The following is a 72,089-nucleotide window of genomic DNA, read 5'->3' as shown; positions in this document are numbered from 1 at the left end:
TGATATCACGACCGTGATGTCATATGACATCACACTGGCTACATACAACGTTACAGACAACCGACATGGCGCAGGATTCAAATTGTATATATAGACTAGAAGATCGGGCCGCTACGCGGCCCGAACGTCTAGCGTGACGCGTCGTTCACTTTGCAGTGCCACCTTACAGGCACCTCACAGTGTGAGAGAGAGTTTTGTGCTCTCCTAAATCCACGGCAGGCTTTGAAAGTACCCACTTCAGAAAGAGGTGACGTGCATCACCTCTCCAATGACCAAAACCCACTATGGAAGCCGTCGAACTGGTGCGATCTGACGGCATCCTAGAATTTATAGGTAGGATGTGATGTCATGTGATGTCATGCTGTCGTGAGATTACGTCACACTGGCGTTGTCATCGTGATGTCAGATTACGTCACACCGTCACACTGGCGTCGCATACGGACAACCGACATGGCGCAGGATTCAAATTGTATATATAGATAAGGGAATCAAACAGGTGAATGAAATCAAGATTAATTTATATTCATAAATCACCCAGTATGTTTGTGTTTACAGGAAGTCTAAATCTAATTTTAGGGGCGTTTTGATATGAAAATACCCCAAAACGATTTTTGCCATCTATTGATAGATATGACCTCATTATGACAGTATGTAGTAAACTATTTTTTTGGTTTCATTTCTATACGTCTTTAACCCATTGATACCTGGAACGCATCTGTGTCACTTTAGATGTCTTTGGCTATTCAAAAATAGCAGATATACAAGCTCATAGCGCGGCACCGAGTGCCGCGCTATGAGCTTGTATATCTGCTATTTTTGAAAAATCTCGAAAAAATATTTTCCAGATTTTCTTCAAAAAACTGAGATTCAGAATTTTTTGAAGAATCGCCTCAGGTCTTAAAGGGTTAAAGGTTAGTTGTTTCTCAGTATGGGACGTGTCCAGCCATGTCTGTGTGTCAAAGGATACATCAGTTTAACCCATTACCTTGAAAGCAGCTAAAGGATTTAGTTGGATATTAAAATACATATATATATGATATATATTTAAATTGAACATGTTTAACTCAAATTTTTGCGTCGGCGGCCAAACAAATATGATTTTGGGGTCCTTTTTATGAGCACCACTGATATAGCAACATACATTTTTTTTTTTAGTGGTGCCAACCACTCCTATCTGGCTTTGTCCGTGTGTCCGTATGTATGTATGTCTGTCCAATAAACAAACATTGATGACAACATCAATCAATGGCCCCTGTCCAAGTCCTAACCTACCCCATGTCCTAACCTAACCTACCCCCCCCCCCCTCTCTTTCTTTTTGTACATATTTTTCACCCTTCATACTTCATACCAGTAACCTGTAAACTGATTGTATGACATTCTGTATAGTAGTGTGTATATCTGTCTGTCTCTTATATGTCAACATGATTTGTGTGCATGGGGATCTCATCTTAAACAAGCTACGTGCTTAACTGAGCTATCCAGTTTAGTAGACCTTGTATTGCGAATTTGTACTTCCATGTACTGTTATGTACTGCCATGTACTGTTCTCATGTCTTACTAAATAAAGTACATCAATCAATCAATCAATCAATACGGGGCTCATCAAAGGCACCACTCACTTCACACAGGGTGTGATTTTTTTTTAAAGATGCAGTGCCATGATTTCTTTTCCGCCTAAAAAATGATGATCAGGTATTATGATTATACTAGGAGAAATAATTGTCCCCAAAAAGTGTACAGAAATGGCTAAAATTACGTTTTTGTGTGGCCACACCCACCAGGTCATTATGTATGCGTGGTTGTCAGGTGGGTGGTATTCTATCTGAGTTAGCCACACCCCACAATGTTAAGTGAGTTGTGGTAGGCCGTCCCCTGTTATTGTGATGTCATCAAAACAGGGTATTTCCAACGGGCATTTTGACTCAGAGGCTTTCAGCTTTCAGGAAGAAACCAAAAGTACACAGGGAAGGCAAATTTGCACATTATAGCAACACCTGGACGTCTATTAGAGTAATGTTAACTTTGTAGACACGTGAAAACCAGAAAAGGCTCAAAACTATGGCACTGCATCTTTAAACTGTTATGATTTAGAAGACATTTGTGGAATCGGCCTCAGGTCTTAATGGGTTGTTTGTCTGTATGGGACCGGCCCAGCTACGTCTTTGTGTGGACGGATACGCCTGGGCGACGTTCCTCCACTTGGCGATGAGCGGGTATCTCTCCGCGTTCACCTGGACGTTCTCCAGAGCAGACAGAACCTCGTTGTCCAGCCTGGTGGGGAAATCCCCTCCTTCCATGAACACTTTGGCTTCTGGTACGAGGGCTGTGCGCTCGCTGGAGCCCTCTATAGGTTGGCAAGAAGAAACAGAGCCGCCCTCCCAGTCCTCTCCCTCGAAATCCTCGTCGGCGGTCAGATACTCCTCTGAAGAGGTGCTGGACACGTCGTCGTCGCCATCCTCTGTCTGCATCTGTTGTTCCTCGCCGCTCCTCATCGCCCATGCTACCCGGAGCCCAGATGCCAGATCCAGACCTTCTTCTCTTGCATTCCCGGGATCACATACCCCCCGTGATCCTGGGAGCGAGAGAGAAGAAGGTCTGGATTTGGAAGATCGACGGTCTTCCAAGTCGAGATCTTCTTCTCTTTCGCTGCTAGCAGGATCAGAGGTGGCCGGGTTGTCCTCGGCACCGTCTGCCTTCCCTTGGTTGTCGAGTGAGATCGAAAGATTCTCAAACTGTTGTAGCAGATCACATACTGGAGGCACAGAGCCGTCTGTTGTGGAAGATGATAAATGTCCTTTGCCGGTTGTTGAAGCAGGTATCAGATCGATGTCCCCGGTGTTCTGGTGAGCCACACTCTTGCCCTTCCCCTCCAGGTAACCCTCCAGCCTGTCCAGTCCTTCCTCGGTCGATAAGTCAACAAAACAGTCCAGGAAGAGCCAGTATTCTGCCCAGCGGTGGCCCATCCCGTGTGCCATCTCCCGCCCCACGCTCTCCATTCCCCTGTCAGGGTCCGTCTTGAGGACGGCGTGGAAATCCTTCGCTGGCTTCTCTGCCCGGTTCCGTGGTGGATTCCTCCATAGTTTATAAAACTCCTCTGCCTTTGAAGGAGAAAGAGGTCCCACGTACGCTCTCAACGCCAGGCTGGGATCGATCGGACCGCCTCCCGATCCTAAATCCAGAGGGTGAAAATCCTGCTTCAGTCGGCTCCTTGGCGAACGCGTCAATGTAATCACAGGCCGGACACTGTTGTCTGTGGCTCTCAGTAGGTGCAGATAGCACCTATCTTCGAGGAATTCTTTAATTTGGTCCCTTATCTCCAATGTGTGGTTTCTCCTCTCACAGATCACATCACAGGGCCTTTGGCCGTACTTGTTCCTTGGCTGTGTGTGTGTGGCGGGATGTGAACACAGCAAGTCCACCACTTCTGGGCATCCAAACTTGCAGGCAAGGTGAAGAGGCGTGTCATTGTTCGTAGCGTCCGGCGTGTTGAGATACAGGTCCACGACGTAGCCAATGCGCTGCTGGAGAACGGTTTCCCGATCGCCGGGATACATGCGTCTCATGAACTCTGGTTTGTCCAGTGTGTCCAGGAGCGCGCGGACAATCCCCGGCTGGTCGTCTTTGGCTGCTACATGGAGGACGTTGTAGTGACAGCCTAGATGTACGACGGTGGGGTTGTCTCCGGATCCTATCAGGTAGCGGGGGTTCTCCCACACCAGCTTCACGAAGGCCTTCTGGTCACCCTGCTCCGCGGCTCTTCTCAGCTTGCTCGTGAGGTCCTGGGTTCGGGGGCCGGGTAACTCGTTGGCCTTCTCCACACTTACGTGTGATGTTCCTGGCTCCGGTGCAGGCCTGTTCATCCCCTTGGAAAACGTCTCCGCTTCCTGGCGTGTGGGGAAAGCTTTGAGCCGAGCCCCTTTCACCGCCGCCATGACTTTAAGGGCCGTCCTCTGATCCTCAAAGACATGAACCTTTTCCTCTTGAGGGCAAACACCATAAAAGACCAACGTTGACTCTGTTGGCTTCTCTCCATCTGTACACATAGCTTCTGTTCTCTCTTCTCCCTCAGCCTCCTCCCCTGACTGGTTTAAATTCAGTCTTGGATCACAAACCTCCTCTAAAAGCCCTGTTGAATGTTCATTATCAAGGCTGTTTTCCCTCTCAGATCCATCAAATGCAAAGTTCTCTCTCTGCATCAGGGCTCGGGCCAGTATCTTCTCATAGGTGCCTCGCGTGGTTGAAGTTATCGGGCCGCATTTGAGTCCTGCTGCGAGCATCGAATCCCGCAACCGCTCTTCTGTCATGGTCTGTAGTTTGCCAACGATGGCGTCCATGTCGCTATAGTTGACCAGGCCCGACGTCCATGGCACGTAGGACAATATGAAGCACTTAAAGCGTAGAATACTGTACATGGGGAAATATGGAGCACTTTAAGCGTAGCATAAGCTGCTTCATCGGTGACCCCTGAAGGATCCAGTCTCGACTAGCGGTCCACTGGTTACAATACACCAATTCAAAGCCTGTGACGACATCGTGATGCTCACACAAACCACATTCATCGGTGTATGAATGTGTGTGTGTGTGTGTCTATGTAAAGCGCTTTGGATAAAAGCGCTATATAAATGCACCATTTACCATTTACACATCTGTCCAGCATGGGCTCATGTCCATGTGGAGGACATGACGGTCGGATCCAGGTTCTTCATGACCTTGTATCCCATTGAGACCTGAAGCCGATTCTACACGTCTCCTAAATCTCAACAGTTTTCTGAAAAACGTATGTTTCTATATCAGTGGTGCTCAATCTTTTTCACGTCAAGGACCCCTAAAAGTATATGTATTTGGCCGCGGAGCCCCATCAAAATATTTTGTTCCAGGGACCCCCCAGAAGCAAAGATTTGAGTTAAAAATGTTCGCTTAAAAATATATATATATTCAAAGATTTGCACACATTTTCACGATTTTTCAAAAATAGCAGATCTACAAGCTCATAGCGCGGCACTCGGTGCCGCGCTATGAGCTTGTATATCTGCTATTTTTGAATAGCCAAAGTGTAAAATAATGCTTTTTAGCTCAAATCTAAAAATGACACAGTTCCAGGTCTTAATGGGTTAACACCTTTACACCAGCGAGTAGCGGGTCATTCAGCTGTGTTCCATTTATTGACAAAGGGACGTCAAAATGATGTCATATTGATGATGTCATACTGTCCAAATGTGGAGTCATGAGGAACTGATCTACAAGCTTCACAAGCTTGTAAGATCATCAAGACCGTAATACTATGGTCCAGTCCACACTTCATAGTAGGACTATAAATATAATATACTTTGATTTAGTTTTAATTTAGTAAAAGAAAAGTATATCTATCAGTAAAATACAACCCATTTATTTCACAAAATAATGTATTGGCAAATTACCAATACCTGTACAAAGTCATATTGATCCCAATATTTGTCACGTTCAGCCCTGGACTTCACTGACTGAAGTAGGATCACGTTCACAGATTAGAGATGTTATCTAGGCTACTTTCCCCCACAAGTTAATTTCATAATGTGATTGAACTCGTGCTAATAATGACTTTAGTTGATTTTACTCATTGTGGAGTCTCATGATACTCAAACACGCGCTGAATGTCGCGCTAAATGTACCGTTCGTGCAGAAAGTCATGGCGCTGCTTGCTTGTTTCTCTCCCAGAACCTGGCGTCTAGGAGAGAAACAAGCAACCAGCGTCATCTGGTTCTGCATTAGCGTTAGCCCGTGACGGACATTCAGCGCCTGTTTGAGTATCATGAGACTCCACAATGAGTACTAGGAGAAAAAAACAGACTTTGCATTTGTTAAAATAGGCGATTTTCAGTCATACACACTCTCCCATTATGCCGCTGCAAAGGGTCTGCAGAATGGACGACAGGGGCAGATCTGGAATTATTCAACGCTCCTTTGTATGTTGGTGAGTGATTAGCGACACATCAAACATACAAGCTAATATGACCGGAAATTCTCCTTTAAAGTATAGTACAGTATGGTTCTGTATCAGTTTATGCGTCAGTTTTAGCAGATTTCATTCTAATTGGCTACTATGACTGCCTATGAATTTCATGGGCCTGGGTCGGTCAACCTGGCCTGGCGGAGATCTGCTGTTGTTGACAAAGGAACAGAACGTTGATGGTGTCTGAAGAAATGATTATTTATTTCTTGTCCATCAGAGCTGTGAGGTCACAGACTCTCTACTCTTGCATGATATTGATAGCCTACACTTTGAATATGTTTGCAGTTATTCATTTCTATCTATCGATTAGAAAATAAAATAACATATAAAGAGGATATGGAAGGAATATCTTGGTATTGTTTGAGCTGCTGTCGTCAAAATGATCCTCTGATGTTTACTGTACCCAGTGCCAGTGTAAAGTAATTTACTCAAGTACTGTACTTAAGTACAATTTTGAGGTACTTTGACTTTACTGGAGTATTTACAATTTGCTGTACTTTTACTTCTACTCCACTACATCTCAGAGGCAAATATTGTACTTTTACTCCAGTACAATTATTTGAAAACGAGTTACTTTGCAGATATAAATGATTATATTATGAAACACACATTAACCACTTTAGCCCTATTTTATACCTAGGAAATTTGAAAATAGCCGATCTACAAGCTCACAACGCGTTACATCGTGTCGCGTTGTGAGCTTGTAGATCTGCTATTTTCAAACATTTTAGTACTTTTACTTTTGGTACTTTAAGTACATGTTGACATGTTAGTACATGAGCTTGTAGATCTGCTATTTTTGAAAATGTGTGCAAATCTTTGAATATATTCTGTTGGTGTTGTCCTGGACAGTCAGCTCCCATTCAAACCTTGGTGTTTTCTCGTTGACCGTCGGCTCTCGTTCAAGGCACACATTGCAGCGGCCACTCCATCCTGTAGGTTTACACTCTATAACATTGGAAAGATCAGACCCTTCCTCACCCAGGAGTCAGCCCAGCTCCTTATCCTGGCTTCAGTCATATCAAAACGTAACTTCTGTAACTCGCTCCTTACTGGCCTCCCGGCATGTGTACTTAAGCCCCATCAATTAAAGCGTGCCTGGTCTTCAACTAGCTAACTAGTTTTCAGGTCTCCCCCCTTTTCAGCTCCCTCCATTGGCTCCCAGTTGCTGCCTGCACCGAGTACAAAACACTGACACTGCCCCCCCCCCCCCCCCCCCCCCCATACCTTCATAAAGCCTGATCCAACCCTACAACCCCTCCCGCTCTCTCAGATCAGCTAACACAGGGAAGCTGTCAGAACCTTCTCTAAAACATCCGGGACAACGCTCCACACGTCCCAGACTCTTCTCCCTTCTGGCTCCCAAACTGTGGAATGAACTCCCCATTGCAGTTAGAACTGCAGACTCACTCCCAATGTTCCGTCATAATCTGAAGACTCACCTCTTCAGACTGAACCTCAGCCATTAGCACTTCACTCTCCCCATACTCCTTCACTCAGTATGTACACCATAACCAGCTGACATTATAGTAGCTACAAAGTGGGCTGTGGCTGGGCGACTAACACAGTGGTTCTCAAACTGTGGGTCGTGACCCCCAGGGGGGGTCTCCAGATGATTTTGGGGGGGTCCCCAGCTAGTTCAACAGTATAGTGACTGACCTAGATGACGACCATGCAGACACACCCTACTCATTTGTTCTCATGTGTTTGTTACTTAGGCTTGTTTTTTCTTGACCACAATGTTAAAAATGTCAATATCATTTAGTCACATGTTATTTAGACAGATACTAGGTTCAGTGTTTAACCTGGTATCCTATAGTTTCAATGTACAGATACCATTGTGTCGCAGATCAAACTTTCTCATAGATTTCACAGATAGCTTCGTAGACTTGTTATCAGTGTTGTGTTTGTGTTGAATTCATGTTACTGTGTGTTTTCATACATTTAACCACTTAAACCCTCAATACTTAGAAAACCTGACCTTTGGCTCTGTACTTGGTTCTGTTCATTTTTCCCTCTACACCAGATGTTGTGAGCTTGTAGATCGGCTATTTTACCGTGCGTGTGCGTGCTTTGCTTCTGGGGATTCGACAAATGTCTTGTTGAAACGTATGTTGACATGAAACTTTTTCATGTCAAGGACCTCCCAAAAGGATATGTATTTGGTCGCGGACCCCCATGTCAAAATATGTTGTTCCAGGGACCCCCCAGAAGCAAAGATTTGAGTTAAACATGTTCTTTAATAATATTTACTGTATATATATATTCAAAGATTTGCACAAATGTCATGTTTTTTTTCCAAAAATATTGTTGAATAAAAGTATAAAATAATGGTTATAGTGGTTACACAGATGTATTCCTGGTCTTAATGGATTAATGTTAGTTGTTAACCTCTTTGAACACAGTTGCACATTAGAGGTGCAATCTGAATCACTCACAAAGGGCCGTAGTTGACCCAACACAGGTGGGCGCTAAACTATAATTTCATCTTTATAACCTTTTTTTTCTTGTTATATTGTAGTCAAACAACTTCCCTTCCTTCCCTGCTCACCGTGTCGACTTTCTCATTTGTTCATCATCTTTGACGCTTGATGAAGTAATTCACTCTGCCTTAACACACACACACACACACACACACACACACACACACACACACTCTCTCACAAATGATAAAACACCCCTGTACTCCCATGAACATACACACTCATACTGAACACATACTCAGGTTCAGAAGTACATTATGTGACTGTGTTCTCGTTCACACATTAATGAGCTCAACTCGGGAGACTTGGGCGCACGGCGACACTAATCGTCCACACGTGCACGCCCGAACAACCACGCACGCACAGGCACTTGCCTGGAATGCCTTGTATTGAATGAGAATCTGACATGGAAGATACCGTAAATCCTCTAATAGTGACCTCTATTCCAGTGGTTCTCAAACTTTTTCATGTCAAGGACCCCCAAATTGACTCTTATTAGCCCGCGGACCCCCATTTCAAAATATAAGCCAGGGACCCCAATAAGAGAAGGTTTATACGGCTTTCTAGCAGTGATTCTCAACCATTTTAATGTCAAGGACCCCCAGTTTGACATGCATTAGGCTACGGACCCCCATTTAATGGCATGTATGTCTCTGGGACCCCAATTTATATTATAAAATCAATGTTAATTTAACTCTGAGAGTGTACAAATGGGTCAATTTGGTTCCATTTGTACACTCTCTGAGTTACAGCACCAAGGGTCCATTTGGTTCCTATCCATCATTTAGCTGGGGACCCCCTGGAACCGCCTCAAATACCCCTGGGGGTCCCCGGACACCACTTTGAGAACCAATGCTCTATTCAATTAAAAAACGTTTCTATTAATGACCGGGGGGCGTTGTTGAAACAAGCGATTAAAAGCCTCTCTTCTAATATACAAGCCTCTTTTATATATATATCTCTTATACATGCCTCCTTTTCAATAAAAACCTGGTACCCACTACAGTTGCAACAAATTAAAGCCCGGGTCACTATTAGAGCATTTACGGTATTGGTAGGTATAGGTCGATACTTTAGTCATCCCAGAGGAGAAATGAAGGTGTTTACAGAAGCTCTCATAGAGACATCAATGAAACACATTATAATAAGAAATAAAAATAACAATATGCATCTATAAGCATATTAGTCAACCTACAATATGAAAAAGTGAATCCGGGCCCATTGAGTCTTTCAAGCAGCAAAATGTGAGTGAGTGAGAGGAGTACAGGCAGCGCACTCATTGAATATCTCAAATATTATGCACGTAAATGTCTCCTGAAATCGGACGCTGAACCCCCCCGCCCCCCCGCTCTGAATTCACAGGAAGTTGCCCCTCCCCCTCCTCTTATATGCAAATCAGACTCCTAGGTCTATTAACCCATTCAATCGGGGACGGGACGCATCTTTGTCATTTTAGATTGCTTTGGCTATTCAAAAAAAATAGCAGATCTACAAGCTCATAGCGCGGCACCGAGTGCCGCGCTATGAGCTTGTAGATCTGCTATTTTTGAAAAAATCGTGAAAATGTGTGCACGTCTTTGCAAATATATATATTTTTTAAAAGCGAACATTTGTAACTCAAAACTTTTCTTCGGGGGAGGGGGGGGGGGGAGGGGTCCCTGGAACAACATATTTTACAAATTTTCGCTTTAAATATATATACTTAAAGATCTGTCTTTGTCTTCTATTTCTACTATCATTTAATAGCCAAAGAAATCTGAAACTGTTCCCGGATTGAAAGGGTTAATCAGGCTATTGAACCCACGGCACCAGGCCTTGTGCCTTAATGCTGTTCACGCCCCACTGAGCGCACGGTGCAACGCACTATAAGAACCTATAATGTCATTCTGTATGTCTAGCAGCTCCACAGGCTGACTGTGATATTAGTTTAGTGGTAATGCTATTCAGGGTGAACAACCTATATGGGGGGGGGGCGTGGGGAGAGCCAGATTGCATTGTGTTATCCATATATTACACTGTGTGTGCGTGTGCGTGTGCGTGTGCGTGTGTGTGTGTGTGTGTGCGCGTGTGCGCGCAAGCGGCATGTTTCTTCTTAAAAGCATTATGTGGCTGTACAGTCTCTGAACATCGATTAACCTTTACTGTCTGTTCTGTGCTTACTCTACCCTTTTCTTCTCTCTCTCTCACTCACATATTATTCTTCCTTTCCTCTCTACCTCAGAATCACAGAATCGCTGGCAAGGTCGGCTATAGACAATGTTTTACTCAGCTGGTTAATGAGTTTATAGTAGTCTGCCTAGTGCTCAGCCTAGTGCTCGACCCATTATAGTTAAGGTGTTTGGTGCTTTCATATATAAGGGGGGAGGGAATAGATAGATTAAGAAGAAAATAAGTTAATGAGGTTTCATTCACTCATAAGAACACAGAGTAATTTACTATTCTGCACGTTGTGTAGATTGTTTTTTTTTGACAACCTCAGAACCCCAGAGAAGTCTTTTGGACAAAACCCCAGAAGAGGTCTGAATTCTGTGATGGCGAGCCAAGCCCAGTAGAGTCTGTGGATGGTCGTGGAAGCGGTGTGGCCAACCGTGGGACCTGCCACAGAGGATCCTACTTGAGTAACCGACAGATAACAGATAAGATTTCCAAACTGCTGTCTCTGCCCGAGTAGCAGTCCTTCACCCATTCTCCTACACTGCTGTCTCTGCCCGAGTAGCAGTGCCCCTTCACCCACGTATACTGACACCTCTGCCCGAGGTCTTACCCCATCCACCCACGTATACTGACACCTCTGCCCGAGGTCTTACCCCATCCACCCACGTATACTGACACCTCTGCACCGAGGTCTCCTTTTCCCTACACACACACACACACACCCTCAAAGGAAAGAACTGAACTAAGAAACTAAGACACAGGGAACACAGAGGTTAAAGGACAATTTAACCTACAAGGACAATTTATGCTATTTGCTATTTCAAAGAGCTCTCTTTATTATTTTCCATACTGCAGCGCTGCAACTGTATTTTGTATTGTATATATATGTGTTCATTGACTGCTGTTGCTGAGGCAATAAAAGAAATACTGTTCAACTCAATTCTAACTCTTGGTGAGTTATTCAAAGGTAACCACTAACGAACCTAGGTAGATGTCTAGCGCCTACAATTAGCAGATCAAGTTTAAGCTTTGAGAACAAACATTCTGGAGTGAAAAACAGGTGAAGCAGGATTATAGTGCATACTTAAGCACTTGACATACTTTATGCTGCTGTGAAAAACTGAAAATACAATCTTAGGCCTACTGCATGCCTTATGGTTTAATTTGCATTGCACAGCCATCAGTTTGTAAGCAAGAAATATCCCTGATATTAGACATAGAGGAACAATTTCTCTTATTGATGGAGTGATTCAAATTCAACAGCTAAAAACTCACTCAACAGTAGCTCTCACTCTCGATAAAGCAACTGTTAATTAAAAAAAAAAGATATTTTGTTTTACAATACCCGACTCTGTCTTTCGCACCACTACCTGAAGGCCGTTTCATCCACAGCCAGCACCTTCCTGGCATTTTTGCTTCCAGCAGCTGGACCCTACATTGAGAATAATGCAGAGTCAAGCTAGCACATTTAAGAAGGTGCTCATTTACTGTTGACACTAATTTCAGATCATTTCAATTACAACATTCAGCAATGCATACATGAGCACAAATGACATGAGGATTGACCTGTAAAACAAACAATAGTTAAGTAAGCCAAGCTAAGACAACATGTAGTCTACACTGCAGTGAATCATGTTGTCTAGCGACAGACCAAAGTGAGACTTATGCACTTGACAGACTTTATGCTGCTGTGAGAAACATGCGTTATTAAACTAACGCATTAAAGTAACTGTTGTCCTGTTCTCTGTTATACATTATAGTTCCTAAGTACAGTAACCAGGTTAAAGTTACTAAAGTTAAAAAAATGGCATTACTTGGGTGAGGCCTTCACTGAAATCTGTCATGCACGTCCCAGCAGAGTGATTCAAATTCAACAGCTAAGAAGTATCACAGTAGCTCTCACTCTCGATAAAGCATATGTTAATTCCAAATATTAACACCTCAGTCTACAGTCTTTCTATGCTTATGTGTTCACTAATGATTATTTGTCCTAGTGTCTATGCTGACCTGGTCTTGGCTAGACACCTGTCACTCCCCTTCTCAGCTCATGTGTGATTAGAGCCTGACACTATAAAGAGGAGCTGTAGCCAGCTCTCGGCTATTCCCCCCAGCACCCCAGCAGAGCACAAGAGTTTATTGGTTCCCTTGACTATTTGTACTTTCTTTATTTCAGTTACAATGGGCTGATTGTAAGTGTTTTTAATGTTTGGTATGATTTTCGTTATTGGTTACTTTGTACTTTGTGTTTTGGTAGTTCATGGGAGTCTGGTGAAAGGACACAATTGTAACTTTAATTAGAAATATAAATAAAGATTCTTTATGTAACTGCTGTCCCTTCAGACTCAGTGATTTCATTTTAGTCCATGGGCCAGACGAGAAGTCAGGGACACGTAAGGTGGCAAAATCTCTTTGGCACCATTTTGTTTGTAGGGTCCATATAAGTACTTTGAAACATGATAACCTTTTCAAATGAGTAGCTTTAATACTTTTTTAGGACATTCATGTTTTTGCCATTATCTCCCCACATTATCTGCACAGCAGTTCTGTACCTGGCCAATAGAACCGTTCGCAATTTGGTGTTAGGAGAATTTCTCACTTGAACTGAGTCAATGGGTACCTAGACATGAAAAATCACTGAGGTGCTCATCCGCCATAGTGCCACGAATGGCGCAATGGCCAAATCAAAAATGGCCGCCATCGCCTATGATGAAAATCCAACTTTTTTTGTTTCTGAGTGTATATACACATGCAATACCTCCATGTTGACTAATTGTGGGGTGGGGAATTCATTTCTGTTACCACTTTGGGTGATGTTGACCTTGAAAGGTCATGGTCAAGGTCATCTTGCTATTTCGAAGACCTTGGCCATAACTTGGCCATTGTTAGGACTAAAAACAGGTGTAAAAAGACTAATTAAACTAATTCTGGCATTTATAATTCCTTTCTGATATTGTTTTGACCAATAAGGAGCATCTTGTCATTGAAATATGTAAGTCAGTGCAATTTTTCAATAACTCAATTACTCAATAACTTTCATTGTATTTTTTTTTTCAATAATGATTTGTTTTGTTTCTAACAAAAGACATACAAATAAAACCGTAACTCAAAATCAAATAACAATTCCTCTCAAAGTGCACCATATGTGTGCATGCTGGTTAGTGTGATGGACTTTTACAGGATGGATTTTAAATGTTTCCCTGGCAGAATATGATGCATGGAACTCCAGCAGCACGGCACCCACATCGGCGAGTGTCACACTTGCCTGAATACTTGCATGCTGTGAGCAGACTTGGTGGTAAGGCCTTCAGACACTTAGATGGCAGGAGTGCACCAATGTGCTCCTCCCATCCATGTTCCATTGGTGCTAGTCTTGCCTGAGGTTCCTTGGCTGTGGCAACAGGTCGCAAGCCCTATGCACCAGAAAGACACCTTGGATGTGGCCTCTGATCACACTACTTGTGGGAGGGAGAGCATCCATTCCAGCACTGGCACAGCACAGGTATAGTTTTCTACCCTGAGGTCATCAAATGTCTTGCTGTTGTACTTGAACTGGACCCTGCCCAGACACGCACCAAGTACTTCTCTGTCAACGCTGTGTCTTGTTCGGTCAAGGTGTCTGCCTCTCCAAAGATTGTCAGATATTGCACTGGGTCAAAAGCCATAGCTGCATGTTTGGTCCCCACCTTACTCATGCAGTCATCTCCAGTCAGGATGTGTGCCTTGATCACTGTCTTGGCTAGTGGTGCTCCAAGATGAGAGACTGCTTGATGCAGTGGGAGAATGCGCCGCTTCTCACCAGTGCCATACTGCTGCCAGATCTCCTTCATCCTCAGTGCTTGGAAGTAAGTACATGGGGTGTAGTATAGCAGTAATGTGAGTGTGTGTGTGTCATTGGAGACTATGACAACTCTCTTGCACTGTTTCACATGAACAGCCCACTCCACATGCACCACCATGGGGCGGCAGTGGCTCAGGGGTAGAGTGGCCGGGTAGAGTGAACTGGAAACCGCAAGGTTCCTAGTTCGATCCCGGGCTCCCCCAGAGTTAGTGTCGAAGTGTCCTTGAGCAAGACATTGAACCCCTAATTTCTCTGAGCAGTTTGGTGCCTTGCATGGTTTCCTCCGCCATCAGTGTGTGAATGGGTGAATGTAATGTACAATCTATGTAAAGCGCTTTGGATAAAAACGCTATATAAATGCACCATTTAGCATTTACCACCAGCCTGTCAGCCTCAGCACCAATGGCTGTCCTGGAACTTATGGCCTGCAAGTGTGTACGGACCTGCAAGCTTCCAGACTGTTCCTGCCTTGCCAACAAATTAAAGTGCACAGAAATGTGCAAGCTACAAACCTGCAGCAATCAGAAGGAAGAGGAGGAAGATGAAGTGGAACTGATTGATTATGATGATGATGACGATGACGAATACTGAAGAATTGATATTGGTATGACAGTTATGATGATGATGATGATGATGATCATTGATTAAAGTACCTCTCAAGCCTACTCCATAAACCGACTCTGTCACGGACCCTGTGGTCCACAGACTTGGACCTCCTCTCTGTCCCTAAGGCAAACAAGTGAACCATGTTCTGAACCTTGTTCTGAAGGCTCTGTCGGGGACAGAGCCTTCAGTGTGGCAGCCCCCACCCTGTGGAACTCTCTGCCAATAAGGATTGGCCATGCTCCTGCTCCATGCTCATGCAACACTGGACTCTTAAGGCTGTGTGTCTTGAAAAGGCACCTATTCTCTCAGGCTTATGGCATATAGTTGTTTGTTGTTTTGTTAGTTTGGCTGTTGGTTGTTCATTGTTTTTGAAAGGCGCCATATACATTCAAGCTACTATTATTATTAGTATTTTATTATTATTAAAGTGAATGAAAGAGAGAACATTATTTCCCCCCCCCTCCCCTCTGTATCACATGTTCTGTTCAAAAAAAGTGGCACGCTTTCTTCATTATTTGAATATATGGTTGGTGTCTTTGAAGACTGATAACTGTGACTAATCTACCACTTGGGAAAGGCTATCATGATCAAATATCATCTAGGGATATAAACCTATTCAAAATACAAAACTAGATTTTGCAAATGTTGCACTTGAGTGATTAGTGAAAATGCTGTTCACATCGTATCACAACGTGAAGTGTTGTGAGCTTGTAGGCATGCCATTTGCTGAATGGTTGCCCCAGAATAGGCATGCTAGGGTTCATGTGGTTAAATAAGTGAATGTAAGAGATTGAATAATGTTTTTTCCCCTCTGTATGACATGTTCTATTCAAAAAAGGTTAGGCGATTTTTCCATTCTTTGGATCTATGGTTGGTGTCATTGAAGGCTGATAACTAGGACTAAGCTACTACTTGGGAAGGGTTATCATGTTGAAATATTATCTAGGGATATAGACCTTTTCAAAATACCAAACTAGAATTTGCCACCTTGAGTGTCCCTGATTAGTGAAAATTCTGACCTGGGCCCATGGACTATTTCCCATAGAGTGTGAGGACGTATTCTTCTATCACCTTCACCTTCTCGACGATGACAGGGAGTACTGCTTCTGCTTCGACAAAAGATTAACATGTATTTGTCCACAGACCCCCATCTGATAAGATTTGGTTTTAAATATACTTATTTTCAGGTTTGTGTTTGCTAACAATGTGTGTTAACATCATTTATACACTAGTCTTGACTTTCTGTTCTGATTCAGATTACACAAACTAGGTATACCACCTGTTTGATGAATGTAACCGATATAGGGTGATGAGTTAAACAAAGGGGCTTTGAGGAATGTTCAGGATGATCTTATACAAGACCATAGATGTAATATAGATGGATGATTACATGATATGATTAGATGGCGGACAAGTTTCAAATAACTTGATCATTGAGAGACAAATCCTTTAAGGTGTGCATCTTCTTCGTATATTCATTTCATATATTCATTCTGTAGATGTATTATTCACTGTAACACCTAATACAAGGGCACAGAAATGTGGCAGTCATAGGGGTCTTAAATGTTTTCAGGCCAGGGACCCCCGTTGGGGGGTGGTACAGCATATATTGTATAATGCAGGGGTCAAGCTCACGACGCCTCGCACTGCGAGGCGTTGTGAGCTTGTAGATCTGCTATTTTTGGCTAAAGTTCTCCTCAGAAAAGGGATGCTAGGGTTCAAGTGGTTAATATAAAAAAAGAAAAATCATATCACACAAAGATTTGGCGGACCCCCTGTAGTAACTCTGAGGACCCCCTGTTGAAGATCCCTGGTATAATGTATAACATTGTGTTTCATATGTATAGACATACGTACCATGTTGTGCATTCAAGCTATTCAAATAATAGATTAATATATTCATTCATATCCACTGCCATTAGTAAACATACTTTACTAACTGAGAAGAATGTAATACTATCAACAATCTACCACACTTTAAGTATATTTTGATGCCGATACTTTTGTACTTTTACTCAAGTACATTTTCATTACCAGACTTGTACTTGTAACAGAGTGTTTCTACAATTGCAGTATTGATATAATTGATTCATTGATATTCATTGTTAAATAAATATTACAATGTATGTCTATTATTATTATTATTATTATTATTGCTGTTATATATTTCGCTAACTTCTTCTCTTTAACTTTTAAATTAGTGAAATGACGTTTGCATTGAAAACAAATGTATCTATTTTTGGTTCGTGCGCATGTGCGTGCTTGTAATAGTGTGTGTGTGTGTGTGTGTGTGTGCGTGTGCGTGTGCGTGTGTGTGTGTGTGTGTGTGTGTGTGTGTGTGTGTGTGTGTGTGTGTGTGTGTGTGTGTGTGTGGGGAAGGGGGGCGGGGCTTGTGTCGTGTTCGTGTCGTGTTTGTGTGTGCACGTCATAGAGTTGTTTGGGTGCGTGCGCATGCGCGTGCGTGTAACAGCGTGTGTGTGTGTGTGTGTGTGTGTGTGTGTGTGTGTGTGTGTGTGTGTGTGTGGGCGGGGGGGGGGGGGGGGGGGCTGTGCTTGCGTACACGCGAGAGGGCATTCCCGGGGATGCCCTCTCGCATGTACGCATGTCTGCTTGTCAGACCAATCACAGCCCTTGTTGTTTTGTCCCTACCTTTAACTACGCCGTTCCCGCAGAGCTCGGCTCATTTCTCAAGGTTTGCTGCGGATGCTAGGTCGCTCGATACTAGGTCTCTCCGGTCGATGATAGATTACTATTGGAAACGTTTCTACTTGATTTCGGTTCATATATCACTGATCTACTTTCATTTCGTCGTCTTTTGACTGAGGTGAGTAATATTACTTGATATATACTTTTTTCCCGCCTTTATTGCTTTATTTTTATTTTTCCCCGCCTTTTTTGGACTACATGAACGTTCAGATTTCAAACACAGTTTTTACCCCATGGCCACGGATGTTATAATTATGTACGGGCCCTCAGAAGTAGCCGTATCTTCCGTATTGTTCAATAAAAACGCATCTTAATCCGATCGGTGGCCATTTGCTGATAGCTGGCACAGTCTATCAGAGTGCAGTACACCTAACAACCGATGGGTAATGCAGTTGAAAGCATAGGGCGGACATGCTGAGAAAATGGCCACCGATCGGATTAAAATGCTTTTTATTGAACAATACTGAAGATACGGTTACTTCTGAGGGCTCGAACAGAATTGTCACATCCGTGGCCGTGAGGTGAGAACTTTATATTTGAAATTTGAACGTTTATGTACATGTACGGGCCTTAAATGAATTAAGTGCAAACGCCAGGTTACGTTTGTTTCAGGCCCCAGGACTCTGTTGGTTTGTTCTCATAAACTCATGTCACAATCGACCTGTCCATAACAATTCATTATACAACGCAGAATGCAGCTTTTAATCAACATTGCATTTGTTATATCTTGTCTGTTAAAATTGAGCTTGTAGATCTGCTAAAACTAACTTTAAGCAGCCTCTGAAACTGGGTTAAAAACAACCTAGGCTAACCAGTGCTAACGGCTATAAACGTATGCCTACAACTTCTGCATGGCAGTGACGTAAATGATTACATTATCAACAGTATCGCTATCATGTTTATGTATTTACCAGGGACACAGTGCACATTAATCAACATGTTGGTTTTCACATCCGTGTAATGAACCAGAGTTAGCCAGAAGCTAGCTTTCATCTGTAGTCCCTGAGCAGGGCCAGGCTGTTAAAAGTGGTGATATAACTATCCATACATAAACGGTTGTATTAATACCATACAAGACCAGTAGACATAGTACAGGAGACAGAACAATGATATTTTATATGTTGGTGGACTTTACTGAGACAATGGCAAACAACGTGGCTTTGACTCAGTATAGAGTAACATGAGTTTAACTCTAGAAGGAGATGCTGTTGTAATTTGACTGTTTTACTAGCAGTAAATAGACATTCATTTGACGCACTGTTTGGTTCAACAAGTGTTTATCTGCACCGAGCATTGTACTGGGTTGACTAATGTTAGAGGACGACGTGGCTTTGTTGTTTGTTGTTGTTTCTCTCGCTGAACCTGGCAACTTGCCATGTCCGCTTATTGTAAGAGGATGGTCGCGCTTCTTTTTGGGGCTTGTTTTGGGGTTGAAAAGGACCGTAATGAGAGTAGACGGTACACGGTCGGTCGTACCGTGTCGGTCGCGCACGTCCGCCACTCTCAATTGTATATTAGGATCATCATATTTATGATTATGTGCCCACATTTGCCTCTAAATTGTGGAGAAACTTTCGATGCGGAACCAAACTGTCAAGCAATTGTTTCCGCCCAGACACGTTTCACTGTCGCACATGTCGAAAATAGCAGATCTACAAGCTGTGAGCTTGTAGATCGGCTATTTTCAAATAGACTATGTATAAAATAAGGCTAAAGTGGTTAAGGTAGGTTTTATAATGTAATAATTTATATCTTAAAAGTAACTAGTAACTAAAGTTTTCAAATAATTGTAGTGGAGTAAAAGTACAATATTTGCCTCTGAGATGTAGTGGAGTAGAAGTAAAAGTATTGGAAATTGGAAATACTCAAGTAAAGTAGAAATACCTCAAAATTGTAGGCAAATAGGTTTTATAAAATGTTCATGAATAGGAATTAATATTCACATTTATATTCATGAATAACTTTGGTTAACTAGAACACTGACCTGACTTACTTGCAAATCTATGCCCACATCAAGACTTTATTTTAGTCTAAATATTTGTCCCTTCCTGCTCCAACTTAGGAGGACAGAATTCTGGAAAGTGGGCAGGGATCACGATGTAATCTATTGGTTGCTTCATGCCAGTGTTAGACTTGATTTAAGAAGTAGTCCCCAGCTAAATGATGGACAGGGACCAAATGGACCCTTATGGGTCTTTAACTCTGAGAGTGTACAAATGGAACCAAATGGACCCTAACGGGTCCATTTGGTTCCATTTGTACACTCTCAGAGTTAAATTGACATTGATGTTACAATATGAATTGGGGTCCCAGAGACATACATGCTATTAAATGGGGGTCCGTAGCCTAATGCATGTCACACTGGGGGTCCTTGAAATTAAAATGGTTGAAAATCACTGCTAGAGAGCCGTAAAAATCTTCTATTATGGGGGTCCCTGGCTTATCTTTTCAAATGGGGGTCCGCGGGCTAATAAGAGTCTATTTGGGGGTCCTTGGCACGAAAAAGTTTGAGAACCACTGATTTAGAAAAGGGTTTGGACAGCTGCTTTTTACAACAAACCCTCAAACGTGTTGCTCTGCTCCGTTCCCCAGGTGGTGAAGCTTCACACCAAGCTGGGGAAACCCATCCCTTCCACGGAGCCCAGCGTGGTCACCCAGACCTCCTCCTCCACCACGGCCGCCACCAGTAAGACCCCCTCCTCTGGCCTGGGCAGCTCCAGCACCACCTCTTCGTCCCTGTCCATGGGCACCTCCTCCTCCAATGCTTCTGCCTCCCTCCACCCACAACTCCTCCTACCTGAAGCCGGTCAACATAGTGAGCGGTGGCGGGGGGGGCGCTCGCCAACAGTCTGTCGTCTGCCAACTCCACCGCCCCCGTCAAGAAGGCCTCCGCCCCCAAGATCAACTCTGTCGGTCAGTAGGTCCCCTTTGAATTTTGACGTCTCCTGGCGGTATTTGACAATGACTTCATTCTTCACCTTGTTGCCATTAGGCTCTGTACTGTGTTTTTGCTGTATTCCTGTTTGATTAGTATAGCTCTGCATTTAACCAGTTCAACCACATGAATCCGAGCGTCCCTATTCGGGGCTTGTCGTAATAGGCAAACATTCAGTGAAAACAAAAAATCGTCTCACTACACGTCACGAGGCATTGTGTGAGCTTGTAGATCGGCAGAGATTGATGAGTGATAGAAAAGGACGGGGCCAATTACAGACCCCTTGCACACCCATCTAAGTATATAGGGTTTAAGTCATTGAACCCCTATATGTACTTATCACACAATGAATAAAGAAAACGACTTCCATTTTCACTTTAAAAATGATGAAAATATTATTTTTTTTACAATTTGCACCTATAATGACGTGCCCAAAATAGGGACACCAGGTTGAAAGTGGTTCAAACACTCATCACTAATAAAGAGTGAAGCTGGTTTCACAGAGCGTGCTTTGCACTCAAAGGCTACATGCCAATGTCTGGATAAGTCTCTGCCAACTTGTGTAGTGATGGACGGCGACCAGGCGTGCGTTTCCAAACCTAACATTTCTTGAAGTTCTGTGCCTTGTAGAATAACAAGTGTATAACCTAGTTTAACCATGCAGTCAAATGGCCAATAGTTCACTCCTGGCCCTTGCAAATGGAAACGGTCATTGTTTTCCTTTTTCTTTATTTTATTATTATTGTGATTTATTGCATTTGTATGCTGTCCATTAGTCAAAGCATCTGTGGACTAGTGACTCCTCAGTAAAATGTAAAATGGAACGTCACAGTTTTAAGTAAACCAATACTAAGAATCTTTGAATGGGATTGTGTGTTAATAGTGATGTTTTGTTTGTTTTTGCATGATCAAAATTTTGATTTGCAAATTCTTATCGGTTAATCAATTCATATTTTGTGTGTATTTACGATTAGAGGTTGGGTGTTCACTAATGTCTATGGTAAGTTTACGGTAACTTTTGATTGAAAAATAAGGCCCTGCTACAAATAATAACTTCTCTAGCTGTGGTCTTTTGGAGCAGTAAGGATGAAGTCATTAGTAGACACAATTTCGGGTTTTATCGTATTTGTTGGCTGTTCACTTCATCCAATGCCATCTGCAAACTCACAACACCTTGCATCGCCTATTTTCGCCACTAAATAGGCAATTTATGAAATATTTGCAGATATTAGTGAATGGGATTGGGTGAAGTGACATTTAAATGGATATGGATAATTGTACCTGACTTTCAAACCATGTGCCTCTTGTAATGATTGTGTGTGTGTGTGTGTGTGTGTCACAGGTGGATGCTGCGCTGGGGTCAGAGGAGATGGTGGAGACCCTGACGGAGAGGAAACTGGACCTGGAGGAGAAAGTCCGGGAGCTGAGAGAGACGGTCACTGACCTGGTCAGTGCACCTGTGTTCTTCACCCCGACTTGCATGCAATCAGTGTTTCATACTGTAGCCCATTAAGACCTGAGGCCCATTTTACAAACGCCCTCTCAGTGGTTCTCAAACCTTTTCATGTCAAGGACCCCCAAATTGTTGTACAAGCTTGCAGCGTGGCACGAAGTGACACGTTGTGAGCTTGTAGATCTGCTATTTACAAAAGATTTGTACCGGTATACATTTTGAAAACTTAAAATGGGACATTCTACATAAGGAATACTTTTACTTTTGGTATTTTAAAGGAATAGTTTACCCCGAAAATAACTTTCCGTCGCATTCCTAAGCCAATAATTTGATGACCGGCAGCGGTTCCGTATGGAGACACAAAGGAGATTCTTTGTATCTCCATACAGAACCGCTGCCGGTGAGTAATCGATAGAAAACGTCATTTTGGGCGTGAACTATCCCTTAAGTACATTTTGATGCCACTACTTTTGTAGTTTTACCCAAGTACATTTTGAATACCAGACTTTAGCTTGTAACAGTTTTCCTACATTGTAGTATTGATAATGTTACTTAAGTAAAAAGATTTGAGTACTCCTTCCACCACTGCATTTGGCTTTGTTCTACGCCTTACAATGTATATACTACCACACATGACGGTCGGTCCCCTCTTCTGTCCTCCCAACAGGAGGCCATTAATGACATGAACGACGAGCTCCAGGAGAACGGCAGGGAGACTGAGATGGAGCTGAGAGAGCAGCTGGACATGAGCGGGGGAAAGGTCCGCGAGGCCCACAAGAGAGAGTTGAGGCTGCCCAGGAGACCATGGCCGATTACCAGCAGACCATCAACAAGTACAGAGAGCTCACTGCCAGCCTGCAGGTGCATAGATCACTACACAGTACACACATACACGTTGTACTACTATACTTACCGCAACATTTTAGGATGGATTTTCGTTTTAAATGCATTTTTTCCCCCATGAGTTTTTTTGCCGTTTGTAACCCTGAACCTAACTCTAAATCCTAATTCTGACCCCAACCTGAATCTTTTCCTAATTGTAACCTTGGCTCTAAAAGTCTTTGTTAACAAATTCTCTTGTGGTGTCCAGGAAAATGGCCTTCACAAGGTCAATTTCTACTATACTTATGGGGACACGTGGCCCTCAAGTATATTCATAAACACACACACACACACACACACACACACACACACACACACACACACACACACACACACACACACACACACACACACACACACACACACACACACACACACACACACACAGGAATGAGAAGTGAGCTGCTATGATTATCAGTAGGTTGTCAGTAAATGCACATTGCTCACTGCTGTCTGTGTGCGCTTTTCCCTGTGCACCAGGAGACCAACAGAGAGCTGACCAACCAGCAGAATGCCAACGCTGAGCAGGTCCTGCTGCATCCTCCTGCAGAGATGTTTGATTTCAAGATAAAGTTTGCAGAGACCAAAGCTTATGCCAAGGTACGGCTGAGACGAATGTCAGAATGCTAGGAATCTGATTGGGAGTTGATGGGGATTTGAATCAATCCAATGACAATAAAATGTCTAAAGTGACACTTTGGTACCACTACCACAAAACTCAAGCCAAGCCATACTGGAAAGAAATGGATTGGAAAAGGTTGTATCCAGTTTAACTGAGCACTAGGCTTACGTGATCATAATTCTTGTTAATGGCATCAATGGACATTTAGTTTAAAAGTTTTACATTAATAAAAGTTTAAGAAGAGTAATGAATAGTAACCGCTCATATCATAAAATTAGGATAATCATTTCTGGATCCTAAAATTATTACGATATTTATCAATTCCGATTCCTTCATTTTCATGGGTACCTGGCAGTTTGGATATGGTTCCTAACTTCTATACCCAACCTTGACTGTGTGTCTTCCAGGCCATCGAGATGGAACTGAGGAAGATGGAGGTGGGCCAGGCTAACCGCCAGGTGTCCCTCCTCACCGCCGTCATGCCTGAGTCCTTACTCCGCCATGGAGGAGACCACGACTGTATCCTGGTGCTGCTGCTCATTCCAAGGCTCATCTGCAAGGTGTGTGTGATCTGCAAAAAAACGAAAAAAATTGTCTGACCAATGCCACATGGGTTCGATCCTGATTTTGGAGAGTCCTAGACCACTAATGTTTGACCGATCTTTTGTAAAAAAAAAGTATTTTAATGTATTTAACAACATAAGCCCTGTTCATACATTTTCAGAAATAGCCTATCTACAAGCTCACAATGTGTCGTGAGCTTGTAGATCGACTATTTTTGTTATTGTTTTGAAAACGTTTGTAAATGTTCACTTAAAATGACATGCCCAAATAGGGACACTCTGTTGAAAGTGGTAAAACATTGGGACACATCGGCTGCATAATTACAATACTGATCGTCGACAAATAAGTAAAACAATGGCCATATATCAGCCAACCGATGTATCGCTCAGGCTCTGCTTACCACCTGTTCCCAACATGTCCGTGTGTCATTACTTGCGCCTGTGAAGCAGCGCAAGTACTGTATTCAGGGTCGTCATGTCGAAAGGAGTACACAACATATACACAACGTATATTAGTTATATAGTAGTATATTAGTTATATAGTAAGTATATTAGTTATATAGTAGTATATTAGTTATATAGTAAGTATATTAGTTATATAGTAGTATATTAGTTATATAGTAGTGTATTAGTTATATAGTAGTGTATTAGTTATATAGTAGTATATTAGTTATATAGTAGTGTATTAGTTATATAGTAGTATATTAGTTATATAGTAGTATATTAGTTATATAGTAGTGTATTAGTTATATAGTAGTGTATTAGTTATATAGTAGTATATTAGTTATATAGTAGTGTATTAGTTATATAGTAGTGTATTAGTTATATAGTAGTGTATTAGTTATATACTAGTGTATTAGTTATATAGTAGTGTATTAGTTATATAGTAGTGTATTAGTTATATAGTAGTATATTAGTTATATAGAAGTATATTAGTTATATAGTAGTATATTAGTTATATAGTAGTATATTAGTTATATAGTAGTGTATTAGTTATATAGTAGTGTATTAGTTATATACTAGTATATTAGTTATATAGTAGAATATTAGTTATATAGTAGTATATTAGTTATATAGTAAGTATATTAGTTATATAGTAGTATATTAGTTATATAGTAGTGTATTAGTTATATACTAGTGTATTAGTTATATACTAGTATATTAGTTATATAGTAGTGTATTAGTTATATAGTAGTATATTAGTTATATAGTAAGTATATTAGTTATATAGTAGTATATTAGTTATATAGTAGTATATTAGTTATATAGTAGTGTATTAGTTATATACTAGTGTATTAGTTATATAGTAGAATATTAGTTATATAGTAGTATATTAGTTATATAGTAGTATATTAGTTATATAGTAGTATATTAGTTATATAGTAGTGTATTAGTTATATAGTAGTATATTAGTTATATAGTAGTGTATTAGTTATATAGTAGTATATTAGTTATATTATTAGTTATATACTAGTATATTAGTTATATAGTAGTGTATTAGTTATATAGTAATGTATTAGTTATATACTAGTATATTAGTTATATAGTAGAATATTAGTTATATAGTAGAATATTAGTTATATAGTAGTATATTAGTTATATAGTAGTATATTAGTTATATAGTAAGTATATTAGTTATATAGTAGTATATTAGTTAAATAGTAGTATATTAGTTATATAGTAGTATATTAGTTATATAGTAGTGTATTAGTTATATAGTAAGTATATTAGTTATATAGTAGTGTATTAGTTATATAGTAGTATATTAGTTATATAGTAGTATATTAGTTATATAGTAGTATATTAGTTATATAGTAAGTATATTAGTTATATAGTAGTATATTAGTTATATAGTAGTGTATTAGTTATATAGTAGTGTATTAGTTATATACTAGTGTATTAGTTATATAGTAGAATATTAGTTATATAGTAGTATATTAGTTATATAGTAGTATATTAGTTATATAGTAGTATATTAGTTATATAGTAGTGTATTAGTTATATAGTAGTGTATTAGTTATATAGTAGTATATTAGTTATATTATTAGTTATATACTAGTATATTAGTTATATAGTAGTGTATTAGTTATATAGTAGTGTATTAGTTATATAGTAGTGTATTAGTTATATAGTAGAATATTAGTTATATAGTAGTATATTAGTTATATAGTAGTATATTAGTTATATAGTAGTATATTAGTTATATAGTAAGTATATTAGTTATATAGTAGTATATTAGTTATATAGTAGTATATTAGTTATATAGTAGTATATTAGTTATATAGTAGTGTATTAGTTATATAGTAGTGTATTAGTTATATAGTAGTGTATTAGTTATATAGTAGTGTATTAGTTATATAGTAGTATATTAGTTATATAGTAGTATATTAGTTATATAGTAGTATATTAGTTATATAGTAAGTATATTAGTTATATAGTAAGTATATTAGTTATATAGTAGTATATTAGTTATATAGTAGTATATTAGTTATATAGTAGTATATTAGTTATATATATATACAGAGATATCATTATTATATATATATATATAGTCTCATCCGCCATCGTCCTAGTATTTTATAGGCACTATGCACATATGTCACGTGAAGTCAAACCAATCAAATTAAGCTTCGGCACTGGCATGAACAAATAGGCATAGGATTGATGACATCACTATTATGTCATGAATACAAAGAAATATGATATATATACATTGTAAAATATATTAATTCACATTGATGACTAACGTTTAATGCAGATAAGGTCAGATGCTCACACTGGACATCTGGGCACACGAGTTTCTAGACATCAGGCACACCGGATGAGACCCTCTGAGACGCTCCGCTCTGAGACGCTCTGCTCTGAGACGCTCCGCTCTGAGACGCTCTGCTCCGCTCCACTCTGAGACGCTCTGCTCTGAGACGCTCCGCTCCGCTCTGCTCTGAGACGCTCTGCTCTGAGACGCTCCGCTCTGAGACGCTCTGCTCCACTCCGCTCTGAGACGCTCTGAGATGCTGTGCTCCACTCCGCTCTGAGACGCTCCGCTCTGTTCCGCTCCGCTCTGAGACTGCTCTGCTCCGCTCCGCTCTGCTCTGAGACGCTCTGCTCTGAGACGCTCCGCTCTGAGACGCTACGCTCTGCTCTGAGACGCTCTGATCTGAGAGGCTCTGCTCCGCTCCGCTCTGAGACGCTCCGCTCTGAGACGCTCCGCTCTGAGACTGCTCCGCTCTGAGACGCTCTGCTCTGAGACGTTCTGAGACGCTCCGCTCTGAGACGCTCCGCTCTGAGACGCTCTGCTCCGCTCTGCTCTGAGACGCTCTGCTCCGCTCCGCTCTGAGACGCTCCGCTCTGCTCCGCTCCGCTCTGAGACTGCTCTGCTCTGAGACTGCTCTGCTCTGAGACGCTCCGCTCTGAGACGCTCCGCTCTGAGACGCTCTGCTCTGAGACGCTCCGCTCGGAGACGCTCTGCTCCGCTCCGCTCTGAGACGCTCTGCTCCGCTCCGCTCTGAGACGCTCCGCTCTGCTCTGAGACGCTCCGCTCTGAGACGCTCCGCTCTGAGACGCTCTGCTCCGCTCCGCTCTGAGACGCACACTGGACATCTGGGCACACGAGTTTCTAGACATCAGGCACACCGGATGAGACGCTCTGAGACGCTCCGCTCTGAGACACTCTGCTCTGCTCCGCTCTGAGACGCTCTGCTCTGAGACGCTCCGCTCTGAGACGCTCTGCTCCGCTCCACTCTGAGACGCTCTGCTCTGAGACGCTCCGCTCCGCTCTGCTCTGAGACGCTCTGCTCTGAGACGCTCCGCTCTGAGACGCTCTGCTCCGCTCCGCTCTGAGACGCTCTGAGATGCTCTGCTCCACTCCGCTCTGAGACGCTCCGCTCTGAGACGCTCCGCTCCGCTCTGAGACGCTCTGCTCTGAGACGCTCCGCTCTGAGACGCTACGCTCTGCTCTGAGACGCTCTGATCTGAGACGCTCTGCTCCGCTCCGCTCTGAGACGCTCCGCTCTGAGACTGCTCCGCTCTGAGACGCTCTGCTCTGAGACGTTCTGAGACGCTCTGCTCTGAGACGCTCCGCTCTGAGACGCTCCGCTCTGAGACGCTCTGCTCCGCTCTGCTCCGCTCTGCTCCGCTCTGCTCTGAGACGCTCCGCTCTGAGACGCTCTGCTCCACTCCGCTCTGAGACGCTCCGCTCTGAGACGCTCCGCTCTGAGACTGCTCCGCTCTGAGACGCTCTGCTCTGAGACGTTCTGAGACGCTCTGCTCTGAGACGCTCCGCTCTGAGACGCTCCGCTCTGAGACGCTCTGCTACGCTCCGCTCTGAGACGCTCTGCTCCGCTCTGAGACGCTCCGCTCTGAGACGCTCCGCTCTGAGACTGCTCCGCTCTGAGACGCTCTGCTCCGCTCCGCTCTGAGACGTTCTGCTCCGCTCCGCTCTGAGACGCTCTGCTCTGAGACGCTCCGCTCTGAGACGTTCTGCTCCGCTCCGCTCTGAGACGCTCTGCTCTGAGACGCTCCGCTCTGAGACTGCTCCACTCTGAGACGCTCTGCTCTGAGACGCTCTGAGACGCTCTGCTCTGAGACGCACCAGACTTGATGTAGTCCTCCGATGAGTAAAGGTATTTACTTGCGACTGTGTGTCTATTTGTGTCAGACCACCGTCCACATCGGTGGTCAGATGCTCACACTGGACAGGGCAGGGCAAAGGGCTCCACAGGGCAGGAGACCACAAGACTTGATGATTTACTTGGTATTTACTTGCGCCTGTGTACCACAATACCACAGGCAGGAGAGCACCAGACTTGATGTAGTCCTCCGATGAGTAAAGGTATTTACTTGCGCCTGTGTGTCTATTTGTGTCAGACCACCGTCCACATCCCACAGTAGAATCATACCCAAGTAGGCTGCAGCACTCAACATGCCATGGTGCTTGGCATGTCCATGTCCTTGGGATGTCCATTTCAGATTCACATGTCCTGCCATCGCCAAGATAGTAAATCTTCAGGGGATGATGAACAATAAGAGGGACAAAGAAGGGCATTTAAAATGCTGAATTATTTTGATGATCACTGCTTTTATGATGCTAATTAATCTGAGTAACTGGTCAAGGACCTCTTCAAATCACCTTTCGCCTCATAATGAGTGTGTAGTGAAAAGAACTTCTTTTCAGGGGCAAAACAGTGCCTTTTTAAGGGCAGAACAGGGAGAAAAAAAATGCCTTTTCAGGGCACTTTAAGGGAAAGAACAGTTCAGTAACTACTAAAGTTCAGTAACTACTACAGATGGTCACACTGGAGATCTGGGCACACGAGTTTCTAGACATCAGGGCACACCGGATAAGTGGGCATACGAACATGTGCACACACAAGATGAATCGGCACAAGGACATATGTCACACAAGATGACTGGGCACACGGCCAAGAGTTCACAATACCACAGGCCAGAAGAGCACCAGACTTGATGTAGTCCTCCGATGAGTAGGGTTAGGGCACCAAATACAGAACATGAACGACTACTTGACGAAGACTGTATAACAGAAATAGAACGACCAATGGAACAACAAGACTTGGATGACAATGCACAACTTCTAATGAGAAGGCCTACACAAACAACAAACAACCTTTACAGTGCTGAGATAAAGAAATTTCACATGCTTCACCATGATTATTGTAAAATGATGAGATCTCTAAATATTGAACAAAGGGAAATGATAGACTATCATCGTAAGTGGTGTAAGAAGACAATATTAGATTTAAAGGGAGGAAAGGTACCTACTCCCTATCATATATTCCTTAGTGGTCCAGGAGGAGTAGGTAAAAGTCATTTAATTAAACTTATAGATTATAACACTAAGCGATTGCTTAGATTGGCTGGACATACTGATCCTGAAGATATTATTTGTTTATTGACAGCACCTACTGGAGTTGCTGCTTTTAACATTGGTGGAATGACAATACATTCAGCATTTTGTTTAAAACCATTAAGATTTGGATTTAATTATTTACCATTGTCAAATGAAAAACTTCCTATTTTAGAGAAACAATTCCAGAATCTACAGTTATTAATTATAGATGAAATATCCATGGTTGGTGCAGACACTTTACTGCATATATACAGACGACTTTCTGAAATTAAGAAGACAAAATCATCAGATCTTAATGAATTTAATCCATTTGGGAATATATCCGTATTAGCGGTAGGAGATCCTTTTCAGTTACCACCAGTAAGACAAAACTATATATTTCATGAGACTAGGGATAAAATGGCAAACATTTGTGGAAATGGATGGGATTTATTTAAGTTATTTGAATTACATGAGATAACAAGACAGAAAAACGACAAGCCTTTTGCAGAACTGTTAAATAGAGTTAGAGAAGGTAATATAACAGATGATGATGTAAATATTTTGAAAACTCGACAGATAACTACTGACCAAATTGATGATCTGCAAGACATTCTTCATGTATATGCTATCAATAATTATGTCAATGAGCATAACTCCAAGAGACTTCATTGTTTAGATAAACACATCTTTCATATAAAGGCAAAGGATAAATGCAAAGATGATGACACAATGCTATTGAAGTTGGCTTCTACATCAGGCAAATTTAGTGATAAAGGAGGTCTAAGTAAAGTATTTTCTATTGCTATTGGTGCTAAAGTTATGCTTACTGTAAACATTGATGTCACTGATGGTTTAGTAAATGGTGCTAGAGGATTTGTTGAACATATTGATTTCAATAGACAACTGCAAGATGTTCATGCCATACTTGTAAAGTTTGAAGATGTTTTTGTTGGAGTAAATGCCAAATCCAGAAGTGTTTACAAAAACAATTACCCAAGTGCTGTTCCTATTTTCAAATATGAATCAATACTTTATCATGGAAGGCATAAGGCTGTATCAACTAGAAGAATTCAATTTCCTTTGTCATTAGCATGGGCTTTAACAATTCATAAAGTTCAAGGTCTGACTGTAAATAAAATTCTTGTATCTATGAAAGGATCACGTTTTAATACCGGACAAGCTTATGTAGCATTCAGTAGAGTGAAGAATTTGAATGACTTGTATATAACAGACTTCAACCAAGAGAAAATCAAGGTAAACATACATGTACAAAAGGAAATGAAGAAATTACGTGAAACATCCCTCAGAATATCATCTCCGACTTCATTTTTTCTACGACCATTAACACAAACCTTGAAAATTGGATTATTAAATGTTAATGGTTACTTACAACATTTAGATGACATAAGGTCAGATCACAACATACAAATGTTAGATATTATTGCTTTGACTGAAACACATTTAAAAAGTGATCATTGTTTTTCTACCATGGAATTATCAGGATTGAACTATAACATTTTGAGAAAAGATAGATTAAAAGCAAAAGGAGGTGGCTTAATGTTTTTAACTACAAAAAGTTATGAGATACACAAAGAAGAATTAATTTTGGATAATGATTGGTCTAAAACCTTAGAATATTTTTACATTTTGGTATGAAACTTCGTATAATACTTATTTACAGAGAATCAAAGATGAAATTTAACATTTTTAAGAACACAATGACATCAATGTTAAAAAATATATCTACAACACAAACTCTCATTCTTGGAGATTTTAATGATGACCTTTTAAAGACCAAAGATGAACATATAGACACACTTTTTTCAACTTTTAATTTTAAACAATTAGTACATTCTCCAACAACAGATCAAGGAAGTCTTTTAGATCATGTGTACTACAACAATGATCAAGAAAATAATATAACTATTGAAGTCAAAGACACATATTATTCAGATCATGACTTAATTACAATAAATGTATCTACAAACCAAGAAAATGTTGTACTTGATATTAACTGAACTATTTTTTTTTGATAATTACTACATTACCATACTATACTTGAAACACTGTTTTTTTTTTTTATTTCTATATATATTTTTTGTACTAGCACTGATTTTTTTTTATTTAACTTTTGACAATATTTTAAAAATAACATTTGTTTGTTTACTATCTTTATTTCCGTTTTTTTTCTCAAGGCGCAAGTTAGCAATTGACAGATTGCAGTCTGTCAATTGCTGGTTTGGTGTGTGTGTGTGTGTGTGTGTGTGTGTGTGTGTGTGTGTGTGTGTGTGTGTGTGTGCGTGTGCGTGTGTGTGTGTGCGCGCACACACACACACACACACACACACGAGTGTATACAAAAACTCCCATACCTACTGGGAGAAATACAACAATGTGCGAACACAGCAGCAAGATTTGTGAACTGTTGCTATAAAAGAAGGTTAGCCAATGGAATACAACCACCCTAAGGACTACTAACCATTGAGTGTCCCGAGTAGACCTCTAGACCTACTGCACATATAAACAGAGCTGCTACATTTAAACGCATTTTAAATCTGAGGCTTTTTTTGCCCTTTGGATGAGCGATAGATGCTTTGTTTTTTTAAAGATATTTTTGGGGCTTTTTTCTTTTTTATAGTAGAGACGGACAGGAAACAGGGGGAAAGAGATGGGGAGAGACATGCAGCAAAGACCGTCGGGAACGGGACTCGAACCCGCGGTGTTCAGTCAGTCTGCTTATGAGCCTAGGCGCCCGGGCCGACTGCTACTTTGTTTCCCATGCGTGAGAGTTTGAATCCAGGTGGTTGCATGTGCATCCACAAAGGTGTCTTTGTGTGCATAAAGTAAGTTAGAGGTTATGTGTATACATCGCATCATATTTTTCGTATAGATGAACCTTGTGTTCCCTCCCACCCCATCAACGTCAGTACTTTCCCTCTGCGTACAACTGTTATCAAGTTGCTTGTAATTTTCACACAGGACATTCTTTCCTAAGATTTTGTGGGGTTAGAGTAGGGGAATTTGACTCTCTTTTACTGGCTCAAACCACTATTGTACAAGTCACTGCGGTTCCACAGACCAATAGCTGAAGGCCATAAAATGACAAGATTTACCAAGCCCCCACAGCTCTTGGGTCATTTCCACAGGTCTTTGAGATGATTCAAATGCACGTAACGGGTGTTCTGTTCATCCATGTTACATTGATATTTATGTGCATTACTTGCGCCTGTGAAGCAGCGCAAGTACTGTATTCAGGGTCGTCATGTCGAAAGGAGTACACAACATATACACAACGTATATTAGTTATATAGTAGTATATTAGTTATATAGTAAGTATATTAGTTATATAGTAGTATATTAGTTATATAGTAAGTATATTAGTTATATAGTAGTATATTAGTTATATAGTAGTGTATTAGTTATATAGTAGTGTATTAGTTATATAGTAGTATATTAGTTATATAGTAGTGTATTAGTTATATAGTAGTATATTAGTTATATAGTAGTATATTAGTTATATAGTAGTGTATTAGTTATATAGTAGTGTATTAGTTATATAGTAGTATATTAGTTATATAGTAGTGTATTAGTTATATAGTAGTGTATTAGTTATATAGTAGTGTATTAGTTATATACTAGTGTATTAGTTATATAGTAGTGTATTAGTTATATAGTAGTGTATTAGTTATATAGTAGTATATTAGTTATATAGTAGTGTATTAGTTATATAGTAGTATATTAGTTATATAGTAGTATATTAGTTATATAGTAGTGTATTAGTTATATAGTAGTGTATTAGTTATATAGTAGTATATTAGTTATATAGTAGTGTATTAGTTATATAGTAGTGTATTAGTTATATAGTAGTGTATTAGTTATATACTAGTGTATTAGTTATATAGTAGTGTATTAGTTATATAGTAGTGTATTAGTTATATAGTAGTCTTGCAATCACGTATGAAATTACAGGCCAGACAGTATGTCCCAATTTTTCAACCACTGAAAACATTGAATATTATGACATAGTTGTTATAGATGTTTAATGTTAAAGGGTTCCTATGTCTTTCCTTTGCCAATACTCATTCATCCTAACCCTTGCTTTGGCCAAGAGGTGAATCTATGAAACCCATCCCAGCACTTAGCGCTATGTTTATATAATGTTTATGTAGGACCCGGGGAGAGGGGGAGCAACACGTTGGTATCCATTTTCTGGTGCTTCTTCATGTCTTTTCCAGGCAGATTACAGGAGACTGCTGGTCCCCCATCTGTCAGGCAGCTGCTGGACAGCTCACAGGGGTCCTCTTCAGCATTGCCTTACCTCCCATGATCTCTGGAGCCTGGACACAGAGCATAAATAACACTGTCCACCCTCACTGCGAGCGGCCTCCACAGACCTGCGTGCAGCGTTGCTCAGGCTGTTTGTAGCGCGCTGACCTTAATGGAAAACTCATGGGCTTGCCCAGTGTCTCCACTCAGCTCGGTACACTGGGATCCAGTGCGGACCGTGAAATTGGAGTGGACAGTGGTCCTGGATCTCCTCCAGTGGAGTGAAGGGACAGCGATGACTCAATAAGCAGAGCCAGAGTGGACTAAATGTGAGTCACCTGGCCAACATTGAGGCACATTACCTTGCAGTTGAAATGACATTGAGCTTTGGTTTCACTCTGCTTTTGAACTTTTTCATTTCATTTTCTGCCCTTTGATCATATTTCTCCGGTAATAGGATGTGAGTAGTCACAGGAAACTCGATTCTGCAAAAGGCATGAAATCACTGTGTGTAAGGTCTCACGATTAACTATTCAACCGTGATTCAACTCCACGTGAATATTTTCTTTTTTATCACGGAATCATTTCCACACTAACTCAGCCAATCTTGTTAATTTAATCCCAGACGGGAGATTGAAATCTCCTACGGGGGCCAACTTTTTCTTTTTCTTTTTAAACCAAGAAAGGTGGAGAAAAATAATGGAAAAAGGTTCCAATGTCCAGAGTATAAAAATACCTTGAGCCACTGAATGGAAAATAGACCCAACCTGGTGTGTTAATTCAGAGAGTAGAAATGTGAAAATCCCAGATTCCAGATGTCAGGAGGTATGATTTTAATGGCTCCCAGACATGATGGAAGCAGCACAGGTTACTGGGTACTGTAGCTACACAAATACATCCTGAGAGACTTCTGATGGAGACCAATGTTATTACTAGTAGTCAGTGAGTCTGAACGGGTCCAATTACCTTTGGACAAGGCAAGAATCGGGGCAATTATCCATCCTGTAATCTTCATTATAGCAGCGACTGACGGCCGGTAACCTTGCCCGCAGGTCTGATTCCATTGTTTTTAACATGCTATGCATTGTTTTATTATCACTGGCACGAATCAAAGCCGGCTCACAGGTCAACCCATGGAAATCGGGGTCAATCGAAAGAGGACCTTGTTAGCATACGCAAAGCGAGACAAAAGAAAGCCCCCAACAAATGGTATTTGTTTCATGCACGCTGCTTAGTAAGGCCCGGGGGCCTCAAGAGACCATTGGGATGACATCAGTGCCTTCTATTGATCTCTGATGGGGGACTGTCACTTTGTACAAAGCTCTTCTTCTCCCCTTTGTGTTGCCAATGTCTGGTTTGCATCATTGATAGGTTGCTGCTTCAGGGTCAGAGAGTGATGATATGTGTGTGTGGGTGTGTGTATGTGTGGGGGGGGGGGCTACTGGGGTGGCAGAGATGATGCAAAGTCAAGTTTTAAAAGCAAGCATCTCCGTCTCCAAATTCCTACACTGATGAGACAGGAGTGTGCATGGAGAGGTAAGTACCAAGGTGCTCATGACACCACGCACTCGCGCACGCACACATTCACACCCTCATAATGCAGACACAGCAGTGGCGGTCACAGATATTTTTGGCTCATGCACTAATGTCATTTGTAGGAGGGGAGACAGGAATAAATATTTTCGTTCAGAGCCAGCGCTGTGTGACACAGATTAAGTCATTAGCTTGTGTGGCAGTGAACCAGATCAACGTTTGGTATTTTGTTTTTGTCTCTTGTGTGGTATAATTTTGATTACGTTCTAGGGGAAGAGTTGATCCAAACAAACAGAGAGAGCCTCTTGTTGGGAGAATAATTCTCTCCTTGTTTCCCCTGCAGGCGGAGTTGATCAGCAAGCAGGCCCAGGAGAAGTTTGACCTGAACGGTGACCCCCTGCAGGGAACCGCGATGAGGGGATCCCGTGGAGAGCAGCTCAGCTTCGCCTCAGGACTGGTCTACTCCCTGGGCCTGCTGCAGGCCACTCTGCACAAGTATGAACAGTGAGTGACTATCGCACATGAGAGACTAAATTGGGAATGTTGTCATTGGAGAATACCCACCATGCTAAAACTTTATAACAAGATTCCAAATAAATTAAAAGATTCTGGTAATGCTCCATGTTGCTATCCAGAACTGAACACCTTTATTCCCAATGTATTGAACATCTTCAATAAAAATTCAGTCCAATGAGAGACAACCTTTCTCGCTCGTATTTCGTTTATAAGTTTTGTCCTCTGTTAACTACTTAAGCCCTACATACTTACCGTCATACCGTATGACGAATAGTGAAACTAGCAATTCTACAAGCTCACAACAATCTGCTATTTTTGCTGCAAGGGAAAGTGCGACATTGTATCATATTGGTCCCTGAATCTGAACAAAGCAAACGCACTACTGGTTTGAAAACACACTTAATGCATTACTTTTGAGCGTCCTGTGTATCACAAACACCTTAACGTTATCGGTCTCTCCACTCTCGCCACTTCTAACATTATCTGTCCTTCCATTGTCATGTCCTCCTCTCATCCAGGGCTATGAGTGGCTGCAGTGTGGAGGTGTTTAAGAGGATGGGCACTCTGTACTCTGAAATGAGCGTCCACGAGCGCTCTCTGGACTACTTCATCGACCTGCTGCACAAAGACCAGCTGGATGAGACCATTCAAGTGGAGCCACTCACCAAGGCCATCAAATACTACCAGGTAACAACAATACAGGACCTCTAGGCTGCCATCTAGCATTTAAAACATGCACACATTTGTGTGTGTGTGTGTGTGTGTGTGTGTGTGTGTGTGTGTGTGTCTCTCTCCATGGAAAAACTGTGCATGTGTCCGGTCTGCAAGAAAGCCCCCAACAAATGGTATTTGTTTCATGCACGCTGCTTAGTAAGGCCCGGGGGCCTCAAGAGACCATTGGGATGACATCAGTGCCTTCTATTGATCTCTGATGGGGGACTGTCACTTTGTACAAAGCTCTTCTTCTCCCCTTTGTGTTGCCAATGTCTGGTTTGCATCATTGATAGGTTGCTGCTTCAGGGTCAGAGAGTGATGATATGTGTGTGTGGGTGTGTGTATGTGTGGGGGGGGGGGCTACTGGGGTGGCAGAGATGATGCAAAGTCAAGTTTTAAAAGCAAGCATCTCCGTCTCCAAATTCCTACACTGATGAGACAGGAGTGTGCATGGAGAGGTAAGGTCCTGGATCTCCTCCAGTGGAGTGAAGGGACAGCGATGACTCAATAAGCAGAGCCAGAGTGGACTAAATGTGAGTCACCTGGCCAACATTGAGGCACATTACCTTGCAGTTGAAATGACATTGAGCTTTGGTTTCACTCTGCTTTTGAACTTTTTCATTTCATTTTCTGCCCTTTGATCATATTTCTCCGGTAATAGGATGTGAGTAGTCACAGGAAACTCGATTCTGCAAAAGGCATGAAATCACTGTGTGTAAGGTCTCACGATTAACTATTCAACCGTGATTCAACTCCACGTGAATATTTTCTTTTTTATCACGGAATCATTTCCACACTAACTCAGCCAATCTTGTTAATTTAATCCCAGACGGGAGATTGAAATCTCCTACGGGGGCCAACTTTTTCTTTTTCTTTTTAAACCAAGAAAGGTGGAGAAAAATAATGGAAAAAGGTTCCAATGTCCAGAGTATAAAAATACCTTGAGCCACTGAATGGAAAATAGACCCAACCTGGTGTGTTAATTCAGAGAGTAGAAATGTGAAAATCCCAGATTCCAGATGTCAGGAGGTATGATTTTAATGGCTCCCAGACATGATGGAAGCAGCACAGGTTACTGGGTACTGTAGCTACACAAATACATCCTGAGAGACTTCTGATGGAGACCAATGTTATTACTAGTAGTCAGTGAGTCTGAACGGGTCCAATTACCTTTGGACAAGGCAAGAATCGGGGCAATTATCCATCCTGTAATCTTCATTATAGCAGCGACTGACGGCCGGTAACCTTGCCCGCAGGTCTGATTCCATTGTTTTTAACATGCTATGCATTGTTTTATTATCACTGGCACGAATCAAAGCCGGCTCACAGGTCAACCCATGGAAATCGGGGTCAATCGAAAGAGGACCTTGTTAGCATACGCAAAGCGAGACAAAAGAAAGCCCCCAACAAATGGTATTTGTTTCATGCACGCTGCTTAGTAAGGCCCGGGGGCCTCAAGAGACCATTGGGATGACATCAGTGCCTTCTATTGATCTCTGATGGGGGACTGTCACTTTGTACAAAGCTCTTCTTCTCCCCTTTGTGTTGCCAATGTCTGGTTTGCATCATTGATAGGTTGCTGCTTCAGGGTCAGAGAGTGATGATATGTGTGTGTGGGTGTGTGTATGTGTGGGGGGGGGGGGCTACTGGGGTGGCAGAGATGATGCAAAGTCAAGTTTTAAAAGCAAGCATCTCCGTCTCCAAATTCCTACACTGATGAGACAGGAGTGTGCATGGAGAGGTAAGTACCAAGGTGCTCATGACACCACGCACTCGCGCACGCACACATTCACACCCTCATAATGCAGACACAGCAGTGGCGGTCACAGATATTTTTGGCTCATGCACTAATGTCATTTGTAGGAGGGGAGACAGGAATAAATATTTTCGTTCAGAGCCAGCGCTGTGTGACACAGATTAAGTCATTAGCTTGTGTGGCAGTGAACCAGATCAACGTTTGGTATTTTGTTTTTGTCTCTTGTGTGGTATAATTTTGATTACGTTCTAGGGGAAGAGTTGATCCAAACAAACAGAGAGAGCCTCTTGTTGGGAGAATAATTCTCTCCTTGTTTCCCCTGCAGGCGGAGTTGATCAGCAAGCAGGCCCAGGAGAAGTTTGACCTGAACGGTGACCCCCTGCAGGGAACCGCGATGAGGGGATCCCGTGGAGAGCAGCTCAGCTTCGCCTCAGGACTGGTCTACTCCCTGGGCCTGCTGCAGGCCACTCTGCACAAATATGAACAGTGAGTGACTATCGCACATGAGAGACTAAATTGGGAATGTTGTCATTGGAGAATACCCACCATGCTAAAACTTTATAACAAGATTCCAAATAAATTAAAAGATTCTGGTAATGCTCCATGTTGCTATCCAGAACTGAACACCTTTATTCCCAATGTATTGAACATCTTCAATAAAAATTCAGTCCAATGAGAGACAACCTTTCTCGCTCGTATTTCGTTTATAAGTTTTGTCCTCTGTTAACTACTTAAGCCCTACATACTTACCGTCATACCGTATGACGAATAGTGAAACTAGCAATTCTACAAGCTCACAACAATCTGCTATTTTTGCTGCAAGGGAAAGTGCGACATTGTATCATATTGGTCCCTGAATCTGAACAAAGCAAACGCACTACTGGTTTGAAAACACACTTAATGCATTACTTTTGAGCGTCCTGTGTATCACAAACACCTTAACGTTATCGGTCTCTCCACTCTCGCCACTTCTAACATTATCTGTCCTTCCATTGTCATGTCCTCCTCTCATCCAGGGCTATGAGTGGCTGCAGTGTGGAGGTGTTTAAGAGGATGGGCACTCTGTACTCTGAAATGAGCGTCCACGAGCGCTCTCTGGACTACTTCATCGACCTGCTGCACAAAGACCAGCTGGATGAGACCATTCAAGTGGAGCCACTCACCAAGGCCATCAAATACTACCAGGTAACAACAATACAGGACCTCTAGGCTGCCATCTAGCATTTAAAACATGCACACATTTGTGTGTGTGTGTGTGTGTGTGTGTGTGTGTGTGTGTGTGTGTCTCTCTCCATGGAAAAACTGTGCATGTGTCCGGTCTGCATTAATACGCATTCAACGTATTCATGCTTGTTACTTGTCTGTAAGTAACTCACTACTGTTGTGTCCTCCAGCATCTGTACAGCATCCACCTGGCGGAGCTCACAGAGGACTGCACCGTGCAGCTGGCTGACCACATCAAGGTATTTCAACGCCTTGTGATTTTGTCTTTATTTATTTTTTGTTGGTGTTTGCTGGGTCACATGTCGCCTTTCCGACATGTCGCCTTTCCGACGTTAACGAACCCTATACCTAACCCTAACCGCACGCGGAAGCCACTAGTCGGAGTGGCGAGATGTCGGAATGGAAGGCGGTTACCGTTTGCTGCTGTCTGCTGCACCTTTAATGCGGTCACACCCTTGCCCGTTAAAGCCGAAAGCAAGCTACGTACACTGCAACTGTGAAGACAAACGGATCTAACAAAATAAGACTAAGGAAGTTTATTTTGTAATTTGGTGTTTTTTTTTTTATTCTGTTAAAATTTATTCTGTCAAATTTAACAAATTGTCTCAAGACAGTTTACATATAGAGCAGAGACCCAACGTTTCCCCCCCAGAGAGCATTTGGCAACAGTGGCAAGGAAAAAACCCTCCTTTTAACCACTTAAACCCTATACTTAGTTGACTGGATTCCCAAGAACTCGCTCTACACTGAAATACATTGTCATCAAATGTTTGCCCCAGAATAGGGTTCATGTGGTTATTGGGAAGAAACCTTGGGCAGAACCAGGCTCTAGAGGGTGGGCGCCCCTGAGATACAGGGGAATGGAGAGAGAGAATAAGTGCCTGGTGTGCATGGATTCAAGTTCTCGCCACGACTGATTTCAGTCATTTGTATTCCATAGAAGCCAGCATGTCTTCTATGGCATCATGTTGCGCACCTACGCTCTCAATGCGCCTGCGACTGTTTCACAAATCACACATTACGACTTGGTCATACAAACCTTTTTTCAGTCGTGAGATTGTATTTTGCTTTAATCCATGGGTGTGTCTCAGTTCATCCAGAGTGGCCTGGACTGTGTGGCAGTGGAGTCGGCTCGCCTGCGGGCCTTCCTGACCGCCGGTCAGGAGAGCTCCAGCCTCTGCATCCTGCTGAAGGACCTGGACACCTCCTGCTCCGACATCAGACAGTTCTGCAAGAAGATCCGTCGCCGCATGCCCGGAACGGACGTGATGGGAGCACCCGCCGCTGTCATGTTTGGACCACAGGTACACATACACCCATTCTACTGTCTGTACGGGTCAGTGATTCTCAAACCTTTGAATTTCAAGGACGGTCATGAATTTCCTGGATATATTTTGAAATGAGAAAAACTGTCTGCCAGGCCTGGAAAAAAGGAAAGTATTGCAGCAGTATATGTGGTTTCTACACTGTTACAGGTGGTCCAAATGCTGGCGACAGAGCTCCCGTCTGTGAGGAAAACCAGCTAACCACAGAAACCCAGTGTCGTGAGGCCATTGTATATGTGGCTGTATGTATGTATGTATGTATGTGGCTCTTCAACTGCCTTGCATTAACCCACTAAGACCTGAGGAAGCGTCTGTGTCACTTTTTCATTTGAGCACTATTTTACACTTTGACTATTCAAAAATAGCAGATATACAAGCTCACAGTAGATCTGCTATTTTTTGAAAATATATATTCTTTTAAAGCAAACAATAACTCAAATCTTTGCTTCTGGGGGTCCATGGAACAAAATGTTTTGAGACGGGGGTCCGCGGCCAAATTCATATCATTTTGGGGGGTCCTTTACATTTTGCAGAATATAAATTATACAGCAGAAAATGTCCTTATGGTTCATCTTACATATTGTGGCAATAAAAGTGATTCTGGAGGCTACCTAATCGTGACCAAAACATCCCATTGCGATCCGGCTCTAAACTGTTTGCAAACGGTGACTAATTTTAATAGCAAGACTAAAAAAGTTCTCTTTTCACAGACTGGGACCAGTGTCCATGGGCATCTGGACAGCATCACAGAGAGCCTTCAACCCTATCTGCTTGCTGTGGGTACCCAGAAGAGTGTGATTCACAAGTACTTCATTGTGATTGACAAACGTGCAATCCCTTGTAAGTCACCCAGGGGTTGACACTAACGCCTGCCCGACTCACCCCTCCTCTCCCCTCTTCTAACCTCCTCTCCTGTCACTATATTTATATAGTGACAAATATCACTTACATGCCCAAAATTGGGACGGGACGTTGAATGAAAGTGGTTAAATATTGTATTTGCTGATGCTGATATTGTCAAAAAAATAGAATGTTTAAAAGAACAAAAGCACAGCAAAAGAAACACAATACAAAGTGATGAAAAATTTTAAGAGGCAAACCATTTGGGTTAAACAGGTTTCCTTTGCAGATATGAATGTCATTCTGTCAGATTTGCAGATATTAGTGAATGGGATTGGGTGAAGTGACATTTAAATGGATATGGATAATTGTACCTGACTTTAAAACCATGTGCCTCTTGTAATGATTGTGTGTGTGTGTGTGTGTGTGTGTGTGTGTGTGTGTGTGTGTGTGTGTGTCACAGGTGGATGCTGCGCTGGGGTCAGTGGAGATGGTGGAGACCCTGACGGAGAGGAACCTGGACCTGGAGGAGAAAGTCCGGGAGCTGAGAGAGACGGTCACTGACCTGGTCAGTGCACCTGTGTTCTTCACCCCGACTTGCATGCAATCAGTGTTTCATACTGTAGCCCATTAAGACCTGAGGCCCATTTTACAAACGCCCTCTCAGTGGTTCTCAAACCTTTTCATGTCAAGGACCCCCAAATTGTTGTACAAGCTTGCAGCGTGGCACGAAGTGACACGTTGTGAGCTTGTAGATCTGCTATTTACAAAAGATTTGTACCGGTATACATTTTGAAAACTTAAAATGGGACATTCTGCATAAGGAATACTTTTACTTTTGGTATTTTAAAGGAATAGTTTACCCCGAAAATAACTTTCCGTCGCATTCCTAAGCCAATAATTTGATGACCGGCAGCGGTTCCGTATGGAGACACAAAGGAGATTCTTTGTGTCTCCATACAGAACCGCTGCCGGTGAGTAATCGATAGAAAACGTCATTTTGGGCGTGAACTATCCCTTAAGTACATTTTGATGCCACTACTTTTGTAGTTTTACCCAAGTAAATTTTGAATACCAGACTTTAGCTTGTAACAGTTTTCCTACATTGTAGTATTGATAATGTTACTTAAGTAAAAAGATTTGAGTACTCCTTCCACCACTGCATTTGGCTTTGTTCTACGCCTTACAATGTATGTACTACCACACATGACGGTCGGTCCCCTCTTCTGTCCTCCCAACAGGAGGCCATTAATGACATGAACGACGAGCTCCAGGAGAACGGCAGGGAGACTGAGATGGAGCTGAGAGAGCAGCTGGACATGAGCGGGGGAAAGGTCCGCGAGGCCCACAAGAGAGAGTTGAGGCTGCCCAGGAGACCATGGCCGATTACCAGCAGACCATCAACAAGTACAGAGAGCTCACTGCCAGCCTGCAGGTGCATAGATCACTACACACATACACGTTGTACTACTATACTTACCGCAACATTTTAGGATGGATTTTCGTTTTAAATGCATTTTTTCCCCCATGAGTTTTTTTGCCGTTTGTAACCCTGAACCTAACTCTAAATCCTAATTCTGACCCCAACCTGATTTTTTTCCTAATTGTAACCTTGGCTCTAAAAGTCTTTGTTAACAAATTCTCTTGTGGTGTCCAGGAAAATGGCCTTCACAAGGTCAATTTCTACTATACTTATGGGGACACGTGGCCCTCAAGTATATTCATAAACACAGGTCCTGCTGCATCCTCCTGCAGAGATGTTTGATTTCAAGATAAAGTTTGCAGAGACCAAAGCTTATGCCAATGTACGGCTGAGACGAATGTCAGAATGATAGGAATCTGATTGGGAGTTGATGGGGATTTGAATCAATCCAATGACAATAAAATGTCTAAAGTGACACTTTGGTACCACTACCACAAAACTCAAGCCAAGCCATACTGGAAAGAAATGGATTGGAAAAGGTTGTATCCAGTTTAACTGAGCACTAGGCTTACGTGATCATAATTCTTGTTAATGGCATCAATGGACATTTAGTTTAAAAGTTTTACATTAATAAAAGTTTAAGAAGAGTAATGAATAGTAACCGCTCTTATCATAGAATTAGGATAATCATTTCTGGATCCTAAAATTATTACGATATTTATCAATTCCGATTCCTTCATTTTCATGGGTACCTGGCAGTTTGGATATGGTTCCTAACTTCTATACCCAACCTTGACTGTGTGTCTTCCAGGCCATCGAGATGGAACTGAGGAAGATGGAGGTGGGCCAGGCTAACCGCCTTCATGCCTGAGTCCTTCCTCCGCCATGGAGGAGACCACGACTGTATCCTGGTGCTGCTGCTCATTCCAAGGCTCATCTGCAAGGTGTGTGTGATCTGCAAAAAAACGAAAAAAATAGTCTGACCAATGCCACATGGGTTCGATCCTGATTTTGGAGAGTCCTAGACCACTAATGTTTGACCGATCTTTTGTAAAAAAAAAAGTATTTTAATGTGTTTAACAACATAAGCCCTGTTCATACATTTTCAGAAATAGCCTATCTACAAGCTCACAATGTGTCGTGAGCTTGTAGATCGACTATTTTTGTTATTGTTTTGAAAACGTTTGTTAATGTTCACTTAAAATGACATGCCCAAATAGGGACACTCTGTTGAAAGTGGTAAAACATTGGGACACATCGGCTGCATAATTACAATACTGATCGTCGACAAATAAGTAAAACAATGGCCATATATCAGCCAACCGATGTATCGCTCAGGCTCTGCTTACCACCTGTTCCCAACATGTCCGTGTGTCATTTCCCCTGCAGGCGGAGTTGATCAGCAAGCAGGCCCAGGAGAAGTTTGACCTGAACGGTGACCCCCTGCAGGGAACCGCGATGAGGGGATCCCGTGGAGAGCAGCTCAGCTTCGCCTCAGGACTGGTCTACTCCCTGGGCCTGCTGCAGGCCACTCTGCACAAATATGAACAGTGAGTGACTATCGCACATGAGAGACTAAATTGGGAATGTTGTCATTGGAGAATACCCACCATGCTAAAACGTTATAACAAGATTCCAAATAAATTAAAAGATTCTGGTAATGCTCCATGTTGCTATCCAGAACTGAACACCTTTATTCCCAATGTATTGAACATCTTCAATAAAAATTCAGTCCAATGAGAGACAACTTTTCTCGCTCGTATTTAGTTTATAAGTTTTGTCCTCTGTTAACTACTTAAGCCCTACATACTTACCGTCATACCGTATGACGAATAGTGAAACTAGCAATTCTACAAGCTCACAACAATCTGCTATTTTTGCTGCAAGGGAAAGTGCGACATTGTATCATATTGGTCCCTGAATCTGAACAAAGCAAACGCACTACTGGTTTGAAAACACACTTAATGCATTACTTTTGAGCGTCCTGTGTAGGGTTGGGTACCGAAATACGGTTCCAAGTAGGAACCGATAAAGAAATTGTCGGTACCGGGTACCCAAACAAAATATGTAATTTCGGTTCTGCATATCGGTTCCTAGATGCGCTAAAAGCCGTTCAAACAAAGGCGTTAGAAGTCCTACACAAACAGCACAATCTGAGCAAAAATCACAAATCCGGTAAAACACCTATGTATGGAGAAGTATACATCAGTAGCGTCTCTCTGTATGGAGGAGTAGAGCTGCTGCTCTCTACGGGCGCACTCAGCCCAGACACATTCTCCCCGCATCCCCCCCCCCTCTCCCCTAACTCACTCACCACCATCTGAACTGAAGTAGTAAGGGAAGGAATAACCTGACCAGCAAACTTTGTAACCAAGATTTGCTGTTGTCAACTTGAAAACTAGAATCCACATGTCAGAGGGTGTAACATTAGTTGGAAAACCAGCGCTAGTTAAGAACTCGCGCAGGGCAAAATAATTAACACCAGCTGTGAACGCTTCTGTTTGTGTGTGTGTGTGTGTGTGTGTGTGTGTGTGTGTGTGTGTGTGTGTGTGTGTGTGTGTGTGTGTGTGTGTGTGTGTGTGTGTGTGTGTGTGTGTGTGTGTGTGTGTGTGTGTGTGTGTGTGTGTGTGTGTGTGTCTTTCAAAAATGAAACTGAAAGTGACTTCTTCAAAAGGAAGGAATGGCAGACCTAATATTATTAATGCATTTTGGCTGTGTGTGCAATAATGCAAATGCAGACATTATAATGCCTTTTTTAAATTTCTTGAATATGGCAGGGTAATGTTTTGAGGCATATTGTATTTTATTACTATACAATAGTAAATCAATAATTCTACACAATAAATAAATGTTTTAAATAACTGATCTCAATATGGACCCATTATAGTTATGATAAGTTTTGCCATAATCATGTAGCTCTACAACAGAGGCACAGCCATGGCAGCAATGGTACAAAAAAAACTTTAAAAAAATGTATATATATATATTTTTTAAATTAATAATTTCCGGCTATTCGGTTTTCGGCCAAGTGTTTCCTGTATTCGGTATTCGGTTTCGGCCAAGAATTTTCCATTCGGTGCATCTCTATTAAATAAACATTTGACCTCTTATTTTTTTACCATTTTGGAACCAAAATATGGAACCGATCGGAACCGGATCCGATAAGCAGAACCGGAACCGGAACCGGACTCGTAAAAATCCTAACGATACCCATCCCTAGTCCTGTGTATCACAAAAACCTTAACGTTATCGGTCTCTCCACTCTCGCCACTTCTAACATTATCTGTCCTTCCATTGTCATGTGCTCCTCTCATCCAGGGCTATGAGTGGCTGCAGTGTGGAGGTGTTTAAGAGGATGGGCACGCTGTACTCTGAAATGAGCGTCCACGAGCGCTCTCTGGACTACTTCATCGACCTGCTGCACAAAGACCAGCTGGATGAGACCATTCAAGTGGAGCCACTCACCAAGGCCATCAAATACTACCAGGTAACAACAATACAGGACCTCTAGGCTGCCATCTAGCATTTAAAACATGCACACATTTGTGTGTGTGTGTGTGTGTGTGTGTGTCTCTCTCTCCATTGAACAACTGTGCATGTGTCTGGTCTGCATTAATACGCATTCAACGTATTCATGCTTGTTACTTGTCTGTAAGTAACTCACTACTGTTGTGTCCTCCAACATCTGTACAGCATCCACCTGGCGGAGCTCACAGAGGACTGCACCGTGCAGCTGGCTGACCACATCAAGGTATTTCAACGCCTTGTGATTTTTTTTTTTTTTTTTTTGTTGGTGTTTGCTGGGTTACATGTCGCCTTTCCGACGTTAACGAACCCTATACCTAACCCTAACCCTAACCGCACACGGAAGCCACTAGTCGGAGTGGCGAGATGTCGGAATGGAAGGCGGTTACCGTTTGCTGCTGTCTGCTGCACCTTTAATACGGTCACACCCTTGCCCGTTAAAGCCGAAAGCAAGCTACGTACACTGCAACTGTGAAGACAAACGGATCTAACAAAATAAGACTAAGGAAGTTTATTTTGTAATTTGGTGATTTTTTTTTAATTCTGTTGTGATTTGGCACTATAGTCAAATTTAACAAATTGTCTCAAGACAGTTTACATATAGAGCAGAGACCCAACGTTTCCCCCCCTGAGAGAACATTTGGCAACAGTGGCAAGGAAAAAACCCTCCTTTTAACCACTTAAACCCTATACTTGAACCCTATACTTGAATCCATCCAGTCAACTTAGTTGACTGGATTCCCAAGAACTCTATTCTAGATCCACTCCTGTTTTCGCTCTACACTGAAATACATTGTCATCAAATGTTTGCCCCAGAATAGGGTTCATGTGGTTATTGGGAAGAAACCTTGGGCAGAACCAGGCTCTAGAGGGTGGGCGCCCCTGAGATACAGGGGAATGGAGAGAGAGAATAAGTGCCTGGTGTGCATGGATTCAAGTTCTCGCCACGACTGATTTCAGTCATTTGTATTCCATAGAAGCCAGCATGTCTTCTATGGCATCATGTTGCGCACCTATGCTCTCAATGCGCCTGCGACTGTTTCACAAATCACACATTACGACTTGGTCATACAAACCTTTTTCAGTCGTGAGATTGTATTTTGCTTTTATCCATGGGTGTGTCTCAGTTCATCCAGAGTGGCCTGGACTGTGTGGCAGTGGCGTCGGCTCGCCTGCGGGCCTTCCTGACCGCCGGTCAGGAGAGCTCCAGCCTCTGCATCCTGCCGAAGGACCTGGACACCTCCTGCTCCGACATCAGACAGTTCTGCAAGAAGATCCGTCGCCGCATGCCCGGAACGGACGTGATGGGAGCACCCGCCGCTGTCATGTTTGGACCACAGGTACACATACACCCATTCTACTGTCTGTACGGGTCAGTGATTCTCAAACCTTTGAATTTCAAGGACCCGCCCCCCCCTAATTTTTATGTGCACTAGGCCACAGACCCCCATTTGATGCAATTCATCTCTGGGGTCAATTCTTCATCTCTGGGAACCCCAATCTACCCTGTAAAATATGTTTTCAATTTAAAAAAAAAAGCTACTTTTTGATATAATCTTTCACTGATATATTTTTCACAATGACCATTCCACATACAGGTAAATGTTGTTTGACAACTTCTCTTAGAGTGTTTGCCCCTGACAACCGGGAATGTATTTCTTTATGTACTTTTACAGTTAATAACAGGATTCCCACGGTCATGAATTTCCTGGATATATTTTGAAATGAGAAAAACTGTCTGCCAGGCCTGGAAAATGTTTGGAATTCATCAAATGTTTTTGAAGATGTTTGGATATACATAGTTTTTGGCTATTGATTTTGTTCATAAAAAACATGTCTGACATTTCATGAAATATGTAACATGGTAAAATGCAGTGCTGCGTGAGAGCTGCCTATTATACAGAACATCACGTAACAAAAATAATACATCTACAAGCTAAGAACAAACGTTGTTAGCTTGTAGATCTGTTCTGTCGCGTGACGCCTTTGCTCGAGGTCTGTCTTGGGGCATTGATGGAGTAAGAGCCTCATTATTGCCACCATACGATTGATATAGGCCTGGAAATAGGGTGAAAAAGTTATGGAAAAGTTTTGAAAATGACCAGGTAAAAATGTGTGGGAACCCTGACCAGTGCTTTAAAATATTACTGTCTATCCCTGTGTTTCCCCTCCCTTTTTTTTACTTCCACTTAGATGGTTGAAAAAAATCTGAAGGACAGACCTGGCGGAGAGAGGATCCTTACCGAGTATGCTCGGACAAAAAGCCTAACGGATACTAGAAGACGCGACATGGTGAAGATATTGGTTGCACACATGGCAAGTGAACATGGGTATGTTGTCATCTAAAAATTATGCACCCAATACACAATTTTGGTTGTACTTGGTGCAGGCCAAAATCCTCCTTTTTGCAGAAGGCAGCGGCACAGCAATACTTTTGTTTGGATCTCATACGTGTGTGTGTGTGTGTGTGTGTGTGTGTGTGTGTGTGTGTGTGTGTGTGTGTGTGTGTGTGTGTGTGTGTGTGTGTGTGTGTACTGTAGGACGAGTCCTTCAAGGCGTGTTAAAGAGGACTATGCACAGGGCATCACTGCCTTATTCCCATACCTGGCCGATCCCCAGGGAAATTTGGGCTATGTAAGTACATAAAACACCAGTCTAACGCACATTTACACATGCTCATTAAAACCAAATGACACTTTCCCCCCCTCTTTTCTTCTTGTGTTTTAGGAACAGTATTACAGTCCAGTCGATGGGAGTGGGTTTCTGGCATGGCGAGTGAAATCACTTCAAAAAGAAGCATCAGAGGGACAAAAAAAGAGCTGAAATGTTCAGCCACTGACGGGTGTGTGATTTTGATTGTAGCTAGAATTTAAGGCTGAAGTCACATGTTCACACACACACACACACACACACACACACACACACACACACACACACACACACACACACACACACACACACACACACACACACACACACACACACACACAGGAAGAACCAGTGCAACATGTCATGTTTCCCCCAGTCCACTGTCTAGCAACTGTGAAGATGGATCCTTATAGTAAATGCATATCACTGGAAAGTATTGCAGCAGTATATGTGGTTTCTACACTGTTACAGGTGGTCCAAATGCTGGCGACAGAGCTCCCGTCTGTGAGGAAAACCAGCTAACCACAGAAACCCAGTGTCGTGAGGCCATTGTATATGTGGCTGTATGTATGTATGTATGTATGTGGCTCTTCAACTGCCTTGCATTAACCCACTAAGACCTGAGGAAGCGTCTGTGTCACTTTTTCATTTGAGCTAAAAAGCATTATTTTACACTTTGACTATTCAAAAATAGCAGATATATATCCCCTCCCCTCCTCTCCTCTCCCCTTCTCTCCTTCTCTCCATATCTACAAGCTCACTGTGAGTTTAATGTTTGGAAAATAGCAGATCTGCAAGCTCACTGTAAACTTGTTGCCTTATTTTAAATAGCCGATCGACAAGCTCACTTGTCAGCTTGTAGATAACTTGTGAGCTTGTAGATCTGCTATTGTCACTATATTTATATAGTGACAAATATATATTTGTGTCTAAAATACAGTATTTTTGCTTGACATTTTCAGCTGTGGCGTGGCTGTACACCGGATCTGATATCTTGGCCAACACAGCTGTGGACTGAGGGGACCGTCCCAGACTGCACTACTGCAAGGTTTGTTTAACATAACATGACACATGTGCAAATCAAAACCTTTTAGATCTAACTATCTAATGTTAGCATATGGACATTTTCTTGTGGTCAGTCCATTGTCCGTTTTTAAGGAGGCATTGCCAATATATATACTCTGTAGCTTAACTCTTTGACTGCCATATGAACAGTGTAATAGTAAGTAAGTAAGTAAGTAAATTTTATTTATAGAGCACCTTTCGAAACAGTGTTACAAAGTGCTGTACAATGGAACACAAAATACAAAAATACAAAATCAAAAATACATACAGTTAACAAGATACCAACAGGGTATCATAGTACAAAATAGTGAAAAGTACAAAACAGCAAGGATAAAAACAAAGCGTTGACCTATGTGAGTCAGGTAACTTCAAAGTGCTTACGAAACAACAGTGTTTTAAGCATTCTCTTAAAACTTTCAACAGACTCAGCATGTTTTAAAGCCAGGGGAAGGGCGTTCCACAGTGTGGGAGCAACTACTGCAAAGGCCCTGTCACCCTTTGTTTTTAGATTGGATGCGGGTATCTTCAAGAGGCCTTTGTCAGAGGACCTGAGGGACCTCACATTTTCCTTAGGGGGCAGTAGCTCAGTGATGTAAAGTGGCGCTAGCCCATGTAGAGCTTTATAGGTGGTTAACAAAATTTTGAAATCTATCCTGGACCTAATTGGAAGCCAGTGAAGTGCGGCTAATACTGGTGTTATGTGTGCTCTGCGATTAGTATTGGTGAGGATTCTGGCCGCCGTGTTCTGTACTAGTTGAAGTCGGGATAGTGACGCACGGCTCAGAGTGGTGTAGAGTCCGTTGCAGTAATCAAGACGGGAAGAGACAAATGCATGCATGATTTTTTCCAGGTCTTGAGACGTGATAATTGATTTTATTTTATTAATGTTGCGCAGATGGTAGAAACATGACTGAGTTACCTTTTTAACATGGAACTCAAAGTTCATCTGGTTGTCGAAAAAGACACCCAGGTTCTTTGCTGTCTGTGTGACATTAGTAGCCAAAGAACCAAGGGACAGCCGAATTGCATCTGAGCTACACTCGGGGCCTATGATGAGGATTTCAGTTTTATCTGGGTTAAGTTGTAGGAAATTTTGTGCCATCCAATTTTTAATGCCGGTTAAACAGTCATGCATGACTGTGAGTTTACTGAGGTTGTTTTGCTTGAATGAGAGATACAGCTGTGTATCATCAGCGTAGCAATGATATGACATACCTTCATAAGTGTTGATAAGAGTACCAAGGGGTAGCATATATAGGGAGAACAGGACTGGACCAAGTATGGAGCCCTGGGGGACCCCACAGGTCAGGGGAGCTGAGGAGGACGCATAACTGTCAACAGCGACAGCCACACTTCTCCCTGACAAATAGGAGGAGAACCATTCCAGGGCCGACCCGTTTAATCCCACCCACTGTTGAAGCCTATTTAGAAGGATGGAGTGATCGATAGTGTCAAAAGCTGCGCTTAAGTCGAGCAGCAACAGCACTGAACACTCACCAACATCAGCCCTCATGAGGATGTCGCTAGAGACTCTGAGGAGTGCAGTTTCAGTGCTGTGCTTCTGGCGGAAACCGGACTGAAACGTGTCAAAAATGTTATTGTTATTAAGAAAATGTAAAAGTTGATTACAAACAACCTTTTCTAAGACTTTAGAAATGAACGAGAGTTTGGATATGGGTCTATAATTGGAGTGAACTAGTGGATCGAGACTTGGTTTTTTTAAGAGTGGTTGGATAATGGCATGCTTAAAGTGATCAGGCACACAGCCAGAGACTAAGGAGCTATTGATGATGGATAAGAAGTAGGGGCTTAGACAGTTAAAAGCATCTTTTAAGAGTGCAGTAGGAACAATGTCAACAGGACTGGAGGAGGGGTGTGCCACTGCTGCCAGCAAAAACAGTGATTTTTACTGTATCAGTTTGCATAGAAAAATACTGTACTTGTACTTCTATCCACTACAGCTCAGAGGCAAATATTGTACTTTTAATCCACTACAATTGTTAGAAAACTTTAGTTACTTTGTAGATTTTGGTTATTGTTTAAAAAAACATAGGGTACATTAACCACTTCAGCCCCATTTAAACTTTGGCTATTTGAAAATGGCAGATCTAAAAGCTCACAATGCAACATGTTGTGAGCTTGTAGGCTTACAAGCTCACTTGTCAGCTTGTTGGACACTTGTCAGCTTGTAGATCTGCTATTGTCTATTGATATGCATGTACTTTCATAGCTTTGTGTCTAAAATATTGTATTTATTTTTTTTACAGCTCCTGCTGCGGACCCAGGTGACAGACACACCATCCCAGGCCTACTGCAAGGTAACTATCTAATGTTGGCTTATTGACATTGTCTTGGGGTCAAATACTAGGTTGTGGGGGTCTATGGTTTAATGCATAGGCTAAAAAATGGAAGCTCTTTGACATTACAATAGTTTGAGAACCACTGGTATTCAGGTGACAAGTATATGTTGCTTACATTTTCTATAGTTGTCAGCTAATAATAATAATAATAATACATTTTATTTATAACGCACTTTACATTCTCACGGATGTCAGAGTGCTACAGATTAAAAACAGAGCATAAAAACAGCATAGGCAACAAAACAATTACAATAGACCCAACCAGGCTAAACTAAAGGGCCAACTTTTAGAAATTATAACTCAATACGAAAAACAAACAAAGTCCATGAAAAATTAGAAAAATGCTTTTTTTAAAAGGTAGGTTTTTAGTCAATTTTTAAAAGCATCAGTGGACTGTGGCGCTCTCAGGTGGTCTGGGAGGGCATTCCACAGACATGGGGCTGTGTGGCAGAAGGCCCGGTCGCCCATGGTGCGGAGGTTGGTGTCAGGCACGACAAGAAGGTTGGTGTTGTTGGAGCGGAGGCTTCGGGTGGCAGGTTTTGGGGTGAGGAGTTCTTTGAGGTAGGGGGGGGGGGGGGGGGGCGTTGCCGTAAATGCACTGATGGGTGAGAAGGGAAATCTTGTATTCGGTCCTGAAGGAGATGGGGAGCCAGTGAAGTGAGCGGAGGGTGGGTGTGATATGGTCATATTTTCGCACTCTCATCAGGACCCTATCAGCGCTGTTTTGGATGTATTGGAGCCTTTGGAGGCTCTTGTTAGGGATCCCGATGAGTAGTGCATTGCAGTAATCCAGCCTGGAGGAGATAAAGGCGTGGACGAGTCAGCTGACTGAAAGGTGATAATAGGGGGGTGATTAGAGGTGTGGTTATCCATATGTGGCCAATATTTCAGCACAATATGACACTTTTCAAGATGGATCTTGGCACTGTTTCTTTGCTATTGTCCAGTTTATAGAAAGCTATATGCTGATAGCCATCATTGCTTTGTGTTTGTTTAGTAACAGGGAACAGCCTGTCTCTGCAGGTCCTTTTTAAACAGAAAATTAAGGGTGTGTTGGCAATTTCATCCAACCATAATCAACAACTTGATTGTATAGGATGTGTCCTGTATGAGTTCTCTCTCCTGATTGGATGAAATTGGTCTCTCAAAATCACAATTTAGTTTTAAAGGCAGTTACTGTATTCACCCAGAAGCAGTATAATAGCAGTCGCACCCCTACTTAAGTAAGACTGTGTTTGCATACTGGTACAGTGGTGTAGTTAACTGGTATAGTTGCTGTGTTTTCACGTCGTGGATGCAATGTATTATTTAGTATATTCGTTTCCATTTGAAAGTATGCTTTAATAAGTACCTGGCATACAAACATGCTCACTTCTGTGTGCCTACGTGTCTTTGGGTCATTCCAGGGCCAGTGTTTAAAGGAGGAGTTCACCCAAAAAATTACTTATTTTCTATCAATTGCACACCCTATGAAGCCTTGAATCCATGGATTATTTTTTGTTTTTGTCGCATTCCTAAGCCAATAATTTGATTCCCGTCTCCTACCAGCTAATGTATCCGGTAGGAGACACAAAGTAGATTATTTGTGTCTCCTACCGGAAATACACACGGTCATCAAATTATTGTCTTAGGAATGCCACAAAAACAAAAATAAATCCATGAAATCAAGGCATAAATCACAGTATTATTCATATTGTAGCATTGTTTTGTCTTTTTTCATAACTATTGATTGTGAAGCATTTGTTTGAAAAGAACACTAACACTTGTTTCCCTGTTTTTCAGAAGCCGTCCAGCACTGACATGTTTTTTTGCCTTTAACCTTTTTCTACTTTTCAGGAATGTTCTTTGTGAATAATTGTCATATTTCTAAGATAATTGCATTCCATTTATGTTGTGGCTCGTGAACCGGTAGTACCCAATTTCTATAACACAATATTGGCCATCCCTGAATTTAATAACAAACTCACACATGAAATAATCAATTCTAACAAATGCATAACAAACTATTTTGGATTGTATACTGCCTTTTCATGACCCACTACCTTATATTTACATGTGCATGTTGTAAATGTTTAACTCACCATTTGTTTTTAGGGCTGTAAGACTGTAACACTTATTAAGACTAAATTATTTTTTAATTCATTTTGACAAAAAATGTAATTTTATTCAAACAGCCAATATACACTTATTAAAATAGGACTTAATTTCCTAATTAAACTAATAAATGTAATCCCAAAATAATTATGGAAAATGTTACACATTGATTCATTGATAAATACAAAATTAGATATCTACAAAATACACTTTGAGATAATTAACTTAATCAATATAGTTGCAGCCCTACAATTTGTACCTATTTTTTCAGAATGTTACATGTTGTTTAATAATATTTTAATATATTTACCAGGAGCTTGCTTGATCCCCTTTTTTAACAAATGGGTCGGTGCAAGAATTTTTTTCCCCGTGCACTCCTAAATTGGCTGAAATAGGAGGCGGGTTTTTTGCTTCACCCTGGAAAATATTGAATTTACTTAAAAGTTAGAATATAATTTTGGATAATAACAGTAATAGTAGTAATAATAATCATTATAGCATCAACAATATATCTGTCAATAATAAACTGTTTACAGGCATTGTAATAGTTACCATACTATATAATTGTATAATTATCAATAATAACTATAATTAACCTATATATAGAATCATAAAATATAACCATACTATTATTACATATATAATCATAATAACAACAACTATAATAACAATAATTGATAGGACATTATACCAAATATATTGATGGTGTTGCTTACAGTAAAGGTACCAATAATACAATTGTGTTAATAAATACTTTAAACTATATCTGCTCTGCTTTGTCTCTACTTATTATTCTTTTTACCATGTGGTTGAAAAGTGAATCTATATGTTTGGTAATGTATTTAGTCGCATGTATTTAACATTTACAATGAATACAGATGTGTGTTTTTTTTTTTTTTGGAATTACTATTCATAATCAGAAGGGTTCTTCACTACTAAAGCTGAACAAAAAGTGAAACTTTGGAATGTAACATCTCTTAATACCTAAGCCCATACACATATGAACATAATACACAAAAGTTTTTTGTTTAACTGACAAAAAAATTTGCCTTCTACAATCTGGTGTTTTAATTTATTTGACCAACTTATCCACTTAACGGTTTGATCCATGCAAGTGTCAAAGCTTGTAATTGAAAGTGTTGTCAGACTATAATCTCTGCCTGCTGGACAAAATGGACTTCAATCCCTCTACTGTGTGTAAAACTGTGAAGCAATCTACATGGACATTAGAGCTTAACCAAAACTCCTGCCTGGTGATGACAAGTCTGTCACAATGTAGGCTAAACAATAGTTTTTCATTGTGGTATTGACGCCATTCAGTAACATTGATGTGCCTGATATGCTGGGGAGTATCTATTTTACAATATACAAAATGGTATGGCTTCAACCCAGCTACTAGCCAGGTCGACATGTATCGTAATGGTTCCACATGTATTATATGGTGAGACATTCCCATGTACATTACAAGGTATTTAATATCTATTATCAGGCTGGGGGAAAATAGGTGCTGAATCTTATACTCACAAAACATGACATCATAATATAAGGAAAACGTGAAATGTCTTCTGAGTATTTACAACTTGTTTGCAAATAGCAGATATGCCATTTACTCTATATACACAGGGTATTGTCTCCTCTCAATATCTCAGATCAGAACAATAAGGTAAAAAAAAAGGCAAGTTTGCTTTAACAATAATTTATTTTGAGATCTTCAACACCACTGGAGACTGGACTGTGAACTATGTGACGATGGATTCCTTGGACCCCCATGGCCGCAACCCAGAACTCTGCGTCGGCGCAACCACACTTTGCAATTGCCCTGAATTGTGAAAATTCTAGTTCAGTCTTATGCTAGATGTGCTCCTGTTTCTGCTCAACATTGTAACAGGGCCTTTTATTTATATGGTATATATTTTACCACGAATGTTCGTATTTTACCACAAATGTTCCATTTTCGTATGAAAATCTTGTACATATTGTGTGTCTTGTGACGATGGAGCTAAGGAATGGTTCAGAAGCTGTGTTCACGTTCACAAAATGAATATTTTGCAATTGGTCTATTTGTTCTATTTGATGCCTCTTTGTTATGCATCTTTTGGGAGGCCAAATACAGGCTTATATTTTTGTAACTGTCATTATTTGACTGTTCTCTTGGGATAAAAAAAACTAAAACAAAACAAAACAATTAAACGTCAACGGTATAGTTTGAATTAACGGCTTGCTCCTCCGGACGCGAAACGTAACGTCTGGGGGGTGACAGATACATTTTTTACACCCACCCTTTGTTATTGTGGTCCAAGTGAAGACGATGATTACTTTTAATTGAAAGTCATGTGTAATAATTAAAAGTAACTTCCCCTACACTGTCTATGAATTGACCTTCCTTCTCTCCGTGTCTTCCGGGTTGCAGTTGGAGGTTCTTCACCTGCTGTCTCCAGAACAGAAGGCTGAGCTGCTACTGAGGCCTGAGGTTGCAGGCCTGGACAACGGGACCCTCAGCCTGATCTTCCACAGCTTGATGACCGGTGGTCCTGGGCCCACCCCCACCTCCACCCCCGGATACACATACACCTCACATAGCCCCTACTCACCACCACCACCACCACCACCACAGAATAGCTTCAGAGAGGTTGCATAGCTTTAAATATTATACATTTCTTTCATCCAATTAAACTTTTACCAGATTGTTGATGGTAATCTTCATAACCTTAAACAATATTATTTTGTTCTTTTTGAAACACTTGCAGGTGGTGAATGGGTTGATGGGAGCTTTCAGACCTGTTGGGAGCCTCGTCAGTGAGTTTGTGTCTCTCACACGTGAGGTACATACAGCGTACATACATATACTATATGCATATATGAGAAGCCAATTACTTGTTTTTATATGACTAGTTTATTATGGTTATGCATATTACATCTGCTAACCTGACATGACCCTGACATTCCTATCTATCTGTTGCTCTCCAGAGAAATGTATCCGAGATCGGAAGCATGACTCTGACCCAGACCCTGCTGAACTGGACCCTAGCTGAGCTGGCTGGCATGTACACGCCACATAATACGTCCATAGCCCAACCAATGGAAGAGTTTGATGTGACAAATGTGGAGGATTGGTTCAACCATGTTGTACCGCCACTATTACAGAGATTCTTACCCCATGGGCAACTCCCTGACCCTCAAGTATGCCTTCCACCAAGTGTTGTAAGTACAATTCATATTCTTTCATACAGTGAGTAGATGCATGTACAGTCCAGCGTCCATGTCTTTCCAATTATGTTGTGCAGGCTAGTCTTGACCAAAGTCACAGATTTTCCTGGATGAGCCGAACTAGTTTAATTAAGAGTGCCGGTGGTGTTAGTGGACTTCTGTTTCCTTTCACATTCAACACAACACAACACAAAATAATGGAAATCAACAAAAGGGCAACGTTTATTTATGGATTAACTCAAAACGTTTCTTTGAATATTACATGCGAGATAGCAAATATTGAGTGAGTAATAACTGGAATTGTTGATTGTAACCTTAAACAAGTGACCTAAGCAAGGCAGGACACAAAGATTACAAAAGGAAAGACAAACACAAGCCCTTTACTAAGATGTGAACACAGGGTAGGTGGCTGAACAAAGTTAAAATTATTAAAGGGAACTTAAATACAAACCGACACAAGGAATTTGTCACTTTGTGATAGTGAACCTAACAAGACAAAGGTCAACAATGTCCTGCTTTTGGAGTGATAACAAAGGTCAGCCTCTGGGCACCCTCTGGTGGCCATCCAGAAATATTGCAGGTTATGTCCTTTGTAAGTCCCTTGTTTCGTCCACTGTCCATTATCTATGAATATGATGCTGATTATTGTGCTTGCTTGTTGAACAGCTATTTGGACATGGGCAATGACACCACTGAGGTCCAGGACACTTGCAGCATCACCCTTGAAGAAAGATCATGTGGCGTGAGAAGGCTTTATTAATTGTTTCTGAATTTCTTTAATTTAAATGTATTACACAAAGGATTCCAAATTCTATTCTAGATGTCGTCGGATAGGAAAGTCATGCCTGTACATCCATTATCCTTCTCCCCATCTCTTCTACCAGCTTACCAACGCAGTGGAAAATGTGGCCCGTTTCATGCACTGTGCTGCCCGTAGCAACCTCACTATGTCAGAGTCGATGATACCCAGGAGAACCTGGAGGACCCAGACTTCATCAGGATGTGGTTCCAGATCAAACTGCTGCCTCTGCTGCCTACAGTTCCCATAAGCCTCCTCGACTGCCTCAGCTTTAAGAACTTCACCTGTCCTGTTTACCAAGCCCTGTGAGTTGTCCCGTTTATAAAGGGAATGCTATCTTCTCTAGAACATAACTGTTTCCCAAACATTTTCAGCTTGAGACCTGAAAGATACATTTGGTGACTTCCTGGGACCTAAACTTTTAAGAAAAATCATTATGAATTATAAAGTATGCATATTTAAAAAATGTATTTCTTAAAATCTTCTGAAAATCTTTTGTATTCCTTTTCCTTTTCTTTAATTTCTGAAAATCTGTTGATTTAAAAAACTTTACCTTACTTTAATTCATAAAACCTGGTCTGTGACCCAAAAATGGGTCAAGAGTAAGACCCTACGTTTGGAAAACACTTATAGTCGAAATACACAAAATAGTCCCGGAATAATGATACATTTCTTTGCATTGCTGGGTCCAGAGTAAAAGACCTGAGTCATCATATGTGTCTCATGGATCCTGATCACAACCACAGCCCAGTGATGTACGAACACTTCATCCATTCCTTCTTGCTACATCACAACACGTCCGGTAAGTGAACCAAGTAGCCATAGCTAGAGACAAGCTCAGAGGACCATTTGTCTGCAGATGTACAGGAATTTCTGTTGCTTTCAGGGTACATTTTTGAGTAAAACATTACTCTATTCTAATACTATACTATTATAGCCTACACTGACTTGTGTATTTATCTTCAGATCCTCAGTGTGTCTCCTCATCCAGCCATAGTGCAGAATGGCTGGAGGAGAACTTTGGATTCTTCTCCATGTTCGCCCCCATCACAGACTTCTATGACCTCAACCGTGACTTCTCTGGAGTGAGTGTGGATAATCTGAACATTTTTACTGAAAACATTGATTTGATTGTTTGTACTTGACACTACAATTTCAGTAACTTAATAACCTTTCAACCTGGCGTATATTTTGGGCATGTCATCACAGGATTGCAAGATTTTCAAAAACGTAATAGCTGATTTGCGAGTGTGACATTATAATTCGATTACGTATAAAATAGGGCTTCAGTGGTTAAATCTCATATCCTGCCCTCTCCCATTATGTCCTGTCTGTCTGTCTCTTGTCTTAAACGTGTCCAGATTCTACACCTCCTGACTCCGAAGCAGACTGCAGAGATGCTGCTGGTGCCTACTCCTCCAGAGAAAGATCCATGCAGTGTTTGACCATCTGACACAGTCTCAAGGAGACTTTCCTGAGTTCCTGCACCACCTGGTTCTGCTCGCTAGAGAGGTAACCTCATCTGTAGAGCGTCTTATGACAGCTTAAAAAACGTACAGCAAAATATAATAGTAATTATAATTATTATTATTATTATTATAATGCATGGACATTTATCCACCCTGTGATGTCTACCAAGTCATGTGAGTGTGTTGTGATGATGTTAAATGGCTTACATTTTAAAGGGGCTACACCATGAATGTAAAAAAATATATATTATATAAATATTGCCCGCCAACAACCCCGTGGTCAACAATTGGTATTTTCTTGTGCGCCTGGCGTATTTCATCCAATTAAATGATAACTTCATGAAGACATTTGGAAAGTCTGTTTCCAATGTATTTTGCATTGTATTCTTGCATGTGAGGCTGTTGTCCTTTTACCATAATATTTAATATTGTCTGACCACATTACCACCAAGATAAAAGTCTTGTAAATGTATTGCATGAATGAACAGGTATCGCAAATAAAGTGATTCCAGTTGAATTTCTGATCTGGTGTCCCGTCTAATATGTCTCTATCCACTAATATGTCTCTATCCACAACGTCAGGCCTATGTCAGTGAGTCGTTCATCCCAGAAGAGAAAGTCCAGGAGCTGGGGCCTGCGTCACGCAACGCCACTACTGATGACATCAGCATGTGGAACATCACACAGATTGACACACTGTGTTCTTTAATGGACTCTTCAGATGGGGAGTGGGATTCAGCTCTGGTAAGTATACAAATGATCTTTCATTGATTGATGGTGTTATTGACAAAAATGCATGGGGCGGCAGTGGCTCAGGAGGTAGAGCGTCTGTCTGTTTGTCTGTCTGTCTGTCTGTCTGGCTGGCTGGCAGGCAGTGTAATCAGTGTAGAAGTGAGAAAACATAATGCGTTGTGATTATATTTACACGTTTTTGCATGTGTGTTCGTAAATGTGTGCAGTACATGTATATGGCACTAACACATTTTTTGTCACCATCAAGGCCAAGTAGTCCTTGGGCCAGACGAGATATCGCTACCACAAAGTTGGCAAAACCTTACCTATACTAAATTGTTTTTTGGGCCAATATAAGTAAATAAAAATATGATAGACTTTCCATAGGAGCAGCTTTTTATATTTTTTGACATGTTGTTATTTTTCTCTATAGGCGGATTTTCATTCATAGCCAACAACATATTAAAAGTTATATAACACACTTTTTGGACATCACACTGCTCCTTTTTTTTATAAATTAAACAAACCTGTGTCCAATTAAAGTAGTTGATGAAGTGGGTGTGGCCTATTTGGTGGTGGAGCAGTTTTTTCAGGAATCAAAGCTGAAGTAGTAGAGGCCCTAGGAGGGGTCCACGCGCGACTGCTTATTTTTTTTTTCTAGTTTTGATTTTTGGCATCCATAGGACCTCTAATATTGGGATTTTGATGATCCCAAGAAAAAAAGTGGTCCCAAGTGTGTTTTTTTCAATGTTTTATTAACCCTATGAGACCTGCGGGATGGCTGGCTGGAACGCCGGCGAGACTGTCTTTCGGAGACTGTGGAACACTCAAATTTAGACGTAGCCCAAAGATAGAGATACCATTTGATTCCAGACAACCTCAGGTTTCCAATGGGACCAACCTTGTCATGCTACCTTGTCGGGAAGGGGGCTAAATACCTAATGATTCAAAGTTAAGACAACATTTTGGCGAGGGAAAAACGACCATCACCATTTTCCAAATGGTCCCTTGAGCTGTCACCTCAATATATGTGAATGAAAATGGGTAACATGGATACCTACAAGCCTCTCCTGTACAGACATGCCAAATGTATGCCTATCTCATGCAGTTCTGGGCAAGAACCATGCAGTGTTTTGCATGCAGTACAAATATGTAATTTCTGCCTATTGTAAAAAGGAGACCACTTCTAGGAGAGGAGACTGCATCTATAGCTGTATGAGACCACTGTACTGTATCTAGAAACCACTGTACTGTATCTAGACCACCCCACTGTATCTATTGCTATATGAGACCACTTTAATGTATCTAGAGACCACTGTATTGTATATATACCACCGCACCGTATCTATTGCTATATGAGACCACTTTACTGTATCTAGAGACCACTGTATTGTATATATACCACTGTACTGCATCTATTGCTACATGAGACCACTGTACTGCATATATGAGACCACTGTATTGCATCTAGACCACTGTGCTGCATCTATATCCCACTGTACTGAATCTATAAACCACTGTGCTGCATCCAATCCCACTGTACTGAATCTATAAACTACTGTACTGCATGTATAGACCATTGTACTGCATTTATAGACCACATACATTGACCACTGTACTTACTGTATCTATAGACCACTATACTGCATCTCAACTCAACACAACTTTAAACATGTATATATAAAGCACATTTAACATGACTATGTCGCCACAAAGGCTCGGTAGATGCAGTACAGTGATCTACAGATGCACTAGAGTGATCTACAGATGCAGTAGAGTGGTCTAAAGATGCACTACAGTGGTCTACAGATGCAGTAGTGTGGTCTACAGATGCAGTAGAGGGGTCTACAGATGCACTAGAGTGGTCTACAGATGCACTAGAGTGGTCTACAGATGCAGTAGAGGGGTCTACAGATGCACTACAGTGGTCTACAGATGCAGTAGAGTGGTCTACAGATGCAGTAGAGGGGTCTACAGATGCACTACAGTGGTCTACAGATGCAGTAGAGTGGTCTACAGATGCAGTAGAGGGGTCTACAGATGCAGTAGAGTGGTCTACAGATGCACTAGAGTGGTCTACAGATGCAGTAGAGTGGTCTACAGATGCAGTAGAGTGGTCTACAGATGCACTAGAGTGGTCTACAGATGCAGTAGAGTGGTCTACAGATGCACTACAGTGGTCTACAGATGCAGTAGAGTGGTCTACAGACCACTTCCAATATATTCACTACAGTACAGTGGTTTCTAGATACAGTACAGTGGTCTCATACAGCTATAGATGCAGTCTCCTCTCCTAGAAGTGGTCTCCTTTTTACAATAGGCAGAAATTACATATTTGTACTGAATGCAAAACACTGCATGGTTCTTGCCCAGAACTGCATGACCATCTTGGATGGCATCTTGAAAATTATGCCTTTCTGCTAAGTATATTTTCCTGGATATTTGGGATGTTCTCAAGCATGCCTAAAGGTACCAGAATCTATTGAAAACCCTTTTCTATCAATGTTTAGGGAGCTTTAGTGGTACTCTTTCTTATATGCCTATTGACCGGTCTATTTCTCATAAAAAGTGCTTGTTTAAGATAAGGCTGAAAATTACCACCCCAGAATGAAATACTATGGGTAAATTATTTCCTGAATCCTTAGGGTCATGTCAGTATTCCAGTTGTTGTGTTTTGTGTCTCTGATGTTTCTTGATGCCACAGAACTAAAAGAAAATATATGGTTTAGGCGGAAATTGTGAGAAAAAAAAGGTTATTAAAGGTTTGAAGAGCTCCAGTGACCACTGTACTTATCATACATAGTCACCAAAGGGCTCGAATGAAAGCTCAAAGTGTCCCCTTAAAAATGATACCAAACATAAAATATAAAACATTGTAATATGCCCTGAACGTGAGCCAATACCAAGATATGCACATGTGTCTAAAATGCCATTTTTCAATGGGGGGTGGTAACTTTAGCAGCTGATAACCCCAATTTAGCTGGGCCTCAGGAAGGTCTATCATACAAAAATAATATCTAGGGATGTATAGGAATAAAAAAATCCCAACTAGAATTTGCCATCCCAGGTGGTAGCGATATGTGAGATTTTGGGGTTTGGCCCAAGGACTAAAGGCCATCATTTCCAAGTATCTGACTAAGGCGGGCAACAGTCTTGGCAGTGCAGAGCTCAGTTGTGTCAAGGGACCCAACCTGTATTCCCTGGATACCAGTGTCCTACAGACCATCTCAGAGGACACCCTCAGGTGAGGGGTGTTGGGGAGGGAGCCAGTAGTATCGTAAATCATGTTTACTTTAGTATTTCTTCACTACTTGCACACACTTGAACATCGACATTAATGCAAAAAACTATTATTATAAAAAATGAATTGGGAATATTTGTGGGCTTTATTGACAGTGTATAGTAGAGCGAGACAGGAAACAGGGAGAGAGAGATGGGGAATGACATGCAGCAAAGGTTGTCAGGACTGGGATTCAAACTCACGACACTCTGTCAGACTGTATTAGAGCCTATATATGGTATGCGCCTGGACCGCTAGGCCAACGGGCGCCCCACCCAAAACTATTTTTAACCTAATTAACCCTGGCATCCGTATTTTGGGCTGGCAAAAATAAGAATCAATTATTATTTTATAGAAATAAAAGTCCTAATAATAATAATTCACGCATTTTCACAAATAAAAAAGAAAGTAGTAAAATTAGCATACATTTCTACAAGCAACATCGTACAACAAATTATAAAAGAGTGATGTGTGTGATTCCATGACATATTAGCCAAAAGGTAAATAAGATATGTAAGGGACTGAATTTTAGAGACTGAATAAATTACATTTGTGGTTGAAAATGTGGTAGCACTCTTTTGAGATGTGTGCTGTGTGTCTCCTGGTGTTTCCAGTAATTCCAGTTTGCTGGTAGTGTCCAGCTGTACGCTGGAGAAGAAGAAAGTGCTCTTTAACATCGCAGAAAAAGCCTTCTCTGGACTCAGCCGCACTACAGCTATCAGCACTACCAGAATACAGAGCCATTTTTGGGTAAGCAAGCATTCATTCACATGTACATGCGTACAAACACATACTGTATATTGCAGTGGTTCTCAAACATTTCCATGTCAAGGACCCCAAGTTCATACACAACTGTCTGTACTGTACTGTATACCAGTGGTAATAGCCTAACTCAAACATCCTCACAATGTCACACACACACACACACACACACACACACACACACACACACACACACACACACACACACACACACACACACACACACACACACATACACACACACACTTTAGAGATGGATAAATTCAGTATTTTATTTATGACCTGTAGGTGGTGCATCCCTTTCCTATGTGAGAAGTGCCGCTGCCTCCAATGTCAACATGGACCTGGATACCTGCGTCAATCTAGACCCGAGTGTTGTACAGGTTCTTCTGAGATGTAAGTAAAAGTATAGACAATTGGAAATACTCCAGTAAAGTAAAAGTACCTTCTAATTGTACTTACAATGCTGCGAAGTCCAGAGCTCGATGAATGTTAGGGACCAAAAAAAAAGTCACTACCAATCAACTTTAAATTGCCTGAAACGTACTCCTAACAGGTTTTTGGGGGAACATTTTTTTTTCTTTTCGGTAGTGTCACTACCGAAACGGAAGTCCAGAGCTCGATGAATGTTAGGGACCAAAAAAAAAGTCACAAAAAAGTCACTACCAATCAACTTTAAATTGCCTGAAACGTACTCCTAACAGGGTTTTGTGGGAACAATTTTTTTTTCGTTTCGGTAGTGTCACTACCGAAACGGAAAAAAAACCCAGCATTTTTTCGTCACCAGCATTTTTCGTCATTTTTCGTCACCAGCATTTTTCGTCATTTTTCGTCACCAGCATTTTTCGTCATTTTTCGTCACCAGCATTTTTTCGTCACCAGCATTTTTCGTCATTTTTCGTCACCAGCATTTTTTCGTCACCAGCATTTTTCGTCATTTTTCGTCACCACCATTTTTTCGTCACCAGCATTTTTCGTCATTTTTCGTCACCACCATTTTTTCGTCACCAGCATTTTTCGTCATTTTTCGTCACCAGCATTTTTCGTCATTTTTCGTCACCAGCATTTTTCGTCATTTTTCGTCACCAGCATTTTTTCGTCACCAGCATTTTTCGTCATTTTTCGTCACCAGCATTTTCCGTCATTTTGTCACCAGCATTTTTTCGTCACCAGCATTTTTCGTCATTTTTCGTCACCAGCATTTTTCGTCATTTTTCGTCACCAGCATTTTTTCGTCACCAGCATTTTTCGTCATTTTTCGTCACCAGCATTTTCCGTCATTTTTCGTCACCAGCATTTTTTCGTCACCAGCATTTTTTCGTCACCAGCATTTTTCGTCATTTTTCGTCACCAGCATTTTTTCGTCACCAGCATTTTTCGTCATTTTTCGTCATTTTTCGTCACCAGCATTTTTTCGTCACCAGCATTTTTCGTCATTTTTCGTCATTTTTCGTCACCAGCATTTTTTCGTCACCAGCATTTTTCGTCATTTTTCGTCATTTTTCGTCACCAGCATTTTTTCGTCACCAGCATTTTTCGTAATTTTTCGTCACCAGCATTTTTCGTCATTTTTCGTCACCAGCATTTTTTCACCAGCATTTTTTCGTCACCAGCATTTTTCGTCATTTTTCGTCACCAGCATTTTTCGTCATTTTTCGTCATTTTTCGTCACCAGCATTTTTTCGTCACCAGCATTTTTCGTCATTTTTCGTCACCAGCATTTTTCGTCATTTTTCGTCACCAGCATTTTTTCACCAGCATTTTTTCGTCACCAGCATTTTTCGTCATTTTTCGTCACCAGCATTTTTTCGTCACCAGAATTTTTCGTCATTTTTCGTCACCAGCATTTTTTCGTCACCAGCATCTTTCGTCATTTTTCGTCACCAGCATTCTTTCGTCACCAGCATTTTTCGTCATTTTTCGTCACCAGCATTTTTCGTCATTTTTCGTCACCAGCATTTTTTCGTCACCAGCATTTTTCGTCATTTTTCGTCATTTTTCGTCACCAGCATTTTTTCGTCACCAGCATTTTTCGTCATTTTTCGTCATTTTTCGTCACCAGCATTTTTTCGTCACCAGCATTTTTCGTCATTTTTCGTCACCAGCATTTTTTCGTCACCAGCATTTTTTCGTCACCAGCATTTTTCGTCATTTTTCGTCATTTTTCGTCACCAGCATTTTTTCACCAGCATTTTTTCGTCACCAGCATTTTTTCGTCACCAGCATTTTTCGTCATTTTTCGTCACCAGCATTTTTTAACCAGCATATTTTCGTCACCAGTATTTTTCGTCATTTTTCGTCACCAGCATTTTTTCGTCACCAGCATTTTTCGTCACCAGCATTTTTTCACCAGCATTTTTTCGTCACCAGCATTTTTTCGTCACCAGCATTTTTCGTCATTTTTCGTCACCAGCATTTTTTAACCAGCATATTTTCGTCACCAGCATTTTTCGTCATTTTTCGTCACCAGCATTTTTTCGTCACCAGCATTTTTCGTCATTTTTCGTCACCAGCATTTTCCGTCATTTTTCGTCACCAGCATTTTTAGTCACCAGCATTTTTCGTCATTTTTCGTCACCAGCATTTTTTCGTCACCAGCATTTGTCGTCATTTTTCGTCATTTTTCGTCACCAGCATTTATTCGTCACCAGCATTTTTCGTCATTTTTCGTCACCAGCATTTTTCGTCATTTTTCGTCACCAGCATTTTTTCACCAGCATTTTTTCGTCACCAGCATTTTTCGTCATTTTTCGTCACCAGCATTTTTTCGTCACCAGCATTTTTCGTCATTTTTCGTCACCAGCATTTTTTCATCACCAGCATTTTTCATCATTTTTCGTCACCAGCATTTTTTCGTCACCAGCATTTTTCGTCATTTTTCGTCACCAGCATTTTTTCGTCACCAGCATTTTTCGTCATTTTTCGTCATTTTTCGTCACCAGCAATTTTTCGTCACCAGCATTTTTCGTCATTTTTCGTCACCAGCATTTTTTCGTCACCAGCATTTTTCGTCATTTTTCGTCACCAGCATTTTTCGTCATTTTTCGTCACCAGCATTTTTTCGTCACCAGCATTTTTCGTCATTTTTCGTCACCAGCATTTTTTAACCAGCATATTTTCGTCACCAGCATTTTTCGTCATTTTTCGTCACCAGCATTTTTTCGTCACCAGCATTTTTCGTCATATTTCGTCACCAGCATTTTCCGTCATTTTTCGTCACCAGCATTTTTCGTCACCAGCATTTTTCGTCATTTTTCGTCACCAGCATTTTTTCGTCACCAGCATTTGTCGTCATTTTTCGTCATTTTTCGTCACCAGCATTTATTCGTCACCAGCATTTTTCGTCATTTTTCGTCACCAGCATTTTTCGTCATTTTTCGTCACCAGCATTTTTTCACCAGCATTTTTTCGTCACCAGCATTTTTCGTCATTTTTCGTCACCAGCATTTTTTCGTCACCAGCATTTTTCGTCATTTTTCGTCACCAGCATTTTTTCATCACCAGCATTTTTCATCATTTTTCGTCACCAGCATTTTTTCGTCACCAGCATTTTTCGTCATTTTTCGTCACCAGCATTTTTTCGTCACCAGCATTTTTCGTCATTTTTCGTCATTTTTCGTCACCAGCAATTTTTCGTCACCAGCATTTTTCGTCATTTTTCGTCACCAGCATTTTTTCGTCACCAGCATTTTTCGTCATTTTTCGTCACCAGCATTTTTCGTCATTTTTCGTCACCAGCATTTTTTCGTCACCAGCATTTTTTCGTCACCAGCATTTTTCGTCATTTTTCGTCACCAGCATTTTTCCAGTCCAGAGCTCGATGAATGTTAGGGACGAAAAAAAATGTCACTAAAAAGTACTACCAATCAACTCTAAATTGCCTGAAACGTACTCCTAACAGGTTTTTGGGGGGACGATTTTCCAAAACTTTCGTTTCGGCAAAACGTTTCGGTAAAAAGAAAATTTACTAAGTCCAGAGCTCGATGAATGTTAGGGACGGGAAAAAAAGTCACTAAAAAGTACTACCAATCAACTCTAAATTGCCTGAAACGTACTCCTAACAGGTTTTTGGGGGGACGATTTTCCAAAACTTTCGTTTCGGCAAAACGTTTCGTATCCTTAGTGATGCTTCCCTTTGCAGACTAACTTCTAGAAAACAAGTTAAAACCACCATGAAACCTGTAACTCTCAGCCAACAGCATAGCTCAACTGGTAGAGCGTCTGTCCAATAACATGACTTGACTTGAGTGGGTTCGATTCCCACTCGAGTCAAGTCCAGTCATGTTATTGGAGAGACTTGACTTGAGTGGGTTCGATTCCCACTCGAGTCAAGTCCAGTCATGTTATTGGAGAGACTTGACTTGAGTGGGTTCGATTCCCACTCGAGTCAAGTCCAGTCATGTTATTGGAGAGACTTGACTTGAGTGGGTTCGATTCCCACTCGAGTCAAGTCCAGTCATGTTATTAGAGAGACTTGACTTGAGTGGGTTCGATTCCCACTCGAGTCAAGTCCAGTCATGTTATTGGAGAGACTTGACATGAGTGGGTTTGATTCCCACTCGAGTCAAGTCAAGTCATGTTATTGGACAGACGGCTCTACCAGTTGAGCTATGCTGTAGGCTGAGAGTTACAGGTTTCCTGGTGGTTTTAACTTGTTTTTCTAGAAGTTAGTCTGTAAAGGGAAGCATCACTAAGGATATCAGTCAATTTATCCGTTGCCCCAGTTTACCGGGGAAACTTGACTCGAGTGGGAATCGAACCCACTCAAGTCAAGTCAAGTCATGTTATTGGACAGACGCTCTACCAGTTGAGCTATGCTGTTGGTTGAGAGTTACAGGTTTCCTGGTGGTTTTAACTTGTTTTCTAGAAGTTAGTCTGTAAAGGGAAGCATCACTAAGGATATCAGTCAATTTATCCGTTGCCCCAAGATACCGGGGACACTTGACTCGAGTGGGAATCGAACCCACTCAAGTCAGGTCAAGTCATGTTATTGGACAGACGCTCTACCAGTTGAGCTAAGCTGTTGGCTGAGAGTTACAGGTTTCCTGGTGGTTTTAACTTGTTTTTCTAGACGTTAGTCTGCAAAGGAAAGCATCACAGTAAAGACACCAGTGGGATTTGAACTCATGGCCTCTGGATCATGTATACTGCGTCTCAATCCATTGAGCTAACAGATGGCTGACAAGTACAGCCTTCCTGGTAGTTTTCAGTTGATCCTCTGAAAGCCAGTCTGCAAAGGAAAGAATCATAGGAAAGACATCAATGGGATTTGAACTCATGGCCTCTGGATCATGAATACTGCGTCTCAACCCATTGAGCTAACAGATGGCTGACAAGTGCAGCCTTCCTGGTAGTTTTCAGTTGATCTTCTGGAAGCCAGTCTGCAAAGGAAAGAATCATAGGAAAGACATCAATGGGATTTGAACTCATGGCCTCTGGATCATGTATACTGCGTCTCAACCCATTGAGCTAACAGTTGGATGACAAATATAGCCTTCCTGGTAGTTTTCACTTGATCTTCTGGAAGCCAGTCTGCAAAGGAAAGAATCATAGGAAAGACATCAATGGGATTTGAACTCATGGCCTCTGGATCATGAATACTGCGTCTCAACCCATTGAGCTAACAGATGGCTGACAAGTACAGCCTTCCTGGTAGTTTTCACTTGATCTTCTGGAAGCCAGTCTGCAAAGGAAAGAATCATAGGAAAGACATCAATGGGATTTGAACTCATGGCCTCTGGATCATGAATACTGCGTCTCAACCCATTGAGCTAACAGATGGCTGACAAGTACAGCCTTCCTGGTGCTTTGACTTGAACAACAAACAAGACAAATAACTTTAAAAAAAATGTGTTACAGCATAAATATACATCTTTTTCATGGGGGAGCCTGACACTACATCTTTTCACATTGGGGTCCACTGCCCAAATACATGTCAATTTGGGGGGTTGACAACAAAACGTTTCAGAACCACAGATTCCAAGGAAACAGCTGTAGGTGAATGGATAGAGTCACTGACTAGTGAGCCGCAGGTAACAGGTTCAAGCCTCAGCTACAGCAGCAAGTCAGGATGTCAAATCAAATAGGTATTATTAGGAGTGAAATGGTTGTGTTTCTTCACCCCAACTGCACATGACAGCAGTTTTATATCAGTTTACATGTACGTTATTTTCAGTGATGAAGACAAACCGCACAGACGTTCACTGTACTTTAGTACATTTTGTAAACTTATGACTCTGAGTAGAGTATAGCCTGACTTAAACAAACAAATAACAACTTAGTATAGTCAGATTATTTTTTACACAACTTGCATTTTGTAATCAAACTACCGAAACGAAAGTTAAATCCGAAAAAATCACTAAGTGTGGAGGCCAAAATCGTCCCCCCAAAAACCTGTTAGGAGTACGTTTCAGGCAATTTAGAGTTGATTGGTAGTACTTTGTAGTGACTTTTTTGGTCCCTAACATTCA

General features: G+C 41.5%; 2 protein-coding genes, 2 long non-coding RNA genes and 1 pseudogene across 5 annotated transcripts in view; 4 read left to right on the top strand and 1 right to left on the bottom strand.

Moving 5' to 3' along the window:
- LOC311063069 (ankyrin repeat and LEM domain-containing protein 2-like) overlaps window positions 1-4,413 on the bottom strand; it is a gene marked incomplete at both ends in the record, with an annotated part of 6,050 nt that extends 1,637 nt beyond the window's left edge. The window contains one exon of the mRNA XM_084082277.1: window positions 2,160-4,413. Coding sequence (XP_083938403.1) covers window positions 2,160-4,413 — 2,254 coding nt within the window. The remainder of the gene's footprint in view (window positions 1-2,159) is intronic.
- A 9,626-nt stretch (window positions 4,414-14,039) lies between these two features.
- LOC311063068 (dynactin subunit 1-like) lies at window positions 14,040-42,274 on the top strand (annotated as a pseudogene). Its single transcript has 11 exons — window positions 14,040-14,126; window positions 20,370-20,690; window positions 22,055-22,159; window positions 22,833-23,026; window positions 23,528-23,647; window positions 24,077-24,229; window positions 39,191-39,351; window positions 39,882-40,050; window positions 40,260-40,328; window positions 41,181-41,393; window positions 42,125-42,274. The product of its transcript is annotated as a dynactin subunit 1-like (transcript).
- A 446-nt stretch (window positions 42,275-42,720) lies between these two features.
- On the top strand, window positions 42,721-56,002 carry LOC311063289 (dynactin subunit 1-like). Its single transcript, XM_084082661.1, has 4 exons — window positions 42,721-42,822; window positions 43,496-43,689; window positions 53,184-53,234; window positions 53,983-56,002. The coding sequence occupies exons 1-3, from the start codon at window positions 42,745-42,747 to the stop codon at window positions 53,203-53,205; spliced, it is 294 nt and encodes a 97-aa protein (XP_083938787.1). The 5' UTR covers window positions 42,721-42,744; the 3' UTR covers window positions 53,206-53,234; window positions 53,983-56,002.
- On the top strand, window positions 49,486-50,899 carry LOC311063298. The gene is made up of 5 exons (XR_014602572.1): window positions 49,486-49,532; window positions 49,743-49,836; window positions 49,930-50,044; window positions 50,323-50,422; window positions 50,814-50,899. It is a non-coding gene; the product is annotated as an uncharacterized lncRNA (long non-coding RNA).
- A 2,544-nt stretch (window positions 56,003-58,546) lies between the features above and the next one.
- Window positions 58,547-59,523, top strand: LOC311063299. The gene is made up of 3 exons (XR_014602573.1): window positions 58,547-58,571; window positions 59,244-59,319; window positions 59,462-59,523. It is a non-coding gene; the product is annotated as an uncharacterized lncRNA (long non-coding RNA).
- The last annotated feature ends 12,566 nt before the right edge of the window (window positions 59,524-72,089 follow it).

This window comes from Gymnoscopelus microlampas, assembly GCF_963454915.1.
Source record: "Gymnoscopelus microlampas genome assembly, chromosome: 16".
NCBI lineage: Eukaryota > Metazoa > Chordata > Actinopteri > Myctophiformes > Myctophidae > Gymnoscopelus > Gymnoscopelus microlampas.
Note: the sequence above shows the minus strand (reverse complement) of the source record. Positions and strands in the feature narration are given on the sequence as shown.

What these genes read in the sequence shown, in the direction of transcription:
- LOC311063289 (XM_084082661.1), top strand. Translation starts at nt 42,745, where the DNA reads ATGGTGGAGACCCTGACGGAGAGGAACCTGGACCTGGAGGAGAAAGTC. An exon ending in GAGAGACGGTCACTGACCTG is followed by an intron (nt 42,823 to 43,495) that starts GTCAGTGCACCT and finishes TCCTCCCAACAG; the next exon opens with GAGGCCATTAATGACATGAA. An exon ending in AGCTCACTGCCAGCCTGCAG is followed by an intron (nt 43,690 to 53,183) that starts GTGCATAGATCA and finishes TTTTTTTTACAG; the next exon opens with CTCCTGCTGCGGACCCAGGT.